The sequence below is a fragment of the Silene latifolia genome, chromosome 7 (assembly GCF_048544455.1).
Source record: "Silene latifolia isolate original U9 population chromosome 7, ASM4854445v1, whole genome shotgun sequence".
Classification (NCBI taxonomy): Eukaryota; Viridiplantae; Streptophyta; class Magnoliopsida; order Caryophyllales; family Caryophyllaceae; genus Silene; species Silene latifolia.
This window is the reverse complement of record NC_133532.1, coordinates 43,973,057-44,045,145: the sequence shown is the minus strand read 5'-3', so window position 1 is coordinate 44,045,145 and position 72,089 is coordinate 43,973,057. Positions and strand designations below refer to the sequence as shown.

At 38.1% G+C, this 72,089-nt stretch overlaps 4 protein-coding genes across 5 annotated transcripts; 3 read left to right on the top strand and 1 right to left on the bottom strand.

The window, feature by feature from the left end:
* Positions 1–18,794: 18,794 nt before the first annotated feature.
* LOC141590015 (uncharacterized) lies at positions 18,795–19,499 on the top strand. The gene has a single exon (XM_074410632.1). It carries the CDS (start codon positions 18,795–18,797, stop codon positions 19,497–19,499), a length of 705 nt encoding a protein of 234 aa, XP_074266733.1.
* A 7,752-nt stretch (positions 19,500–27,251) lies between these two features.
* On the top strand, positions 27,252–30,835 carry LOC141592098 (uncharacterized). Of its 2 annotated transcripts, XM_074412688.1 has the most exons (2): positions 27,252–27,367; positions 27,891–30,835. In XM_074412688.1, exons 1-2 carry the CDS (start codon positions 27,343–27,345, stop codon positions 30,698–30,700), a joined length of 2,835 nt encoding a protein of 944 aa, XP_074268789.1. In that variant the 5' UTR covers positions 27,252–27,342; the 3' UTR covers positions 30,701–30,835. The 2 variants fall into 2 exon arrangements, with proteins under 2 accessions (XP_074268789.1, XP_074268787.1); XM_074412686.1 differs by lacking the exon at positions 27,252–27,367 and having other exon boundaries at positions 27,565–30,835.
* A 359-nt stretch (positions 30,836–31,194) lies between these two features.
* Positions 31,195–38,488, bottom strand: LOC141592099 (putative xyloglucan glycosyltransferase 6). The gene is made up of 5 exons (XM_074412689.1): positions 37,438–38,488; positions 34,759–35,067; positions 34,240–34,530; positions 34,057–34,170; positions 31,195–32,332 (listed from the first exon to the last, which is right to left on the bottom strand). The coding sequence occupies exons 1-5, from the start codon at positions 38,188–38,190 to the stop codon at positions 31,712–31,714; spliced, it is 2,088 nt and encodes a 695-aa protein (XP_074268790.1). The 5' UTR covers positions 38,191–38,488; the 3' UTR covers positions 31,195–31,711.
* A 3,166-nt stretch (positions 38,489–41,654) lies between these two features.
* LOC141590014 (protein FAR1-RELATED SEQUENCE 5-like) lies at positions 41,655–42,713 on the top strand. The gene has a single exon (XM_074410630.1). The coding sequence runs from the start codon at positions 41,655–41,657 to the stop codon at positions 42,711–42,713; it is 1,059 nt and encodes a 352-aa protein (XP_074266731.1).
* The last annotated feature ends 29,376 nt before the right edge of the window (positions 42,714–72,089 follow it).

Here is a 72,089-nt window from a genome sequence, read left to right as displayed (position 1 = left end):
GCTAACATCATATAGATTTATCTCCATAAATCCAGATATTATAGATGTATTATATTTCTCCAAGTCTTAAATCATTTCCAATGATCAATATGTCATCCACATATTAGACTAATTAAAATTACCGTAACTCCCACTAAACTCCATGTATAAACACAACTTCTCGACTTATCGAGAAAAGTTTTATAACATGATCAAAACATTGATTCCAACTCATTGATATCCTACTTCAGACCCTCTCTTAAGTTTCACATAATCTTAGGATTGCAAGAATCTACAAAACACATCACATGTATCGAATACATTCCTTCTTTAATTGAAGAAATGAGTTTTAGATTCACTCGCTATATATATATCATCATAATGAAACACAATCCCTAAGAAGATCCGAATAGTGCAAAACACTTTGCAACTAATCAAGCTTTGATATCTCTCTTTGATATCCAACAATTCCACTCGGAATTTATTTCGGATTTTCATGGCTCTAAGCCTTGTATTGAGTTGTGACTTAAACACTCTCATGTAAGTCATATGTTTATTACTTTCCAGAAGTAACTTGAATCAAACAATTTCTTTGTAAGTTGCAAGCTCTTTACTTTCTAAAAGTAACACGAATTCATCATCTTCAACAAGTGATGAGTTCAACCTCCTAGGTTTCGAAGAAACAACGTCATGTAGCCAAGAAAGACTAGTTTCTTGCGACATACAATTTTTTTTTTTTGACACAATTCTTTTGTGGCTCTTGAGTGTCCCTGACAATAATGCGATCACATTGTCAATGACATAATTAAATCTCATAATAAGAATACGCAAGGGATGATTCAATTATATAGTCAACTGATCAACATTAATCGGTAATGATTGGCTTGCTAGAGTTTGACGTTACTGTCCTGGGACGGTGGTGGTCAGTTGATCCCGTAAGGTCACACCTAAAGGATGATGCCCTTATCTGTAAAGTTGATTAATTGTATGACGATACAAGTTGATCAATTCCTTAAAATTGAACAATTCAATTGTGAGAGAGAATATTATTTCTTATTTTAATGAGATTAAATAAGATTTATTTTAGTAATAAAAATACTTTATTACTAAAATTGTTTATTGTTTGAGAAACAATAGAGATAAGAATGAATGGTTAATTATAATTACAAGATGTTGTGAATTATAATTATATGACCCATTTTATTTATGTGATCAAGTATCACTAGTCAATTTGTTGTATGTAATTTAATTAATTTATAAAATGATATTTATGTGATAAATATGCATTAAATTAATTAATAACATGTAAAAGACTACATGTGACATATTGTGTGACAAATGACAAATTGACAAAATAAAATGGTAGTCCATTTTATGGAAGTGGACCGAAATGTAGTAGGTTTAGTGGATGGTGGTAATTTATTTTAATAAGCTAAAATAACATCATCATGACACTACTTACCTAGCCTTACATGCCTAAGGTTTTGATAAGAACAAAAGCAAAAGTGAAGGACCATATATTAGTCCTCTACCCCTCCTAAAACCCTGTGGCCTCCTCCACTTTAGAGGACTTTTGTTCTCTACTCATTCTCCATATTCTTGTCCATTCAAAATACATGCAAAGGTTATGCATTATTCTCTCTACTCTTTAATCTTCATCTAAAATATGAGAAGATTCAATCAAAATTGTTCAATCAAATTACTAATATTATTGGTGTAATATATGAGTATTAGTAATCAATTTTAAGGTAAACTACTAAACAAATATCTAGCAAATATTATTTAGTGGGGATAAGGGATAATCTTGGGTGCAATCAAGAGGAGTGGCTTCTATACTTGAGGTTTTTGGAGGATCATCCTAATACTTATCATAGCTCAAGAACAAGTGAAGGTAGGAGACCTTACTTGTGCCCAAATATCTGAAATATCAAATGTAAGGAACCGTTTTTCTCCTTACTCTTGTATTTGTTTTGCATGCATAAGATCCTTAAGTTTTATGACTAAAACTTTGAACCAAAATATGTGATATTTAAAATATGATTTCCAATAACCTAATCCGAGTTGACACCGTTTCCGTTACCAACCAACACTCACGCCTGACTCAAGCAACACAACACCACACCACACCTCCATACCAAGACTCAAATCAACCCGACACCAACCCGCCTTCACCACCGCTGTCACTCACCCTCACCACTGGAGTACGAAGCCCAGACCACCACCAACGCCACCATTTGTTCCTCTGTTTTCCCTCTGTTTTGAAAACAGAAACAATGGTTTTTCGCCTCTGTCAGCCATCAGCACGACTACCCACATCGTCGTCTAGCCGTCGTCAGTCACCGAGCACTGCCACGACCACCATTCATCACACCATCAGGTTCGTTAATCGTATCCCACACTTACTCGCGCATCACCTCACCATCCACCATCACCGGAACACCAAACCCGGGTCACCCGAGCTCTGACCATCACCAACTTCGTTGTGTGCCTCCTTGTCCTTCTCGGTTTTATTCACTAGGGCCACTGACCTCCTTCACCTATGTCTCACGCACCGACCGTACCAGCCACCTCTATCGTCGCCAGTATCACCGTCAGAGCACCACCTTTGTAAGTCGGCCTTCCTCGAACTCTTCCTCCTTTTCTTTCTTTTGTTTCCGTTCAGGCTGCTCTTACTCCTTTCTTCTGCTCTTCAACCACCGCTGCAGAGCCACCGTCGAAACCACCGTTGTCGCTTTGCTTGCTGCTCCTTGTCGCCATCGTCACTTGTTATTGCTGTCGTCCTTTGCCGTCGATGCCGCCGCAGGTTTCGAGTTTGGTGACCTAAATCCATAAATCGATTTGGGATTGTTCAACTGAATAACATTATAAGTCACACCGTCCCTTTTCTTCCTTTTAAATGATACGGGTTTGGCCCGATTTACTAACTTGACCTTTCGTAATGCAAGGTTTGCTTGACGGGATTCAAATTTGGACTTCTTGGGCCATGATGACGGTTTTAAGACGGACTTGTGACTTTATTAATAACGATTAATTTTTAATAAATTGGATTAATAAACACATCCATTTATTTCACTAACTTCGGTAACCCGACCTACTTCTATCCCTCCTTAATTGTACAAGACTCGTTATGCTAATGTTAATGAATATGTTTAAATATGAATTCCGTAACTTGTTTGACTACTAAAATCTAATTAGAAATACTAGATCGCTAAATTATTAACAATTGCATGAAATATACATATGCGCTAGTTAATTACTCAATTAGTTGGATTTGTATGTTAAAATTACATGATATCAAGTGATTTATCGTTGTGCTATTTTCTCAACTAGAAATATGATTAGGAAATATAATTGAGTAATATCTTAATTGGCCACATTTATGTACGGTCGTGTGATGTATGTTCCGATATGTTACCTTTTTTATTTATGCACTCACTTTATTAAGTAGTACGTAGTCTATTGAGATGTTAACGTTTAAATAAGTAAAAGCTTATTAGCTATTAACCACTAGCCTAAAAGAATTATACCTTTCCTCTTTAAATATAGCTAAGGCTAGAATTGATAAGTTTAAATTTTATTTGTTTATTAAAATTTAATAACAACTCTTTTAAAGGTTTGAAAATTTCAAGTATTCGTAAATGTTTTCAAAACGAAAATGGTTTATATGATTTAAACGTTCCCCAAATTACAAGGTAAGTTATTCTGAGATAATTTATAACTTTTATTTGATAAAAGCATTACTCCTATAGTTTGTAAAGTTAAGATATTTGAAATGATTCAGTAGTGCTTCCAAATGATTTACATAAAATATTTATTAAATAACCAAATTTCATTAAAAAGAAGATTGAATAAGCACTTTAAAAACGAAGCATAAACTTAAGCTTATTATAGTAAAAATCTAAATGTCGTTCCTCGAATAAAGAATTTAGAAATAATAAATTTCAAATAAGATTTGCCAAATCATAAAGATTTAAGAAAAGATAAATCAAGATGAATTTATGTGTGTTTACACCTCTTGTTCAAAAGCTTCTAGTACTCTGGGACATGTCCCTTAAATGGGACCGTTGAGATCAGTATATCAGTAAACGGTAACCTGGCTATGCCTCTTAGATGAGACCTCTGAGCCATGGTATCTCTTCTGGTTCACTTGGGTATGCCCCTTGAATGGGACCTCTGAGCCAAGTGTCATTGTGTTGTCAATATGTTGGGATGGCCCGCATATCGATGTATCATCGTCTCTAAGAGACATCTGTGAGTCTTTCGTGCTACATGTTGGGCGCTACCTTGGTAAGGTTTAGGGATCGACGTGACGGAAGAATGCTTAGAGAGCTTATGCTATACAAGTATGGACAGCACATCCCGAAGCTGCGTGTGGAGGGATTATCGTTAGGATAGTAGTCGACCAGCTGCCACTGAGGAGCTGCGTGTTCCAAGAAGTTGTGGAGTGGGTATATGCGCATATATTGACAGGAGCTTGATCAGCTTCACTACCTTTCAGATATCTTGGCAAGTATTATTTCACGGTTGCGATCGTGTGCAGACCTTGACGGTTGCGATTGTCTTGGTGCCTCGAAGTGTATGGGACATGTCACTTAAATGGGACCTCTGAGACCATCCATTAGCAGTCTGTTCTTCCCCACGATTCCGGTTGTTAAACCAAGTCAATTTAGTTGTCCGGTCCTACTGAGCACTAGGGATGAGATGTAAACCTCCTAGTATCGGTATGATTGGCGGGATTGATGTTCACATTCGTACTTAAGGTGAGATGCAAGCCGTGAGTATGCGTATGACATTAGTAGTCACGTCCCGTGCTTATTTGTTAAGAAAACAAATGTTTTTTTTAAAAGTAATGACTACAGTTTTTACTCACACGATGCATGTTGGACTTACCGATGAAATTTCTATATGGTGAATAATGTTACTGCATGATAAAGGAAGATCAAGGTAATAATGTCACATGTTTGATGATTGGAACTTGTTGTGCTCACATGTGCTTAACTTTGTATTCACCTTCTATAAGTGTTGTTGTATTACTAAAATGGTTTCCTAATATCTTTGAGTAATACTGTTGTACCATTTGAATATCAAGAATATTGTGATAAGAGAACTTATGTGATGTATGCTTTATGTGATTCTTATTTATGCATTTCATTTCCATTCGCATGCCTGCTTTTGAATGATTAAGGCGATGATAGGAGAATGGTTAGGTTACTGTCGCTCAGCGACTTTTGTTTAAATGTTTTTCAGGTACCAAGAACGAGTTAGATGGAGACACCTTTAAAGGGCATTCTGGGTTATGAGAGGAGCTTTCAATGTTGGTTTAATTTGAAATTAAATCTCTCGACTAAATTATTTAGTCATGTGTAAGTGATCCATGACGATCTGGATTCATTTTTATAGCAATGACTTAGTTTATTCCGCTTTTATCCCTTAATTAAGTCATTAAAAATCCGGTTTGTTACAGTACTAACATCTCACTACTAAATTGGATATAATAATATGTTAGTAATCACTCATTGGAATAGTCAAAGTAACTATATTAGCAAGAAGAGTAGTGAAAGTAATAGAAGCAACAATGAGAGTAGTGACATTATCAATATTCATGCGGCAGTAGTGAAAGTAATAATAATTACGACGGGAGTAGTGAAAGTGACCGTAGTAATAACGAATGTAATAAATGTAACAATACTAACAACAAAAGAAAGCATAATTTATTTCATCGTATTTTTAAGATATGTCATAGAAAAATATATCAAATATAAATCTATGAGTTATGTAACTTTAAAGTAGTTTTATTTAATTGAAAATAAATTTTAACGGTAAATAGATGTAGCCCGGGCGTAGCTGGGCACCAATACTAGTTAGAATTGTAATGCATACCTTTATTACGGAGTATAATTTTATAAATCTTTTATAATTTCAAAAATCATTATTATCATCATAAAAATATTTAGTGGTTTCAATAATATTTTGAACAACTCACATAAAGTTCCTAGTTCCTAATTGTTTGAGTTTGCAACTAATTGCCTAATAGCTTAAATCTCGATTATCTTATTTAATTATCTTATTATCTTCTTTAATTGCTTATTATTGTTTTTTAAGTATTAAAATCTATATACTTTGGAATAAGTATTTTTGTAATCTAATTACTAAATTAGTTATTATATACATATAATCGTATACGTATAAGAAAACTGTATCGTATATTTTTGTTCACCTCTGATTTTGAGGGGAGGGTGGTAATTGGCAGTTATGAAATTAGGGGCAATATTGATAGTTTAATCATTTTGCATACTAAATATAGAAATAGGACAATTAGTTTGAAATACATTTTAGAGGGAAATGAGATAATAAAAGAGAAATAGAGAAAGTATATCGTATATTGTCATATATGAAACCCGATAATATACTCGGTCATAACACTAAAACTATAATAATTTGTAATTAACTTTTGGATCCATAAACAAACAACCCAATGTCTTGTTTGTAACAGTCACAATCTTGTTGGTTGTGACCTTTGTGAACAAGAAAAGCATAGCATGAAGCTCTGAACTCTCAAAACCAAGTTAAAACTATAATTAGAAACGGCAGGGCGATATGAGGAAAAGAAGTGTCATTATCCATCTGATTGCAATAATTGAGATTTGCAAATTTGACATTTGTCGGTTTTTGCAAAGTCTTATTTCTATGTCTCTTACCAGAAGACATCATTAAACTAGTAATTTCACTTGCACATGTTTTCTGAATCATTTGAATAATTTGATGCACATACACACTATTCTAGTTTGGCTGAATTATGCTCTCTATGAATTTTCACACTAATGATGTACAAAATCGAGGTCATGGATTAAGTATATCACAAATTCTCCTTCTAGATGAGAGATATTTATCTATAATTATGCACGGGTTAAATATTCACCCATTTTAAGAGTAAGAAAAGCAACAAGTTGCATGATAAGTCCCAAAAATGTCACAACTCTAAGCATATTTGGCCCGTTTTTTACTTTAGACGAATATATCCGTCTATAGTGAGACTAATCAATACTATATAATGAGACTAATCACCACTTTAGACGAATATATCCGTCTAAACTTAATGTATATCTTTGTTTTTCGTTGGGTGAATTTGTTTTTGGAGTGATGTCCAATTTTTTTTGGTAAGATGACTTTGAAGGCTATTAGCTCAATGGAAGAGCATTGTGCAATTTTGTACAACGATGTGGATTCGAGTCCCTCATAGCCTAATTCTGTGTTGAAAATTGTGTCTTATGAGGTAACTAGTAATATTGCAATGAGTAACAAGTAGTACTTGTACATTAAGGGTCCGTTTGGATTGAAGGAATCGGAGAGAAGGGGAGGGAAGGGAAAGGGAGGGATTTAATTTCCTTTGTTTGGATAAAAATATGGGAGAAAGGAAATGGAAGGGAGAGAAATGAGAGACTTATTTTCCTCCTATAGAACAAACTATAATCTTTCAAGAGTGGCAAGATTTGAAAGAAAACATTATTTGGACTCTAATTATACCACAAGATCCTTCAATCCTCCCATCCATTGTTCATCTCCTCCTTCCTCCCCTTCCATTTCCTTCATAATTTTTTGTTATCAAAACACTAAATCCCATTTGCCCTCCTTCTCTCCCCTCCCCTTCCTCCCCTCACTCCCCCTCCCCTCCCCTTTCCCTCTTAAAATAGTATCCAAACGGAGTCCGTTTGGATACTATTTTAAGAGGGAAAGGGAGGGGAGGGGGAGTGAGGGGAGGTGAAGGGAGGGGAGAGAAGGGGAGGGCAAATGGGATTTGGGTGTTTGGATAACAAAAATTATGAAGGGAAATGGAAGGGGAGGAAGGAGGGAGATGAACAATGGATGGAGGATCAAGGATCTTTGTGATAATTAGAGTCCAAATAATGTTTTCTTTTCAAATCTTGCCACTCTTGGAAAGATTATAGTTTGTTCTATAGGAGGGAAAATAAGTCCTCTCATTTCTCTCCCCTTCCATTTCCTTTCTCCCATATTTTTTATCCAAACAAAGGAAATTAAATCCCTCCCTTTCCCTTCCCTCCCCTTCTCTCCGATTCCTTCAATCCAAACGGACCCTAAGTGACTAGTGTGCCAATATAGAGTATTTAATGTTACAAAATAGAATCTCAGGGAGATGGTAGTGCTATGCGATTATGGAGGCAAATTTGGGCACTTAATATCCCGCCCAAGCTTAGTCACTTTATATGGAGGGCGTGCTCTAATACACTGGCGGTTCGGTCAAATCTGTTTCGGCGACACATTGCGAAGGATGAGAGTTGCCAAGTCTGTGGTGCAATTCATGAGGATATAGTCCATGCACTATTTTACTGCACTGGAGTGCAAAAAATATGGACAAGCAGTGGTTTTTGTTGGAAGTAATGCCTTGAAGAGAAAAAGGCAAGGAATTGGTTTGTTGTCCCACATCGGTGGGAAACAACCTGTTTGTCCTATTTTTATATACTCCCTCTATTGTATGGTTAAGAGAATGGACCAAGGTAGGTTTTGTTGTGTTTGTTGGGCCTGTGGGTTTGGGTGTCCTGTCCAAATGATAGAGGGACAGGACACCCTAAACCCTTGAAGGAGATGCTTACATAAGGAAATCTTTATTAAGGAAAAACAAATTAAAAAGACAAAAATAAAAAGGACACTTCTAACTAAAGTCATGAAATAAAAGGAAAGTGACCATCACAACCAACCCACCCGACACTACAACCCGATCCATATTGAAACCACCAAGTCAGACCAACACTCCAATCATAAAACTGAAAAGGACCAAAACAGGATGAACCCGAGTCAAACAAAGATGAAAGAGTCTCCCTCAAGTCAACAAGATCAGACCATAAACTCCACAACAATCCTAGGCCGAAACATGAACCACAAGACAACAAAACACCCGGAACACCCCAAAGCCCCAAACGAAGCAACAGAACCCGACACAGGGACATGCAAACCGCAAAAGGTGGAAAACACGCAACAAAGCCACTCATAACACCAACCGACTCCTCCCAGGACCACCGTTAAACATGCAAACAGAACAAAGAAAAAGACGACACTCACAGACACTATTGGTAAACGAAAAAGGACCGATAGGTGGGGGAAATGGGGGGATCACCATATCAGACCCAAAATCACATAGGACAACAAAGGAGCAAACAGATGAGTTATACTCATCGACACAGAAAGAAAATCAGCCCAGAGGTGGGGGAAATGGGGGGATCACCTCTGGGATGAAATCCAAAAGGACGGAGACAGGACAAGGAGTCGGGAGAGGGGACATGCAAGACCACCAAGGGACATGCAAGACCACCAAGGGAAGCAAGACCACCGTGAACGAGAAAAGTGACGACACCAGCAACGGAGTAGACCCAAGAACAACAAAAAACCAAACTCCGACAGATCGGACCAGGGAAGACGAAATTATAAACTGATTGGAGACGGTGACCGAGGAAACATCCATCCGAAGAAAAACAATCGGAAATCAAACTGTAATCAGTTTAAGCAAGGAGTGAATGACCGACCTCCGGAGACGGGCCAAAGCGCGGCCACATCTCTGGAGAGGCAGTAAAAATATAGGGGATGTAGAGGGGTGGGTGGCTAGTGATGGAGCAAGACGTAAATTTTAGGGGTTTTTTGGAGAGAGAGAGGAGAGAGCTTTTTTTGGGTATTCTTTTGGACCTTCTCGTCCTTTTCTTTTTTGGTTTTGTGCGTTTCTGATTTGTTTGATTTGTGCGGTTTTACTCAGTCTTTGTGACTGTTAGTGGGTGCGATTTTCTCTCCCCACTTTCAGTCCCTTGACTGCTCGGTTTTAGGGAGCTGTTTAGGCTCCTTAACTGCTCTTATTTTTGCTATAAATAAGAGCTGAATCGTCTCTAGAAAAACACACAAACAATCAGAAACATGACAACTCTCTCTTCCTCTCTTATAATTTCTGGGTAAAGTATTATATCGTTCCATAGCTCTTAATCTCGAGTGGGCGGGTTTAAGCGCTGTAGTGTAAATCCTTGGGGGACTACCGGCAACTGCTGATCGCCACCACGGTCGTGCCGAAATAGTTTTCAAGGCAGTGGCCTCCGTACCACATCACTACGAATCGGTTATATATTCTGATCTCATCTCCTTATTATTGTTACTGTTTCGTTTTTGCAACAACAATTTGAAAACTATTTATTTGTTGTTGTCTGCTGCTGTAACATGTCGTCTGTTTTAGCAAAAACTCTTCCTGATTTGACTAAACTTGAGAAACTAGACGGTCATAACTATACCAACACGCGCGCGCGCCAGCCCAGCTTGGGCTCGGGCTCGGGTAGAGCACCTGTGGTGCGGGTCAAAGGCCCCCTTTTGTCCTTTTCTTTTTTGGTTTTGTGCGTTTCTGATTTGTTTGACTTGTGCGGTTTTACTCAGTCTTTGTGACTGTTAGTGGGTGCGATTTTCTCTCCCCACTTTCAGTCCCTTGACTGCTCGGTTTTAGGGATCTGTTTAGGCTCCTTAACTGCTCTTATTTTTGCTATAAATAAGAGCTGAATCGTCTCTGGAAAAACACACAAACAATCAGAAACATGACAACTCTCTCTTCCTCTCTTATAATTTCTGGGTAAAGTATTATATCGTTCCATAGCTCTTAATCTCGAGTGGGCGGGTTTAAGCGTTGTAGTGTAAATCCTTGGGGGACTACCGGCAACTGCTGATCGCCACCACGGTCGTGCCGAAATAGTTTTCAAGGCAGTGGCCTCCGTACCACGTCACTACGAATCGGTTATATATTCTGATCTCATCTCCTTATTATTGTTACTGTTTCGTTTTTGCAACAACAATTTGAAAACTATTTATTTGTTGTTGTCTGCTGCTGTAACATGTCGTCTGTTTTAGCAAAAACTCTTCCTGATTTGACTAAACTTGAGAAACTAGACGGTCATAACTATAAGCGATGGTCACGAAACTAACCGATGTTTTTCGAACAACTGGAAATTGATTATGTGCTGTTTAGTGACCCGCCTACTCCTGTTAAAGAGGCTGCTGTTACTGAGACCGTAGAGAACACCCCCCCTGCTAAATCTGCTGTTAAGTCAAACGAAGAGGATATTAAGAAATTTGATAAGGACAATAAACTTGTTAGATGCCAGCTTCTAAACAACATGACTGACACCCTGTTTGACCTGTTTATGGTTCATAAGTCGTCTAAACTGATATGGGAAAGCTTAGAGGCTAAGTATGGGGCTGATTATGCGGGGAAAAAGAAATATGTTGTGGGAAAGTGGCTGCAATTTCAGATGGCTGACGGGAAACCCATCATGGAACAAGTTCATATATATGAGAACCTTTGTGCTGATGTTGTTAATGAGGGTATGAAATTAGATGACATTTTCATGGCTAATGTTCTGTTAGAAAAATTCCCTCCCTCCTGGTCTGACTATAGGAACCACCTTAAGCATAAGAAAAAAGACCTGTCTCTCCAAGAACTAGTAGGACACATGAGGACCGAAGAGGCAAATCGCCTTAAAGACAAACCTGTTAGTCAATCCGTTAAAACTTTTGTTGCTGCTGTTGATGCTAATCTGGTTGAGTCTAGTGGTCCGTCTTATACTGAGAAGTTCAAGGGTAAGGGTAAGGGTAAGGGTAAGGCCAAGGTTGGTCAAGGTAAGAACCAGGGTCAGGCTAAGAAGAATGGTCCAGGGAAGCATACCAAACCAGTTGCTAAGATTCAGAAACCAAAGGGTCCCATTATGTCTACGCTGTCTGGGGAAAATCGGTCACAAAGCCTACCAAAGGTAATCGAAAAGAAAATCGCTGAAGCTAATGTTGTTGTGACCGATGATGTCATTGCTGTCTGTGGTTGTGGAAGCTAATCTGTGGGTAATGTTGCTTTGAATGGGTCTTGATATCGGGCGCTTCCAGGACATCTCGTGTCTTTGACAAGGGTTTATTTGCTGAGTTCGAGGAAGTAGCTGATGGGGAATGTGTCTACATGGGTAACTCTTCATCTGCAATGATCACATGCAAAGGCAAGATCTTTCTCAAACTCACCTCGGGGAAAACACTTGCTCTCACTAATGTTTTATTTGTACCCTCATTGCGTCGAAACCTCGTGTCTAGTGCCTTATTGAACAAAGCTGGTTTGAAACTTGTTTTTGAGGCTGACAAGGTTGTAATGTCGCGTAATGGGGAATTTATGGGCAAGGGTTATCTTTCTGGGGGTCTTTTTGTATTGAACACTGATTCAGTTTTTAATAATATTGCATCTACTTCTGCTTATATCGCTGAGTCTATTGATGTTTGGCATGGTAGATTAGGTCATGTGAATGTTGACTATATTAAAAAACTTAGAACTATGAGTTTAATTCCAAGTTTGACGAGTCAAGAATTCTCTAAATGTGCTAGCTGTGTTGAGGCTAAATTCACAAAGAAACCTAGTAAACCTGTCACAACTAGGAATACGAGTCTTCTTGAGTTAATTCACACCGACCTAGCTGACTTCAAAAATGTTGCAAGTAGAGGTGGAAAGAATTATTATGTCACCTTTATAGACGACTGTTCGAGGTACACCCAAGTATATTTGCTTAAGACTAAAGATGAAGCAGAACAATCGTTTATAAACTTTAAAAATGAAGTCGAAAATCAACTCGACAGGAAAATTAAAAGGGTAAGGTCTGATAGAGGTGGTGAGTATAAATCTAGTTATCTAGCCGACTTTTGTGCTGCTAACGGTTTAATACATGAGACTAGTCCACCTTACTTACCTCAGTCTAACGGTGTAGCTGAACGAAAAAATAGAACCTTAAAAGAGATGATGAATGCAATGCTTTTAAGTTCTGGCCTATCTGACGATATGTGGGGGGAAGCAATTCTATCGGCTTGTCACATTCTTAACCGTGTACCTCATAAGAAACTTGACAAGACACCCTACGAGATTTAGAAGGGCTACCCTCCTAACCTGAGTTACCTCAAGGTATGGGGGTGTTTGGCTAAAGTGGGTTTACCAGACTTTAGGAGACCTACCGTTGGACCAAAGACCTATGATTGTGTTTTTATAGGTTATGCTCAAAATAGTTCTGCTTATAGATTCATGTCTTTAAGTGATCGTTCTATATCCTGGCTAGAGATGTGTTTTTTGAGCATGTTTTTCCATTACAGAAGAATGTTGACTCACCTCCTAGTTTACCTTTTACATCTCTTGATATCTCTTCACATGCTAGTAGTAGCTCTTCTATTGATCATGTTGTTGAACCTAGAAGGACTAAGAGACCTAGATGTCCAAAGAACTTTGGAGCTGATTTTGTTTCAACTTTGCTGTCTGAACATGGATACATTGTTTGTGCTAGTGATGAATTTGTTTCAGCTTTTTTAATAGAAGATGACCCAAAAACGTATAGTGAGGCAATGAAATCCATTGATTCTAATTTTTGGAAAGATGCTATTAAAAGTGAACTTGACTCTATTGTGTCAAATCAGACTTGGGAGTTGACTGATTTACCTAAAGGTAGTAAACCCATTACAAGTAAATGGATCTTTAAAAAGAAAATGAGACCTGACGGTATAATAGAGAGGTTCAAAGCTAGACTTGTAGTTAGAGGCTTTACACAAAAGAAGGGTATTGATTATTTTGATACTTACTCTCCTGTGACCAAAATTTCGACTATTAGGACTCTTGTCGCCTTAGCTGCTATTCATAACCTTTTTATACATCAGATGGATGTCAAAACTGCCTTTTTGAATGGTGAACTAAGGGAAGAGATCTATATGTCTCAACCTGAAGGTTTTGTGATTGAGGGTCAAGAGAGTAAAGTGTGTAAACTGAACAAGTCACTCTATGGACTGAAACAAGCACCTAAACAGTGGTATGAGAAATTTAACAACACTTTGATAAGTAATGGCTATGTGGTTAACAATTCTGATTCATGTGTTTATTCAAAAGTAATAGAATCTGATTGTGTGCTTATATGCCTTTCTGTTGATGACATGTTAATACTTGGTAATAATTTAGAGGTGATAATTAGAACCAAAGAATTTTTGTCATCACATTTTGAGATGAAGGACTTAGGAGAAGCTGATGTTATCCTAGGAGTTAAGGTCATCCGAAACCCCAATGGAATCTGTCTAAGTCAATCTCATTATGTTGAAAAAGTGTTGAGAAATTTTAACTGTTTTGATGACGTGCCTGCCAGAACACCCTATGATCCTAGTGTAGCATTGTGTAAAAACTTGGGCAAGAGTGTTTTCCAAGAAGAGTATGCAAAAATCCTAGGTAGTGTGATGTTTTTAATGAACTGTACTCGACCAGATATTGCTTATGCAGTTAGTAGACTGAGTCGTTATACACATAACCCTAGCAATGAACACTGGAATGCTCTTCGTCGTTTACTAAAATACCTAAAAGGAACAGTTGACTTATGTTTGCATTATAGTAAATTTCCTGCTGTGTTAGAGGGATATTGTGATGCGAACTGGGTTGCAGGTAACGATGAGATCTGTTCTACTAGTGGTTATGTCTTTACCATGGGTGGAGGTGCTATATCGTGGAAGTCTTCTAAACAGACTTGTATTGCACGCTCTACCATGGAATCTGAGTTCATAGCTCTTGAGTTGGCAGGACAAGAGGCCAATGGTTGAAAAACCTTTTAGCCGATATACCAGTGGGGGCGGACGGCTAACACCGGTCTCCCCGCACCGTGACTCGCAGTCGCTATTGGTGTTGCAAAGAATAGTGTCTACAATTCAAAAAGAGACATATTCGAATAAGGCACGCTGCAGTTAGACAACTCCAAGACAATGGAGTGATTGCTTTGGACTATGTGAAGTCCGAAAACAATCTTGCTGATCCCTTTACTAAAGGGCTGGCTAGGAGACTAGTCGTTGATACGTCGAGGGGAATGGGGCTTAAGTCCTTAGGTCAAGAGTGAGACTTGACTAGGTCTAAAGCTTCTATTCCTATGGCGTTGTATGATTCATAGCCTTAATGGTGGTGCTTTTGAGACGCACTTGATGGATCATACACCAGGTTGGACTTAGGTCCTTAATGACTCATGTGAGAAGTGCTATTGAGAAGCACTTGAGTCACCTACGTAGGTGTAACGATCATTAGACTATGAGAAGTCTTCTGAACACATCTATTAGTACCGAGGTAAACGCATAGCTCTTAAAAGAGCGCGTTGCACTTTGAAACGCGGAACGATCTTAATTCTGAAGGTATGATATGTGTTGTGGGGGGTATCGACCGAAGCTCAGCTAGGAATTCAAATCGCAAGATATTCTCTCGCTGTAAGTAAGTTATTTCCTCATTTCACTAAAGTGTCAATTCAAATCGAAAGATATTGATACCTAAGTATCCAATCCTTCCTTTACCCAGTGTTCTTTTCTTCTGTTTTTTTCTCTTAGCCATTAGTGGGGGATTGTTGGAAGTAATGCCTTGAAGAGAAAAAGACAAGGAATTGGTTTGTTGTCCCACATCGGTGGGAAACAACCTGTTTCTCCTATTTTTATATACTCCCTCTATTGTATGGTTAAGAGAATGGACCAAGGTGGGTTTTGTTGTGTTTGTTGGGCCTGTGGGTTTGGGTCCAACACACACACGCGCGCGCGCGCCGGCCCGGCTCGGGCTCGGGTTTGGGTAGAGCACCTGCGGTGCGGGCCAAAGGTCCCCTTTTGTTGTTTAGGCTCCTTAACTGCTCTTATTTTTGCTATAAATAAGAGCTGAATCGTCTCTGGAAAAACACACAAACAATCAGAAACATGACAACTCTCTCTTCCTCTCTTATAATTTCTGGGTAAAGTATTATATCGTTCCATAGCTCTTAATCTCGAGTGGGCGGGTTTAAGCGCTATAGTGTAAATCCTTGGGGGACTACCGGCAACTGCTGATCGCCACCACGGTCGTGCCGAAATAGTTTTCAAGGCAGTGGCCTCTGTACCACGTCACTACGAATCGGTTATATATTCTGATCTCATCTCCTTATTATTGTTACTGTTTCGTTTTTGCAACAACAGTTTTGAAGGTCTCATATACATGAACTCAATAGAGTCTTGTGCTGAACTAATTAAGATTGTTCTTCGACAGCTAGATGATAGCTAGTTGACAACTCAATATAATTTGATGCGTTTTTCAATTTTTAATGTATAACATGTGATATTTATGTATCAAACATATAGGGTCAAAGCTAACTTATTTGAATGTTTTGGTTGTTTATGTCTTGCATATGCTATGTGTCAAACATCATATTTATAAGAAATTTGCATCTTTTGTTTTTTGAAATAACTTTATAGTATAAAATAGGGTAAATTGATAAAAAAAATCATTATAATGACCTCTTTTTATAATCGGTATCAATATAATCAATAATTAGAAACCAATATCAAAATATTAACTTTTTTCTACCATAGGTATCAAGTCGCCTTAAAACCCCATCTTAACCTACTCGAAAAAGTACAAAAAACCATCATTCAAGTACAAATCTCCACTAAAGTCTTTTTTTCTTTCTAGGGTTTCCTATGAAAGTTTTCTTCTTGGCCAAGTCTTTGTCAAATCCTTTGATTTTCGGGGCTTCTTTTCTCGTTGGTGTACGTGAAGGCAGGGGCGGACCCAAACTTTAGAATTTGGTGTAGCAAAAAAAAAATATAATTCTCAAAACAGACTTTGAATCGATCGAAATTTACGATATTGCTTATAATAAGCCCATACATTTCAATTCTTTGCTATTTTTTTCATAGAAACTTACTGTAGTTTATTTTCGCATAATACATTTTAGATATTACAGTATATTTTTCCGAAATAAAATCAATACCCAAACTTATTAATGTCCTTCGACCTCTATTCAATTGCTAAAGAATGTAACAATGGTGCAATTTTAAACACAAACACAATAAAATTCATGGGAAAAAAAACTATTAGAGCATCAGAAAGTATGTTACAGAATGAACTACACATTTTCTACATCGAGTATTGATCAATACTCTTATTGAATTTGAAAAGAGCAAAGTGATTAAACAAAAACTAATTAATATGCTATTGAAATTGTGATGTTCAATGATAAAAGATTCCTTAACATAATTAAATATATATTGTACATATATTATGGGGAATAATAAGCAAGCATTACGGGAAGAATAAGGAAAGTTAATGACATATTAATGATAAATTAATGGTGTAGCAAACTTTTACTTTCTCCTAATATTCTTGGATTATGGTGTAGCAATTGCCACACCATGGCTGTATTTGGGTCCGCCCCTGCGTGAAGGGTGCTACTTGCTTATTACTTCTTCAAATATCTGGTACGTTGTTGTGTTTTCTCTTCTTTTTTAGGGTTGTGCGGGCTGTGTGTGTCGAGTTAGGATGGCGAGTTCGAGTAGGGATAAGAGGAAGAGTATTATAGGGCAGGTGGATGATAGGGTTCCTGGAGTCTTTGAGTGGGAGGTGGAGAGCGAGGTAGGTCATGCTGATGCAATATCTTTCTTACTCATAGGGAAGATCTGGTCTTCGAGGGCAGTTAACGCAAAAGCTGCTATTGAGACGATGGTTAAAGTTTAGAACCCTAAGGGGCGGATTACTGGTAGTGTTTTGGATGTTAAAGACAGAATCTTTGTTTTCGTTTTGAGTTAGAGCGGGACAAGTTGAAGGTTATGGATGGCCAGCCATGGCACTTTGATAAGTTTATTTGGTGTCTTAATGAGCCCAATCTTGAGGGTAAGATGATAGATACGCCTTTACATAACTTACCTCTGTGGACATGGGTTTATGATCTTCCTCTCAAGGGAAAAGGGAATGAGACGAACCTTCGTCGTATTGGAGCACAGCTGGGAGATTATATTGGCCATGACGAGGAGTCATTGACGATTTTTGATAGGGTGGTTAGGATTAGGGTTCTTCATGATGTTCGTGTACCGTTGAAGAAGAAGGTGAGTATACGGTTGTCGTCTGATAGGACGGTTGCTTTTACAGTTAAATATGAAAAATTACCAACCTTCTGTTATGGGTGTGGGATATTAGGCCATGGGGAGAAGGATTGTGACCATGGTCCTTATGAGTCTAGCGAGTTGGGGTTAGGGGAGGAGTTGAGAGCTCCAAATAGGAGGATAGTGAAGCCTGTTTTTCAGAATATAGGTCGAGGTGAGGCAACTCAGAGTAGGGCAGAAACGGAGGAAGGAATGGAGCGTGAGAGATTGAGTATTGATCTGATGGTAGACAGATTAAAAGCTATTGCTTTGTCTTATCGTGTTAAGAAGCAGGTGGGTGATGGTGTGAAGTCTTCGATGCAGTTGAAGGAGGTTGGTTCGGGAGCTGTGGTTGGAAAGATGATAGATGTAGGTAGTGGGTTAAGTTTGGAGGGTGTAATGAGCCGAGGAGGGGGTAAGCAAGATGTTGGTCGTGGGTGTATGGAGAAAGCAGTTGGGGATTGTGCTCTAGTGAGGAGGGAGGAGACGGAGGGGCCGGCTTATGGTATGGGCAGGGATGAAGTTGAGCAGGGTCATAAGGCGGGTGGGGAGAGGTTGAATGGGAATAGTGATGAAAAGGGGGATGGTGGGACGTGGAGGAGGCAACTGCGCGAAGTGGGGAGAGATTGTTTGATCGAGCAGGAGATTGATATGGGGCATTTTAACGAAAATAAAAAAAAAAAAAAAAGAGCGAGAGAAGATGATGAGATGAGGGAAGACAGGGATGTGAGTTCAGGCTTAGAATTGGGTCGGAAAAGACGAAAAGATGAGGTTGTAGGAGAGGGTACGGGTGTGTCGAGTATGGAAGCGATTCACAGGGATGTGACTATGATTGTATCTGAGGCGGTGGTTGATTAATTTCAACCCCACCGGGCCCAATGAATTGTTTGAGCCTTAACTGCAGAGGGCTGGGCAACCCCGATGTAGTAGGCGGTCTTCGAAACTTGCTGCGAAGGGAGGCCCCAGCTTTGGTGTTTTTATGCAAAACAAAGCTGAGTAGTAGTGAGATGACACGTGTTACAGCTAGTTTGACGGGGTATTGTAGTATGGAGGTAGATAGTGTGGGTAGATCAGGAGGCCTTGCTTTCTTGTGGCGTGAAGATATCAGTGTGAAGTTTAGATCGGCTTCTGTCCATTATATGGACTTCGATATTGGTGAGGAAGGGTTGGAGTGGCGTTTGACCGGCTTCTATGGCTGGCCATCGGTGCAGGATAGGCATCTATCTTGGCAATTGCTTAAAGAGCTGGCTGAGGAAGATCATTCTTCGTGGTTGTGTTTGGGTGATTTTAACGAGGTTTTATATGCTACTGAGATGCGTGGTGGGTCGAGGGCCCAATGGCAGATGAATAATTTTAGGGAGGTCGTGGATGTATGTGGGTTATGTGATTTATCTTACGAGGGCTACGAGTTTACTTATGATAATGGTCAAGTTGGGGTGGATAATAGACAGTGTCGGTTGGATAGGGCTATGAAGACGGAGGCTTGGAGTGACCAATTTTCCTATGCAAAGCTCTATCACTTGAATAGGGAATGGTCTGATCATGCACCAATTATGGTAAAGTTGGATGGGCGTGGGGTATGAGGGGGAGAGTTGGGGAAGCGGTTCCGTTTCGAGCAGGTATGGATGGGTGAGGAGGGGTGTGAAGATACTATTCGGCGTGTGTGGGAGGCTGATGATTGTGATGTTCTTGAGACTATTTCTCGTTGCGCAATCGAACTAAAAAAATGGAAGGACGTGAGTATTGGGAAGATAGTGAGGGACTTGGCTCGTAAAAGGAAGAGATTGGCATGGCTGAATGAGAATGAGCGATCTGTTGGTAATGTCAAGGAAAGGAAGAGGTTGATGGGGGAAATAACACATCTACTTCGACAGGAGGAGGTTTTTTGGAGACAGAGGTCGAGGGCTCTTTGGCTTAGAGAAGGGGGTCGTAACACGAAGTACTTTCATAGGAAAGCTCGGCAGCGAAAGAAGAAGAATACAATTAGTCGTGTTGTGGGGCGAAATGGTACGGTTTGTGAGGGTAGGGAAGCGGTTACGGTGGAGGCTGAAGGATTCTTCTCGGCCCTTTTTGAGTCGTCTAGGCCGGAGCAGCTTGAGGGGATGTTTGATGGGGTACGGGGTCGAGTGACGGCAGCTATGAATGAGCACTTTAGGGCAGCTTATAGAGGGGAGGAGGTGATCGAGGCTCTAAATCAGATGCATCCTTTGAAGGCCCCGGGGCCGGATGGGATGAATGCACTCTTCTATCAAATATATTGGCATATTGTTGGTCCTTCTGTTACAAGAATGGTGTTGGGTGTCCTAAATGGAGGTGAGTTTCCTTGCATGATAAATCGTACTCATATTGTTTTAATTCCAAAGAAGAAAGCGTCGGATAAGCTTTCGGATTATCGATCAATTAGCTTGTGTAATGTATTATATAAGCTTATTTCTAAAGTTTTAGCTAATAGACTTAAGTTATTTCTTGGTATGCTTGTTTCGGAGAATCAAAGCGCTTTTACCCCAGGGAGGTTGATTTCTGATAATATCTTGGTTGCTTTTGAGCTGTTTCACTGCATGAAAAATTCTAGGACAAGTGGGGGGCATTTAACCCTAAAGCTTGATATGGCCAAGGCGTATGATCGTGTGGAGTGGGTGTTTTTGCATAAGGTCCTTTTGTCTATGGGTTTTGATAATGGTTGGATGGATAATGTGATCCGGTGTGTCAGTACTGTTACATATGGATTTTGATAATGGTTGGGCTCCGTCAAGGTGATCTTATCTCGCCGTATTTATTTATTCTTTGTGCTGAAGTTCTATCAAGTTTGTTACGACGGGAATGTGAAAGAGGGGCTATACATGGGATACGGGTTGCGCCCCAAGCACCGGTGGTTACGCACCTTTTCTTTGCAGACGATAGTATTATTTTTGTCAAAGCTAATGTGAGGGAGGCAAGGCGTGTGATGGAAATTCTTCATAGGTATGAGATGGCATCGGGTCAATTAGTGAGTAAGGAAAAGACAACTGTGTCTTTTAGTAAGGGTACTGAGGTGCGCAGACGGCTAGCTGTTGAAGCTGTCCTTGGAGTGCGTGTTGTTGCTGAACATGACAGGTATTTGGGATTGCCTACGGTGATAGGGCATTCGAAGCAGGTTCTCACTAGGGTGGTGCGTAATAAGCTGAATAATAAATTACAAGGTTGGCGGGGTATGCTATTTAGCCGAGCAGGTAGGGAAACTCTGATAAAGGCAGTGGCCCAATCTATTCCTACTTATGCAATGAGTGTTTTTAGACTACCGGCCAATTTTTGTGATGAGTTACGTTCTATGGTGTCGAGATTCTGGTGGGGATCGAATAATGGAAGGAGGAAAATGTCATGGGTAGCTTGGAGTTTTTTGTGTCGGTCTAAGGCGAGGGGAGGGCTCGGGTTTCGTGATTTTGAAGATTTTAATAGGGCTTTATTAGCTAAACAAGCTTGGAGGTTAATATGTGAGGATGGAAGTTTAATGGGGCGGGTTTTGAAAGGTAAGTATTCTCTTAATTGTTCTTTTATGGAAGCTGATATTGGAGCTAATCCGAGTTATACGTGGAGAAGCATTTTTGGAGCTAAGGAGGTTATGGGGCTTGGGATTCGACGTCGTATTGAGTCGGGTGTTGATGTCAGGGTTTGGACGGACCCATGGGTCCCGGGGACGAAATCACGATGTGTTATTTCTCCCCGAGCACAAGCCAATATCGATATGCGGGTAGCTGAGTTGCTGGTTGATGGTGAGAACCGGTGGGATGATGCGAAGATTAACAATTTGTTTTTGCCATTTGAAGCCGAGAGAATTAAAAGCATTCTGCTAGGTGAGGTAGAAGCTGTGGATAGTTGGGTGTGGGATCATACGCGGGATGGGGAGTACACTGTGAGGACCGGGTACAAGTTACTTGTTGAAGATGGTGAGTCGGAAATTGAGCAGTCTGATTATGCAAATGAAGGTTGGTTATGGAAGGCAATTTGGAAGGTACCCGTTCTCCCACGAATTAAGGTTTTTATGTGGCAACTATGCCATGATGCGATTCCTACGAAGGTTAATATAGCTCGTCGGCTGGGTAGTGATAATGTAGCGTGCCCTCGTTGCCATAGTGAACGGGAGTCTTGTTTTCATGCTATACGGGGTTGTGGTTGGGGTGAAGAGGTTTGGGACGAAGTGGGAGTTGATAGGGGGGGTTGGCGGGGTGATATGTTAGTGAGGGATTGGGTGGAGGCGACATTGAGGGAGTTGGGGGAGAAGGAGAGGGTGTTGTTCCTTGTCACATGTTGGGTTTTATGGGAAAGGAGGAATAAGCTGGTGTTTGAGGGGGAGAGGTGGGATTTGGGAGGGATTATGAGAAGGATTTGGGGTATTGTCTGGGAGATGGAGTCGGTGCAGGAAGAAAAGATGACGAGTAGTATGGAGGGGATTCGACCGGGGAGCTGGGAGCCGCCGGATCTGGGTGTGTTTAAGGTCAACACGGATGTAGGGGTCATGGAGGGGGTAGGAGTGGGGTTGGGTGCGGTTAGTCGGAACTCGAATGGTGAGGTTGAGTGGGCTGTGGTGTTGCAGCGAGGCACGGGGTGCGAAGTAGCAATGGCGGAAGCTGAAGCGATATTGTTGGGTCTGCGAGAAGCAAGAAGGATGCAATCAAGGAAAGTCGTTATTGAGAGCGATTGTCTGATCGTGGTTGAAGACTTGACGAAGAATAGAAATGGTAGAAGTGAATTATTTGCGATTTATGAGAAAATTAAACAGATTAGTTTATTTTTTGAGTCGATTGTTTTTAAGCATATTAAGGAATTTAAATAAGTTAGCACATGCTATGCCATGGTCTCATGGTAGGCGATTTTGGACGACTGATTTGCCGGCAGAGTTTGGTGTTGTAGCCGTCGCTGATATTAGTAATATATTTTAAAGCCTTTATGGTTTTTAACAAAAAAAAAAAAAAAAAAAGTACAAATCTCCACTCGTTATCACATTATTTAAAACCTCTTAAATCTCAAATGTATTTTCATTAAGTTTTTCCTAATTTTTTCAAATATATCACTCGTTATCACATTATCACTTGTCCAATATAATTTTTTCATTAACACATCATAACAACTTATCTCTTAGTGGTTAGTTATCTTTAAGTTTTGTTTTTAACAAATATAATGACTCATCCAAATATATTTTTCTTGATGGATTTAATGGTCAAGTATATATTATAACTTTCTCAAAATATTTTTTCTTAAGTATATATAACGCATTGTGAGACACTCACTTTAATCATCTATACATATCAAAATATTTCAATAAATATAATGGAAAGTATACTCAATTTAAAGCATTTTTCGCAATAAAGGTAATGATTTACATTTTAGAATTTTTATCAATTTTTTTTTATATATAAATTTAAAATAAATCAACCAGAAATGTTATTTGTAATTTTATAATACATTTATTAAACTCTAATTAATACTTTGCTGAGATTTATGTAGTATTTATTATATTTATATTTAATGTTCAGCTATAATTAATACTTGTATAGGTAAGAGATTGGTGGCTACAACAACAACAACAAGCTAGTGGTTATGAATGGTTGAGCCCCCCCAGGGTGAAGGTGAACTGGGCAAAGTTTGTATGGGTAAGAGAAGCTCTTTCTAAGCATAGCTTCATAGAATGACTTGTGATGCATGAAAGATTGCTTACAAGGGATAGGTTGAAGAGGATGAGAATTATCATGGATGACATATGCCTCTTATGTGATTCTGCCTCTGAATCACACTCTCGTCTTTTTTTCACCTGCATCTTTAGTCAGAAATGCCTCCAGTTACTGTCTCGGAGCCTAGGATGTCGTCTACCTAGACTAGACTGGACTGCTTGGTGTCTTAGTAAGAAGTTTAACACTCAGAGTTTGAAGAATTCTGTAGCTGCACATATGTTGGCCTTAATTTACTCTATTTGGTGGTGCAGAAATAGATGCAGACTTGAGGGCTGTCTCATGCGTCCTAAGTCTGTGATTGTTAGTATTCTTCATGACAGGTTGTTACTCAATGCTTAGTTTGTTAACCTGTTGGTTGCTTGTAATTCTACTGATGTAATCTTCTTAGTTTTACAAAGGTAGGATGAAAAGTTGTAATGGTTGTAAGGGCTTTGTTAGCTAGTCGTGCATGAACGTTTGTAACTTGTTTGTAAGGGCTTTGTTAGCTAGTTTACCTTCTTACCAAAAAAAATAATAATAATAATTAATACTTGTATTTAATGCTGGGTTGACACGTGGCGCATCCACAGCACACACACACACATATATATATATATATACATATATATATATATATACATATATATATATATATATATACATATATATATATATATATGTATATGTATATATATATATAATCTGTCAATTTGTTTTGTTTACAATTTTAGAAACGCAGTACTCCGAAAGAAAATTGTTGTTGATACTGATGGTTATCAACAAGTAAAAATTACTCGGTAGCATTTCAAATCCTATTTTTGTGTCTAATATTACGTCATAATACATCTCCTTACTACACATTACCCATAACTATTTTCTAGGTTGATGTTTGGGGTGCCTAGAAAATCGGTTGGCGCTGCAAAGTGTGGGGAGTTCTGAGTTCCCCATGACGATTCTTATTTTGAGGGGATGATTGTTAGGGTACAAGTCCATATCCCATAACGAAATGTCCACCAACTTTAATAGTACTATGTCTTTTGGGAAGGAATTTAAGAGTAAATTCGTGATAGTTTGACCTAAAACATACAATATCGTATATTATATTATTATTTTTTTTTTGGTCTAAATCATCCGGTAATCCGAACCACATTGGGCCGACTATTCCGGATTTCGGGGCGTGTCCAAGGATTACGGTATTTAAACCCCTCCCAATCGCAGTTGTGGGGGATCGACTAATCCGGATTTCGAGGCGTGTCCAATGATTACGGTATTTAAACCCCTCCCAATCGCAGTTGTGGGGGATCGATCCGCAGACCTCCCTACCAAGCGCAACCTCATGCTACCACTGCGCCAACCAACGATTGGTGTATATTATACTATTATGATGATTATAATTTATGAATCGTGGACACCGACACATCAGCGACCCAACAAGAGGACTTTATACAACAACATTATTCCAATGTGACTCAAATTCTCAATGGTTCCAAATGTGAGGGTCCGATATACACAACCTTACCCTTTTATTAGAAACAAAAAGTTGTTTTCAAATGATTCAAAATAAAAAGTGCTTCCAATGAGTGATACTTTATTATAAGACTTATACTTCACAATATTAAGACTTTATATTAAATTTGATGACAGAAATTTCTCTTATTTAATCATGCCAATGTATATTAATTTAACCATAATGTTTAATTTAGGGTTATTGTCCTCACAGGTAGGGTTGTGCACCGATCCGGAATGAGAATGGACCGGACCGAAACGTTATGGACCGGAGACCGGACCGAAACATTATTTACCGGAATTATAAATTCCAGATTGTAAAAACTCAGGTCCAAGACTTGTTCAGAATTTTTCTTTACATATCCATTTTTTTCAAATTCCGGTCCATCGGACCAGTTGAACCGGATTAAGTAGGCCTACACTAATTTTTTTAAATAATATTTTAAGAAAAATGATCAAGTAACAATAATTTTGATCTTTTCGCTCCGGGCCAAAAACCAAAATATTAAAAAATGTTAGACCGTAGTTTTTAGTTCCGATTCCGATCTGATAGATTCCGTTCTAAACTGATCCATTTTCCGGTCCGGACCGGATTTTACACCCCTACTCACAAAGTCACAAGAGATGTAGAGGACAATCGTCCCATAGTGGTAGAAATGGTAGGGTTAGTACTCCATCCACAAGGAGCAGTCTTGATAATTGATATTGTCACATTGAAGTGTGGACACTTGGACTGGTCTTTGGGTCCAATTCCCAGAGCTGCCTTCCACCATTTTTAACTCTCAGACTCTGTCAGTGTCAGATTTTTTATATAAACAAAGCTGAAATTTACATAATTATTCATAATTTGATTTTTAAAGCCTAAAGAAGACAAAATCAAAGGAATCATCATGTCTATACTGACGTGTACTAAGAAATGACATGTATATAGTACAATTTTAATTAGTGCTAATCAACTTGTTTACCTAATCAACAATTTAAACTGGAGCCCCATACAGCTCAACTAATTATAACCTCATTTCTCTATGTCAACAAAAATTAATAATACTACCATCATTTGTCCTTGTACCATGTAATTTTTGTACAACACTTAGTTTAGTCGATAAAGTTATCAAAAACACATGTATTTTGTAAAGATATCGTTCATTTGACATTTTGATTCGTTATGCGAACCATTTATCATCGGTTATTTGTCATTGGAACTCGTGTGAACCACTTGATACATTGAACTATGTCATGATACTATTTTCACCAAAACAATGTAATACTCCCTCCATTCAACTCCACTTTACATGTATTCCTTTTTCGTCCATTCAACTCCACTTTACATGTTTCCTTTTTAGGCCAAGAAAATGACCATGTTATCCTTCTTCACACTTCATATTTACAAAAAATGACATCTATACCCCACACTAATCCACCATAAAACCCCACATTTATATTTTTTTAACATTTTTAACTCCACCATTCTCTTTCCCTATGTACTTTTTATAGTTTTTTTAATCCGTCCCTTAATATCCGTGCAAAAAGCATACTTGCGAAGTGGAGTTAAACGGAGGGAGTACTACAACAACACCACCACCACCATCAGGGCCTTAATTGATTTGGAGTTGGCTGACATGAATCATCATCTGAAATCGTTTAGGGTATCCAATATGAAAAAATGTAATATTCTATAAAAAAATACTAGCCGATATCAAACAAGAGGTAAGAGCGATCGAATGTATACAATTTTTTTTTTTTTTTTTTTGTTTATTTTGAAATGATTCAAGAGTCAAAAATGCATTTACCATAACCATTAAAAGCTCAACTAGAAATAAAAAAAAGGGTGGCATTCAAAATGAAATGCACTGCATTCAATACACTAGATGTTTTGAAACATACTTGTATTTTTTTTGGCTCATTTAAATATACTATGTATATAAATTTGTCATAGATCCAGCCCACACGTTCTCTGTTATTAGATTCTCCCCCTCCACTACTAATTTACAGCTATAATCCTTCATACTTCCTATAAACAAAACCAACAAAGAGAGATACAACTTTTCTTCTGTTGCTCAAAACAGGCAAAAAGCTTTGTACTTTTCAAGCACAACTTTGTGTTTAACAACAGCATTGATATATGAAGTTGCTGACTACTGTCTAATTGGGTCATTTCTTGGGTGGTTTCGCCGCTGTTGTCGTCGCCGCCATCCGCTGTCTAGGGTGACTGGTTCTTTGCTGCAGGAATGTTTATATGATAAGCTGGTTCACATTCACAGGTGCATCATCTTTTTTGCTTCTGATTGACTGTCAGTACACTGTTACATTGCATTCACCACTTTGGGTGTTTTAAACCTTTACTGTTTTCTGATTAAAGTTAGGGGTTATTTCAAAACCCGAAACTTTTGAGGTCGATATCAGTCGGGTCAGTTTTTGACAGGTCTTGTAACAACATTACTACATTTTTAATTGTAGTGTGGTGTTAGTTTAAAACCCAAAACTTTCGAGTTAATATGCGTCGGGTCAGTTCATGACGGGTTTTTTTTGTTGATTTCGGAAAAATAACAATGAGAAAAGGAGGAGATGCATTGGCATTGTCATCATCAACCAAACTTGGTAGCTTTTTACCAGCAATCAACACAACAGACAAAAACAATACCAAAAATGATCCGAAATACCTCAGCAATATTAAAACGGCTGCTAATGCACTTTCTTTTACTGCGAAACGCTCAGCATTAGAAGAATGTTCTACTTATAGTTCACCATCCTTAATCTCCCCTCCATCTTCGGCATTTGTTTCAGCCTTACAATCGCCCTACATTTCTCCAAGAGCATTGACCCCAGACTCCCCTGAGACTGACAGTAAAAATGACAGTGAAAACCAGAATGCAAGTTTATGTCACACAGTTTCAATTCCTCCTACACCTGCACAGCTCCCTTTCCCGCCTCCCTCGCTCTGCGGGTCACACTCCGAGGACATTCCAAGTAGTTCTTACACTCCTGTTGAGAAGTCAGACTTCTCTGATGACGGGAAGCCCAAATATATAACCTGCATTTCAGACCCAATGGCACCACCTAGGGTTTCGTTCTCGTTCCCAGTCCCACGAGTTTCATTTGCAAAATCCTCAGTTTCTCCGGCAGTGAATGCCAAGCTGAGGAGTTGTGATGTGTACATAGGGTACCATGGCGCGAATAGCAATTTGGTTCGATACTGTAAGTGGGTCAAGTCTGAGCTGGAGCTCCAGGGGGTAGCCTGTTTTATAGCTGATAGGGCCAGGTATGCTGATACTCAGAGCCATGAAATTGCTGACCGGGTTATATGCTCGGCCAGCTTTGGCATTGTGGTGATTTCAAGTGCTAGTTTGTTCAACCATTTTAGTATGGAAGAGATAAGATTCTTCTCTCAGAAGAAAAATTTGATCCCTATGTTTTTTGACATGGAATCGAAAGAAATCACAGGTCTTTTGAACAATAGTTCGGTTGATAAAGAATGTCGGGAAGCCTTACAAGGGTTGATCAGAGCCCATGAGTTTAAGCTGGAATGCTTGGACGGTGATTGGAGGAGCTGCATTTCTAAAGCGGCTAGTGTTTTACAAGCAAAGCTAGGAAGAAAGAGTGTTAGTGTCCGGGAGCAAGACCATCTTGCAGTAGTCGAGGAGATACCGTTCCCTAGAAACAAGTATTTTGTTGGGAGACAAAAGGAAATGGTGGAGATTGAAACTGCATTCTTTGGATATAGCAACCAGGAGTCATGTTCTTACCCAAGTACAACTGTAAGTAGAGGGCACACTTCTGGTCAATCTGAAGGATTTGCAGATGAGGAGACGGACATGGATGACTCCAGTGTAGCAGACGGGAGATACATTAGTTTGGAGTTTAAGGGTACCCTAGCCTCAGAAGGGCAGTTTGAACCAACTATAGGGAGGAACTCGTTGAAGAGACCGAAGTACAAGAAATCGAGAAGTGGGAAGGATAAGGGCGTTACCAGTAGTGTAGTTTGCATTAGTGGTCCTCCTGGTGTTGGAAAAACTGAGCTTGCCCTGGAATTTGCTTACAAGTATTCCCACAGGTACAAGATGGTCCTGTGGGTGGGTGGAGAAGCTCGGTGTTTGAGGCAAAACGTCCTTAATATTTCGGTAAATATGGGTTTGGATGTCAGTGCTGATCCTGAAAAGGAAAGAGGAAGAATCAGGAATTTCGAGGAGCAAGAATATGAGGCGTTCAAGAGAATAAAGAGAGAGTTGTTTAGAGACATGCCATACTTGATTATTATAGACCATCTCGAGAGTGAAAATGAATGGTGGGAAGGGAAGGATCTTCACGACCTCATCCCGAGAAATACAGGTGGGTCTCACGTGATCATTACCACACGGCTTCCCAAGATAATGAACTTTGATCCAATGCCTCTTCAGGCAATGCCCTTGCCTGATGCAATGGTGATGTTAAGAGGAAGAAGGAAGAAAGAGTATCCGTCCGAGGAATATGAGTGTCTCAAAAAGTTTGAGGAGAAGTTAGGAGGATCGGTATTTGGGTCGTCAGTGGTCGGTTCCTTACTTTCAGAACTCGCGATTTCACCATCTGCCCTTTTTGAGATTGTGCAACAAACCCCAATTGAAGATCTTTCTGATACCACATTTTTGAATGCAAGCGACGAGGAGATCTATAAGAACAACCCTTTCCTGGTTAAACTTCTTGATTTTTGCTTTGCGATCTTGGAAAAAGCAACCAAGACAAACAACTGTCTTGCTTCAAGGATGCTCCTTGTTGGTGCATGGTTCGCACCCTCGCCTATATCAGCAAATTTATTGGCTACAGCTGCTAGGAACATGCCTTCTACAGGAAGCCGGATAACAAAGTGGACTAAATGCCTAAACCCAGCCTCATATTGCTGCTCTGGTTGCCCTTTAGGATCTCAGGCTTGGAAAAGTGAAGAGGAGTATGCTCTTCTTCTTGTACGACTCGGACTGGCCCGGAAAGCAACAGGTCATTCTGGAATATGGATCCAGTTCCACCCCATAACCCGAACCTTTTCTAGAACAAGAGAACCAACAGCAGCTATTCAGGCTACAGTTATTGGCATAAGAAAAGTTGGAAACTCAGCGATAAACAGTGATCATCTCTGGGCAACTGCTTTCCTAGTTTTCGGGTTCAAATCCGAGCCTCCCCTGGCCCATCTGAAAGTAACAGACATGGTTCTATTCATCAAGAAGACGGCTCTCCCATTGGCTATTGGAGCCTTCACAACATTCTCAAGGTGCAACTCATCATTAGAGCTTCTGAAAGTTTGTACTAGTGTACTTGAGGATGTGGAGAAATCGTTCGTCTCCCAAATACAAGATTGGTGTCATGGATCGCTTTGCTGGAAGAAGAAATTGAGTCACTCGAGCCAGAAGGTCGATGAGTACGTTTGGGAAGAAGTGACACTTCTGAAAGCCACATTGATGGAGACAAGAGCAAAATTGTTGCTGAGAGGTGGTTACTTTGACAGTGCTGAAGAACTTTGTAGGACTTGTATTAGTATCAGGACGGTTATGCTCGGCCACAACCATACGCATACGTTAGCTGCTCAAGAGACATTAGCAAAGTTGGTCAGGTTAAGAAGCAAGATCTGAGCTGGAGAAGTAGAACTTTTTTTCAGAACCTTTCTCCATTGTTTATAATCTATCGTACTCAAACTCGTTTTGAAGTATCCACGTGTCAGACCCGGATACTTTATGAAAAAACGTCATGTTTTGGCTCAAAATAAAGTGTCCAAGTATCAAACCCGAGTATCACATTGTAGGCATTAGATATTGAATCGTTCTTATTCTCCTCTTGATTATTGCCTCTGATGATGAGGCGTAAAACTGGTTAATTTCAACAGTAAATGATCACTGTTTTCATTTACTGAATTTCGGAAAAAGAACTATATAATTTTGATAGAGAGAATCTTTATCCGTGAATAAATATCTTACAAAACAAGCATAAATACGGATGAAAATACCAGAGCTTTATAAATGTTGCGTCACAATTCCTCACAAGTCAAGCATGTTAACAATGATAACTCGTCTTCGTTAAGAATTACACTATGTAACGATATTGAACCAGGAACCAAGATCTCAACATCAAGAAATCTAGTAGTACACAAACGTATAAATAAATATGAATCTTTAGCATTTCATTTCTTAGCTCAAAATGAGCAAGGATACAACAAAAACTATGACAACAAAAAACAATTGTCATTTGCTAACAGACCCAACAGAAGGGTGAAGAAGGGGTATAATGACCCTAAAGATAAAATAAAATGACCATGTAAAGAATGATAAATGAACAAATCGAACGCACTTCCAGCTCCGACATCTACAAGGGTTTATCACAACCACCCTGCTAAGTTACACAAAAATGCTGTCACTTTGGCAAAAAATAAATATTTTTCTCATGGTACATTTATAGACTGAACCGAGAGTGACACCTGTGAAATCATCAGCTTTACTGCCCACGAGTCACATGCCGCCATCAAATGGTTTTCGTTATTTGTACGTCAATTAGAGAGAACATCTAATTGCGCCTTTGCTAAGATCCACAGTCCTCGGCTTGAATCCATAAACCCGGTTTTTACTGTGCAAGCTATCTATGACAGGGTTTCAACTAACCTGCTCACCAATCAAGTCAAGACCAACAACAAGGAAAGTGATTCCTTGGAATAACAGAAAATAGAAGTGTACACCTTGGGCTGATAGCAAGCTTCTAACTGAGGCCGTTAATAAAATAAAAGCTAATGCAAGCTCCTTTCTGTACAAGCGATTTCTTTTTACTTTCCCGCTTTTCTTGACCATGCTTGATTTGTTCAATTCCTCGAGACCCGGGTCCGACGAGGACCTTTGTATAACTTCAGATTCCTTTTCGGATAAACCAAGTAAGTCAGCCTCGGATGACCTACCTGATTTCTTAGTCACTACCCACTCATAGGATCCCTTAAACCGGAAAAGTCCGGTTATCATAGCATTGAACTTGGTAACCGACATTGTGTTTTCGAATAATAAATAAGGTACTATAAATGGGAATGACTCTGGAGCTGGAAGGATATTCAACACAGACATGAAACCAGGGACATAGCAGACAACCCAAATTGGTAAATGAGCTTCTGGGAGAAACATGGTAAGCGGAAGAATGATGCAGAATAGTGTGAACGAATAAAAGGGAAGAACAAGCTTCCTAAGCAGGAAGAAAAGAAATATCATATTGAACTTCTTCGTCCAACTCACCTGAAAGGTAAAGATAACAGCAAATAGATAAAATCAATGTCCTAGCTAGAAGAGAGATTTAATGTAGAAATTCTAAAGATTCATTTGATCTGCAATTCTGCAAACATAATATAGAACATTAAAAACACTGTTAAACGCAAGGTAGTTCTTCTGCAATGTATAGTAACTTTCATCAGAATTGTTAAATCAAATTTGGTGAAACCAATAAAGCAAAAATCTGTTATTACTTATTAGAGGTTCGTATACCCACAATCCATGTTGCTTAGACTCAGTTTGAAATAAAAACCAAGCATCGGGCTCGTTACGTTGGCAAAAACTTCCATGTTTTTAGCTTAAAATCAAATGTTCAGGTGTTAATTCTCATGTCTAACAAGTGCCTAACACAGATACCCGACAGAATATGAATATGATGCGAATTCAAATTCACTTAAGAACAGTCAGAGTAACATAGCCTACGATATAAATAGTCATATAGGAACCACATGCGCCAAAAAAAAGTGAAGTCCATAAGCAACAAAGAGCTAATGTTATATTTTCCTCACAAAGGAACTATCAGAATACCCTGGGGTGCGTTGGGTACGTGAGGATTTTCCGGGACAGAGAAATAATCCCAAAGAGAATTCACTCACCTGAGTCTATCTAAGAAGCCAGCCTTAACTGAAGAACCCCAAAAACCAAGAACGACTATTCTGCTTTGTTTGATTACAAATGCAATGGTTTCTAGCATCTCATCCTATGCTTGCCAACAGACCGCCACAAAGATCTCAGAGAGCAACACTTAAGATATAGGCCAAACTTTTCTTTCACACTGAACCCTTTACAAATATAGCTTAGCTTTCAATTCTCACAGTATTATTTTCAGACTTCGGAAAATGAAACCAATCATTATACCAGCTATTTGACCTTTTTAGACACCTATCACGATTGTCGACTAAACGTCTACAAGTTAAAAGTTAATTATTTATTAAATATTTTGTGGACAGGGTGCGCCTTCAGATTATATACTGCAAATAAGTTGCAAGTACAGGAGTCAGAGACTCAGATCCCAATATCATTTAGGCTTGCGTCCCCCTTGCGACTGCATAAACAATCATCATTTATCTGCTACTTTCAGTTTTAGACTTCAGTCACCGACTTATACTATGGAAAAGTTATTTTACAGTATTAAATATTTCAGACAAGGTGCATATCGGTTTTCCAGCTTATGCTGCAGAAACTGGAAATTCATGAGGTAGATCTAGCATCACTGTAAGAGTGAGGTAACCAGTCAACTTCTCAATATAGTAACAAGTTCGGGACGTGGCCTTTCATAAGTAGAGTGAATTAGTGGAATAAAGTAATTCACCATCTTGAAAGTTGCAAGTTGTAGCCTTATGATATTTTTGATATAATGTGGATTGACGAGGCTCGTGGTAAAACAAAAGAGAGTATCCAGGATGTTTTGCAAATATAAGAATGAAATGGCTCAGCTTCTTTCCCCAAAAGAAAACCTCTTGGCCGTCATAAAGTAAACAATCCATTAGATTTGGACAGAGCAGCTAGGTTTAACATGTGCAGTTTCTAAATCCTTATTTCCTTAAAAGGTCCTCGTGTCCCAGCAAATCCAACACAGAAGCCTACCGAAAAGTGCCATAACTACAAGCTAAAATTCAGAGAACAAAAAGGAAAGCGGGAAATATTAAAATAGCAAGTAAGCGAGAAGGCATAAAGTTGAAGTTCTGTACCTTAGAACGGATAACTTCCATAAAACACATCCTAAATAACTGCATAGGACCAGAATGCCAGCGATGCTGTTGTTTCTTGTATGCTTCATAGGACTCTGGCAGCTCACAAAGGCACTGCAAAAACATTCTCTTACTACCGGAAACCAAACTAAGAAAGCAGAAAAGTTCAGTGTATGTACCAACCTTTACGTCATTAAGAAATATGAATTTCCACCCACAAAGGTGAGCACGGACAGCTACATCCATGTCCTCAACAGTTGTTCTTTCCGACCAGCCACCACATTCTTCTAGCGCCTTAATTCTCCAGACACCAGCAGTTCCATTGAACCCAAAAAAGTTGATGAAAACCCCGTTTACCTGCTGTTCCACCTCAAAGTGGAAGGAGAGATTAATGTTCTGCAATCTCGTCAGCAAATTCTCATCCTTGTTTACAAAAGCCCACCTTGTTTGGACCAATCCAAGATCGTCATTTCCCTTTTAAGATATAAGAAAAGAGTTGGAAATTTAGTACACAGAGTTCACTGTCATTTTTTTTGCTAATGACCATAGAAAAGAATAAGAAAGTATAAGAGGACAGACAGTTCAAATATCAATTACAAGAAGGGATCTATCTAGCTATTAAGTTAAGCACAATTTCGGCGGCAGAAGCTTAGCTATGCGTGCTCAAAAGAGAGAGTGACACACTTCTAAAATGAGGATTACCTTGAAATACGGGATTGTTTTCTTCAAGAAATCTTGTGCTGGTTGAAAATCCGCATCAAATATTGCAACAAACTCATAATCTTTGACATAGTCACAATTCATTGCAGATTTCAGATTCCCAGCCTTGTAACCTGTACGAATAAGACGGTGCCTGTACAAGATGCGCACACCCCTTTGCTGCCACTTTTGACATTCCGCTTTTATCAGTTGTTGAACATCAGGATCATCAGAGTCATCCAAAACTTGCACAAGCATTCGCTCCCTTGGCCAGTCTAGGACACATACTGCTCCAATAGAATTCTGGTAGACCTGTTGAAAGTTGAGGGTCATTACAGAATTATTGACTAAAACAAAATAGAACAAAAACAAACAAAGATGCAACATTCAGAGATATGAACTTGCTGGAAGTGCTTACAATTTAGATCACCTTTGTCAATTTCAATGCAAACAATCACATTGACAATATATTGCAGGCAACATTACTGAAGAAGCAGAACCAGCATATGTACTATAACTTTCTCATATTGAATTATTGATGCCCGTATTTCAGTAAGGAATATTATTCACAATAATCATTGTTCTTGTTTTCCATAATTCAAATATTTACCAACATACACACAATCATTCCTCAAAGACGGATCTAGGATTTACAATGAAGATTCAAGTGAGTGAACAAAACAGAGTAATGTACATGGGTAACGACAAAAGAGACATGAAATTTATAAAAACTAAAACCTTAATATATGACGACGACTCAAAAGTTGATTCAGAACCTTACTAAAGGAGTGTAGGACTCTCACAACCAGCCTTACCCTTTTGTTCGCAACACAAAGAGGTTTTACAATGACCCAAGATGAAAATTCCGTCACAAAAACTGCATCGAAGGACTGATACTTCACAATAGAGAGTAGCACAACCACTTTAGTGAGCCATTTTTATTTCTTCCACCATAACCCAGAACCAAAGATAGTGAGTCTTTGGCACAATGGCACCACTAGCAACGGAAACAAAATGTATACAAGACTTCTAAAGCTTAAATTAAGAATTTAAGATAAGAAAGAAGTTTATTACGAAATGGGCAAAAATTAATTGCCCCAACAATGGACAAGTTCTCTTAAAGAACAAGGAGGTTAATAGTGTCTGAATCCTGTTTTATATCATTAAGACGCAAGTCACGACAAAAAGGGAGACCACTTTATTTCACTCTCTCTCTAAACTAAAGCATGATAAATCCTCTCCAGCACAAAGGATATCCGGACAAATCTTCAACATTTTCTTATTAGCAAACACTGGAACATAGAATGCAGGATAACCTTTATACATCTATTATAATAAAGACCATATGGATCTTGTTTTTGGTTAATGATTGAAACAGCCTAGGTGCCATTAACGGGGAAGCCACACACGTTCAACCCACAACTTACCCTGCTTGGAGTGAGAGCTTCTTCGGAAATATTGAGGCGGTGGTGGTGAAGATGAAGATCAACATGGTGACAAACCAAAATACCAGCAAAGGATTGAGAAGAGAACTAGTAGTGTAGTGTTACTGAAAATATAGAAACGTGAATCTAGCTTGAAGGGAAGTATTTTATTGAGGCTTTTGTATTCCCTCATTAGAAAACTATAAGTCCTTGGCAGCGTACGAATCAAGATAAGCTTGTCGTTCATTTGTTCCTGTCATGTATGTCAAAGGAACATGCCCCACCCTACCAACAAGATAGCTTCTGTTTGGTATTATTTCATACTCTCTGAGATGTTTGTATCTTTACTAGATACCAACAATATATCTACTACCCATCACGCATGCTACTAAGTACTAAGCTGTGCAAGAAGCATAAAGCGAGCAGGATCCTTAAGGGATTTCATGAATCGTAACTATCAGTAATAGATGGGAGAAGATAAAATTGTGTCAACACCCTGAGGGTCTCTCCATCGCCACAGCAACGAGCAGAAACAAAAAGCGAGCAGCTGACAACTACCTTCGGAGGAATCCTATCGACAATGTGCGGATACAACAGAACTAGTAAGTGATGAACATCACAAAATGCAAACAATACTAACTAGGAACTACTATAGTACTATGTAAGTTCACACATTTCAAGCCTTTCGCAGCACTCCACGATTCATCAAAAAGCTGCATCCCAACTCCACATATTTACTTGCAAAAGTCACAACCTTTGCTATATTATACACTAATTCATTCTTTCAAAACCACAAGGCATCAAGTTAATTCGAATCATCATACTTGCAAAAGGCACAACCTTTGCTAAGCTATACCGTGTATACACTAACTCGCTGCTTCAAAACCTCAAAGCATCAAGTCAATTTGAATCATCCTACAAGCTAATATGCTAAAACCTTGCCATAATGCCTTTCAATCCTCAGCATCTCAAATCAATTCAAATTCTCATATGCACAAAAGCTACAACTTCTCGTAACATTCTAAAACTTATCCTCTGCTTGGTCTAAACATACGAAACTATACCGAACACAAATCCTAAAACGTTTCACTCACAAGTCACACCTTGCTTTAAACATCGAATCAACCTAAAACCCATACTTTCAACTAATTAAATTTCAGATCCAATTCCTAAGAAGACGAAACAATCAATCAAAGTAAATCAACATAATAAACAAGAAAAAAGAGTAAGGAGAAAGGCGAAACCTACATGATCTTACCTCCCGCTCATTGCACATAGGAATCTGAACCAAAACCATGGGATAATCCTCCAAACCACGCACATTACCATCATACTCCATAACCGCGACCGGCTTAATCTTCCTCAACTTAATCCAAAGACAGCCTAACATCAACACAACACGATCAACCGACTGAACTAAAAACAACACAATACACACATTCGTCAAGCTCTGCAACGGCGGCGCAAGATACTCTGCTCGAACACGCAACCACGTCGCATAAACCAACTCCACAAACCCTAACACCTCCGCCTTATGCAATTGCGGCGGCTCAAAATGCCACCCCTTAAAGAACGCAACGAGCTCGACTAACAACAATGTGAAGAGTAACACGAGAAGGAGCTTAATGAGCGAGTAGAACCGCGATCCGGCAGCTAGGGTTTGACCACGGCGGCGATGGGAGATACGGCGGGCGGCGGTACGTAAGAGAGAGAAGGAAGAGGAGAAGAGAGAGGAGATAGAAAGGAGGAATTGGTGGAGTTTGAGGATTAGGTAGAATGTGAGTTGACGAGGGGTACGTGTGCGGTGGTGGTGGCGCCGATGGTCGTCTTGGTTGGGGATTTCAACAGCGACGTAGCTAGGGCTAGAGTTTGCGGTGGTGGTGGTGGTTATGGTGGGGGCTGTAGTGGTGGTTGATGCGGCGGCGGTGGCGGAGGAGGGGGAAGAGGAGTCTATGTCGCGTTGTTGTTTGTTCCACCATTCTTGGAACTCGTAATTAGGAGGACGAGACATGGAAGGTGAAGGTGAGCTTTAATGGCGGATGAAGGAGGTGGTTGATGTTAATGGTGAATTGAATTGATTAGATTAGGGATTAGGGATCTGTGTTGTTCATGTTTGTTTCTCTTTGTGTGTCTATTGATCCGGAGTTTGTGGGATGGAGGGGCTATTTTTAGCAATTATTGATTGCTGCGCCTTTTCATTTCCATCGTCTTATTTTGTTTTAAAATTCTCACCATCTTAGCATTTACCTACCCACTTGTTCTCCACTTCCACTACATTATCTACTTCCACAAATTCTTACCAAGTGTTTAAGACTAATATGAGTATATTTATCTTAAACTTAAAACGAATTAAGTTGTTAGAAAAAAAAAAAAAAAAAATGCAAGGGGATAAGCAATATTTATCTTACGTAAAATTCATGTGGTACTTCTAAACTATGTCATTTTGCACGTGGTAGCCAACTTTTTAAGTTTGTGCACATGATAACCTTAAGGTTTGATTTTCAGGTACGACATACGCTTTTTATCGTTGTGTATAAGTTTCTTAAAGCGACAAAAAGGACATGTGCATAAAAATCAAAAGTGAAAGGTAACATATACACAAACTTAAAATATTGGGTATTATGTACAAAGTGGCAAAGTTTAGGGGTACCACGTGAATTTTCCATTTATCTTATATATATGCACTATGCACATATGAATCATATTATTATATACGTTTTAAAAGAGGCCTATTAATTTTAATATTTATACTCAAAAAAATATTGTCTACCTAAAAATTGAAAATAAATAATTGAGAATTTTTTTTGGTAAGTGATGTGTTCATTTTATATATACTTTTATCCCTCATTTTAGCTCGGGTTTGATTGCATATCATACTTTAATTAGTACATTTGTGAGTTAATCTTGTATTCTAGGTGTATTGTTTGTATTTGTTACATTTTGTAAGAATCTAAGCATTCAGATGCTTTTTCCTATCACATCAGCAAACACCAAGTTCACCGAACTAAGTGGAAACAAGATGGACCAAGCATGACCATGTAAGAGGTGTTTCCAAGCCAAGGAAGAAAGTATGGAGCAATGGATTGATAAAGGGAGCTGCTAAAGATCGTCGACAATTTTACTAATTATCGTCGACATTTAATGTAAATTTCCATGTTTGCCCTCCATAACACAACTCAATTTCCGTCTCACTAAAACACAACTCAATTTCCGTCTCACTAAAATCTCTCCAAAAAAAAAAAGACGGTTTCTTAAAAAAAAAAAGCGGGTTTTGTAATTAACAACATGAACGAGAACGATTTTAACAACAATTTCAACAATGAAGCTAGTAACGAGGTGAGTTTACGATTTAGTTTTGTCTCAAATTTATGTTTTATTAGCGATTGATTCCCGAATTAGGATAGATGCCTTGATTTTAGACGGAATTAGGATAGATTTGTTGACGGAATTAGTTGAAAATGGATTCGAAAAAAAAAATATATGGGGAATGGGCTGGACGAAGGAATTTTTCGTCCAAACCCAGGCCTGGACGAAAAATTCCTTCGTCCAGTCCATTTCATATATATATTTTTTTTTTTTTTGTTTTTTTTGTTTCCGTCTTATTTTTTCCGTATTTTTTAGTTTTCGTAGGTTATATTATATACTCCCTCCTATTCTACATAACTCTCCCCTTTTATGGAGGGCACGAGAATTAAGGGAGTGGAGTATTATATGATAAAGTATTGGAGTGGGGTAGGAGATTGGAGAGAGGGAAGGTATTGTGTGATTAAAATAAGTATTGTTGTGGGGTAAGGTGATTAAAATAAGGATTGTTGTGGGGTAAAATGATTAAAATAAGATAAAGTATGAGTATTGTGGGGTATTATTGTGGGGTGAGGTGATTAAAATAAGTATAAATGTTTGCCAAATAAGGAAATAGGGAGAGTATTGTGAATAGACGAAAAAGGAAATAGGGAGAGTTATTTAGAATAGGAGGGAGTATATTTTTTAAATTCTTTCCGACTCGTTGTGTATAAAATAATTAAAATAATTAATTACCGTCTTATTTTTTCCGTTTTTTTTAGTTTTTGTAGGTTGTATTATATTTTTTAAATTTTTAATTCTTTCCGGCTCGTTTTGTACAAAATAATTAAAATAAGGGTTATTTAATGTCAATACTACAAACTATTAGAATCCTTCTTAAATTACCCCAAACTTCAATTTAACTAGCATTATAACCAAGTATTACCCCATGTATCTTGTAATAGAATCGTGTTTTTAATAACCTGACATAACAGGTTACTCTCGTGGGTCCCCACATTTCTCTTTTTATTGTTTTTATTTTTCCTTCCTCTTGCTTCCATTTACCACGTGAGCTCCAACATGCTCATCCATTTTATTTATTTTTCTCCTCTCTCCTTACAATTTCCTCCATTTTTATTATTTTCATTTAGTTCAACCTTCAATTCCTCCATTATTCCATAAATAAAGGAAATCTTGCAGTAGAGTGATCTTCATCTACTCCAATCTTTTAATTTTCCTCGCCTTCGTCCCTTTTTTTACCCCTATTTTTCAATCTTCAATTAATTTTCCAACAAATATGCCTATAAACCCATTACTGCCTTTAAATCTCACTTTCCCACCCCCATTCTTCAATCCTCTTAACAAACAACAATGGACTTCTTCAAATCTGTCTTTTCTAATCCTTACTTCTCTCAAACCCTCATTCCCTCCACCCCCAATCCTTATCCTCCCCTTTCTTGGACTTTCGGCAGCTTACGGAGCGGTGGATAAAGTAAGAGAATGCGGATATTATTATGGTGGTGCGTGACTTTAAGGAATAGTGTTTGATGGTGGTGTCACGTCTCGTGAGGTGTCGTATGTGTGACACTGTCGCAGAAGGAGGTGAAGGATGGTCATGTCACATTAGAAAGCGATGGCGGCTGAATGGTGGTGGACTAGTATAAGAGATTGAAATGAGGGCGGAAGTAGGTGGTTAGCGAGGTGTTGTGAGAGGCCTGAGAATTAGGGTGTGAGTTTTGACTGTTTAAGGGGGAAGTGGGGTTAAATAATTCTTTTTATTATTAATATATTTTGTTTATTATTTATATTGTTATTTAAAAAATCTAGGATGAGAATGACCTGCTAAGAAGGTAGTCGGTCACTTAATTCTAGTTTGAGAGAGGATGCCTAAAAGTTGAGTTTATTTTGAGTTAAAATATAGGTTAGAGTATTATGAGAAGACCCCTTATAGTCTGGAGTATTTATGTTAGATAACCCTTAAAATAATTAATTACAGTCTTATTTTTTCCGTATTTTTTAGTTTTCGTACGTTGTATTATATTTTTTAAATTTTTAATTCTTTCCGACTCGTTTTGTATAAAATAATTAATTATCATTAACTAGTTTATCGAAATGCGTGCGTAGGTGAATAACGATGGCGACGGTATTGATTACTCAGATCATTTTACGACCACCAGAATTTTTTCGTCAAGTATGAAAGCGTTTACTTGGGCATTTGAGATCGGACTTAGACTCAGGTTTGGTATAAAAAGAGCAAGTAACAAGAGAGTTGGTCGTCACACGAATTTGAAACGAGATTATTTTGTTTGTCGGATGGGTGGAAGAGGTCCCGTAAATAATGATGCTGATGCTTTAATGAGGGCTAACACGGTTACCGCGTGGTGCAAATGCAAATTTCAAATGAAAGCTGTTGAAATACAAGAGAATAAGTGGAAGCTTGTCATGATATCCGGGTTTCATAATCATGCTTTAACGTTGTATTGTGACGGCGATAGATACTTTGCAAAGTTTGATGAAGAGGAGTTGGCTTATATCGACACCCAAGTTAGAGCTCACATAAGACCAGCTATTATTAGTGTGGGTTTGCATCAGCGGAATCCGGAAAAGTCAAGACCTAATCGGCGACAAATCTACAATCGTTTTCAGAAAGTAAGGGCCGAGGAAAGACATGGGAGAAACCCGGCACAACAGATGTTAGCACTTGCGGTTCAGCATAAGTACGTTCATTATTGGGTCACTGATCAGGAGACCGAGGAGCTAACCCACATGTTCATGGGTCATCCAGAAGCCGTTAAGATGTTTCGATCATACTATTATGTGGTCCTAATCGATTCCACGTACAAGACAAACTTATACCGTCTTCCGCTTGTTGAGATGGTTGGAGTCACACCCGTTGGGAAGAGCTTTGTGATCGCGTATGCTCTTGTGACGCATGAGTCCGAGGATGGATATCGTTGGGTCTTACAGAAACTGAAGGTCATTCTCAATGATGCCGTTCAACCTAATGTTATTTTTACTGATTGCGAGCTAGGGTTGTTGAACGCGATTCCCACTGTTTTTCCGGATTCATCTTCATCTTCTTCTATTTTTCACTCATCTTCATTTTCTTCTTCATCTCTCTACTTATGTCGACATCATCCTCAATGTAGAGAAATCACCCAATTGAAGGGCTTAATTTTAAGAATCAATGTTGCAATCGTTGTGGCAAAAACGCTATCATCAAGATTTTCGGGTCAATTAATAATCCAATGAAAGCGTATTTTAAGTGTTTAGATTGCAATAATTTTGTGTCGTGGTTGACTGAAGATCATTTGACAATAACAAAAAGGTTGAAGATAGCATGTGAAGCTGAAGGTGATGATGCATTAAGTGGAAATGTCATGAAAGAGCAAGTGATAGGTATAAAAGAAGAGATTTCTGAAATGTCAAGGATGATGAAGTTTTACTTCAATTGTATCTTGTATTTATTTGTTTTCCTTATGTTAGCCATTGTCATGAAGTAGTAAGTATTTCCAGAAATTTCCGAATTTGCATCAATTGCTATGTATTCCAAAAATTTCAGAATTTAAAACCGTCATATTTTTTGAATTTAAAACGGTTTGAATAGTCAACTAACATAGTCGTCCAACATAGAGAAAGTGTTTAAAAACGTACAAAATAAATGTAAACAAACACAATTTAGTCTCTCGACTACTCATCACCCTCACCCTCGCTATCAGTAAACACACCATCTGATCTACGCTGAATACGATCACCGGGTGTTTGACGGGGTCCTCTAGTACTTTGTATGTGCCTAACCCTGTCAATCAGTGGTTGGATGTTCTTCATCATCTTGCGGAAGAAGGAAAGTTATTTCTTGTCATCGTCAATCCGTTGGGCTTGGGCAAACTGATCAATTAAAGTACGTGCAGTCTGCAAATTGACAAAAATAACTAAGACATTTTAAACATTATCGACAAACAGTAACAAATTTAAACAATTATTACAACAACGGTAAGTAAAATTATTACCTCAGCAAGGACATCAAAATCGTCATGTGCAGCGGGGGCATCATGGTGGTCGGGATTAATGATCAACGCGTGAGAATTCCCATTATATCAATCCTCGTAATCTGGAGCCATCTCCCACGGGAAACTAACTGGTCTCGATCTACGAGAAAGGTGAACCAAGTGATCCTGCCAACAGTCCCAAAGATGATCGGCCACCGCCCCAACACTAACCTCGTACCCCATCTCCGAAGCAGGACGATGCGCTACCGTTCTCATAATGGGATTGGGTATTACCTGCACATACCCAAACTGACGTAAACACCGATCGGGCTGGTACGGCTCGACTATGTCCATGAAACGAACACAACCGACAAAAAGAGTACAAGGATGATACTCCTCCTGACGCGGCCCATACGGATCCCACCTAATGGAAGCATAAGTAAGCCCATCTAACACCCTCCGATACTCCAACAATTTCTCCGTATTTTGAGCGAAGGGACCAACGGATCTCCAAGAACACGACCGAGGCTGATGATGTAGAGTGATGTCGTCGGGTCAAATCCAATCAAACACATTTATAAAACTCAACAAACTACTAGTTAGTGGTAAGTCAAGGTCGATCCATGGGACGGTGTGCTTTGGGTTCTAAGTCTATCTATCTCAATTTGTGCTAGTGTCACAATTGATGGGGTTTGTAGTTGTATTCTAAGCTAGTGAAAGTAACAAAGTAAAGCAAACAATGAACTAGGAAATGTAAACAAATGACTAAAAGCACTAGGATATCATGGGTTCATAAGGGATTCATGGGAGTTGATCATACAAACATGTTTCCTACTAGTTGCAAACAATTATTATTGTGATGGATCGAGTTGGTTTATGTCTTACGGTTCATAGGAAGAGTTGGGTCCCGGAGCCGAATCGATTAGATTGTACAACACCTACAAGTCGACTTACTTTCCTCCTATTCAACTTCTATGCATGGTCTAACAAGACTCGAGTTGGTTTATATCTTACAAGTCAAGTTGAGTAGATAAGAGATGGTTGTAAATGCAAGGATTCATAGGCTTAGCATTTCATCAAACATAACATGTGCATAAAGTTGACATCACAACAAGCAAGCAAATTAATTATGGAAGCATATTAGATTAAGCATGAATCAATCCCATGTTTGGTTTCCCTTAGTTACCCACTAATCCTAGCTGAGAGACTACTCACCCATTATCAAGTTTAACATGCTAACAAGGTTGTCAATCATATTAACAAGGTAAAACATGATGAACAAGTAAGAAAGATAACAATGATTAAAACAAGGATTAAGAGAATTATACCTATGAAGATTCAAAAATGATAATGCAAGGAATAAAAGAAGAAACTTGATTGATTGATGAAGGGTTGTCAATCCTCCAATAATAACCCAATAGTCTTCAATTACCCAAAAGTAACAAACTTGAACAATAATTAAGGAGAGATTAATGTGGGATTTGTGGAAAGATTAAAGAGTAATCTATTCTAATCTACTCCTAATTGAATCTAAGAGGAATTTCTAATGTGGAGACTTAACCTAATCTAATACTCCATACTTTGATTATTTACAAATGGGGTATATATAGTAGAGCTTCATTAGGTTAACTAAGGCTAAATTAGTAATTACATTTTTGAGTTTTAAGCAAGGAAATGCTAGTCTTTTTGGAGAGATGAGCATCTCGGCTGAAGACGTTGCGGTCCGTCCGTCCAGGAGGGAAAGACGCTCGGATTCTCGCAGGGGTGGACGGGCGTCTTTCTGCAAATCCGCTCGGATTGTGGCGGAGGAATCCGAGCGTTTTCGTGGCTTGGACGCTCGGATTCTTATCTGGGACCGGCGTCTTGCCTGTTCGGCCGCTCGCATTCTGCTTCAGAATCCTTTTTCTTCACTTTCTTCTTATTCTTGTATGATTGGTCTTTAATTCTCGCTTCCTCTTCATACTAGTCTATCAAATATCGTCAATGAGCTTCCAAATATGCACGAAAGACGGGAATTTCCGCCTAATTATCTTCTTTCCTACAAAACATACGAAATGCAGTAGGAAGGCAAATAGGAAGGTTTTGACGGATAAAATGGCCATGGAATGATATAATAGTATGCAAAATAGGCTCAATTAGGGGACTAAATGTGCGCAAATAATGTTCACATCAAATATCCCCAAACCGAACCTTTACTCGTCTCGAGTAAAGAGGTGACAAAAACTAGACCTTTATTTAAACTATCCTAATAATATAGCCGATATGAGACAATTAATAGGTCTCACTCCGCCCCTTCAACTCACAACACGACAACCATGAGGTAGGATGCCTTCTTGCAAGGCAAGGTGGGTCTTGCCAAAATGGTGACACATCCAAACATTAAGCACACAAAATCAAGTAATGGATGCATCTACAAAAGAGTAGCCACTTTACTCATCTAAGTGGCGGAAATTATCTACAAGGGAAGCAATTCAAGGGTACACACTCCTTCATAGATGCAATTTCTTCAAACTACTAAGCCTAGAAGGATACCAATAAATCACCTCCAAGTTGTGTCAAGCTAGGGTACCTTTGTCCTCAATCGTTAAATGCTTTTGTCAAGAGTAGACTCCCTATGGTGTTAGAAACACTGGAGGATCGCGGAATTCCCCCTCTTGCCTAGATAAGAAGAAGGGTCGTCCCCTCTCTACCATGCACAAAAATGGATATGATGGATAAAGGGATCGATAGTAATTGAGTTTCATTTGGGAGTTTGCTTTGTTGTTGTTTTTTCCCCCAATTTCTTATGGCATATAACATTTGAGAACACTTTCTTTTGTCATTTATTTGATGTTTGGCATTTCAATACTTGACAACTTTTCAACTTTTGCATTTTCTTTTGAACATTTTCAAAGTCACCCCATATGTAGTGAGGGTGCTTATATTTGAAGCATAGGAGTTTTCATTTTTGTTGATCCTCTTTTCTTTTGATGCAATTGCAAACTTTTTCTTTTCTTTTCTTTTCATTTCTTGAACTCAATTTTTTTGAACAATTTCTTTTTGTGCTCATTCCCTTTGATGACAAAATGTATGGTAGAACATGGATGAATGATGGTTGCATGGTTTCAAGGGTCACCTTGGAATAAACGGTAGCCAATGAGTTATCACACCACAATGTACTCTTGACTAGGCCTTAATCCATGGGTCAAAGGATACTAGCATGACACATCCTAGGGTGTTTTAAAAGTATTCTAACAAGCAAAGTCTTAAGAAGAAAAAGCATCTACTAGAGCCTTATATACACCTGTCAAGCTTCCCAAGTAGACGGTTTCACAAAATTTTTCTAACATGCAAACTACATGCCATGATGCAACTAACATATGTACATCCGGCCTAATGCAAATGATTCTACCAACTAATATGCCATATAAACTAAATACAAGTCCTAACAACACATAGATACACAAACCGCAATAACAAAATACACCACATTCTCCTTGACATGTAAGCCCATCCTCCTCATATGAACAATGAAAAAGAAATGGAAGGGAAATAGAGATTAGAACGATCATACCAAGCGGTCTTCATTTTCCCTTGCTAACGCCTCAAATGTAGTGTTGTATCTATGTGAGAAGAGAACAAAAGCACAAATATATACAATTCTACACTACTAAATTAAAGAACATGTTTTTGATTTTTGAAATTTTCAAATTTTTATGGATTTTTGTTTTATGAAATTAAAAGACATATTTTTGTGATTTTTTGAAATTTTTCAATTTTTATGCATTTTTGGAATATAAATTCACATCCCCCACTTTATTTTGGACATTGTCCTCAATGTACATGTAGGAGTAGGAATGAAAAAGAAATACAAGTTTTTGGATTTTTGATTTTTTTTTTGAAATAAAGTACAAATGCAATGATATGGTATGAATGAATGCATGCTCTAACTAAATGCAATTTTATATGATATATATAACAAATGAATGCAATCTAAACTACCCTAGATGATGCAAGATTAGGTCACCTATGATCAAACCTCCCCAAACCGATTTAAACACTATTTCTAGTGTAGAAATGAATAGGATTGGTCATTAGTGACTATGCATGAATTCTAGTCTATATGCAACTATCTACATGAATCATGTGAGATATATTACAATGCAACTATACTATATGAACTAGCTAATGTAAATGCAATATAATACAAATGCATGTGAAAGCTACACTAAATGCAATGTATATACAAAAGAGAGCGGGAGAGAGGAGTATCATACAAATGGAGGTGATGAGGTAGGCCTCTTTCACTCGTCATCATCCTCATCTTGGGGGTAGCCATATCGGTGAGAACTCCCTCCTTGGTCATACTCTCCTCCTTGACCCGAGTACCCTCCACCACCGAGATTCCAAGCTTGGTCCCCTTGATTAGGGAACAAATGTTGTGGTTGGGCCCAAGAGGGCATAGGGCCATTAGGGTCAACATACCCTTGCTGAGCCATTTGATAGTATTGGGGATAAAGGGTCAAGTAGTTGTCGACCCTCCCTTCATATAACCCGAGGTCCACTCTATTCATGAGTTTCATCAAATCATTAATACCCGGGGTATTGGGGATTTCCGGTCGGAATTGGGTATAAGGAGTAGGGTATGGTGGGATAGGCACATATGAAGGTGGGTGAGTAGGCATTGCCGGTATCCCACGAGGTACTTGTTGTTGGCGGGGTGCCTCTTCCCTTTGAGGGGGATTGCCGATGATTTGGATATCAAGGAGGTAGCTTGACGTAGGCAAATATGGGCTCAATCTTGGGTCGGTGCCCGGTATATTCCAACCTGAAAGGATGATGGAGGTGCACCCTTTTGTGAGCCATTCTACACTCCCTTCTTGAGTGTAGTTACACCACCGGTGGTGGGTGAAGACGGCGTGTTCATCAATCAAAGTACTCCCCTCAAGAGGAGCATAAGTCCCACGGGAGTTGAACCCGGGGCAAAGAAAATTGGCCAAAGTAGTAACTAGACCTCCCATTACGAAGGTCTTGAGTTGGGTGGTCCCTTGAGCAAAATCATGAAACCTTGTAAGTATCTCAAGAGGGGTGTTGAAGTTATAGCGCCTCGTCCCGCGAACATTTAAATAGGACTCAAGAAATGTTGAATCAATGAGAGTACACCTATCTTGTTCGTACCTCCCATTGATGGTACCGGCCACAAAGCGTTCGGTGATCCGAATCACCGGATGTTGGATGGCGAAGGAATAGCATTGCTTTAAATGGGTAAAATCCCTCCCGGAAATAGCCTTCCAAAGTAGGTCCACATCGAAATCAGCAGGTTTTTCGGTATAGTTGGTTGGCATAACAAGACCGAAAATGTGGGCAAATTGATCAAGTGTAACGCTATGGTCTAGGTTGCACAACCTAAACTCCATGCTCACATTTGTTCGAGTATTCGTGAGGCTACTCAAAAATTCCAGGGTGAGACTAAGGTACGTCTCCTCATGGGCATGGAAAAGTTTTCCAATCCCTAAGCCATCAAAGAACATCTCGGTGTGGTACCTTATCCCAAGGACTTCCAACACCTTAGTATCTATGAATTGAGTGGGTTCATAGTTCTTACCTAGCAATTCGACAAACTTCTTGCGGTGGGCATCGGATTCGAAAAGTACCTCTTGGAAGTACTCAAGTTTCTCTATTCTTCCTCTTATGATGGGACGGAAGTTCCTCGGTGGCACTACCTCTCGCGGGGTTGAAGAGGATGATCCCTTGCGTTTCCTTCCTGCGAATTCAACAAATTTCTTAGCCTTGCCCTTGAGGTTCATCATCTTGAAGTTGAGGAAATGAGGCTTTTGTTGGCTTTTGATGTGAGGGGAGTGTTTGTGGGGATGAAGATGAGTGTTTTAGGGTTAGATAAGGTGAAGAAATGAGGGAGAAAGGGGGTGATTTTATAGAAGAAAAGGGGAAGCCGAGCGGATAAGAGTGGGGCCTGGGCGGATGGTTCGAGAAAAAGACCCCAATCTGAGCGTCTTTCATGCGGGACAGGCGTCTTTGGTCTGTAGAATCCGAGCGTCTTTCTTAAAATCCGCTCAGATTTTGTGACAGGATCTCAGCCATTTCTGGAGTAGGCAAAACACGAGCGTCTTCTGTTTTGGACGAGCGTCTTACTTTGGACGGGCGTTTTCTCAAAAATCCGTTCGGATTTGCTGGCAGTTTCAAAACTTTGCTTCAGGTGTCATTTAGGACGAGCGTCCCATGGAGAATACGAGCGTCTTCTTTGAAGACGAGCGTCTTGTGCCGAATCCGCTCGGATTCTGAGACAGTGCTAAACAGTAATGCGAGGAGGGCCCTGGACGAGCGTCCAGCCCTCGGGACGACCGTCTTTGGCTGTTTTTTTTCTTTTTTCTTTCTTTTCCTTGCACAATCATACCCTTTCACCGATTTATTATTCCTCCTTATCTTTTTCTGAAATTTTGCTCAATAATAATGTAAGAAAACTCTCTCTCACTACTCTCATGCAAGAAATCAAATACAAATGCAAAAATGTACAATATTATACAAAGTAAGGAATCCAAGAAATATCTTACAAATGGTGGTTTAAGATAGGACTCCACCAAACTAGTTCAAATTGTAGAAATTCTTGTCCATAGAGCTCAAGGCTCTTAATAGGAGATCAAAAGCTTGTGAACAAGCTCCAAATAGACACAAGTATGGGTTGCTCCATTTGAACATGAAATTTGGCCAAGGAAGCTTGTCATATGTTCTTTCTTTCGCCTTGTCCTCGGCACTAGAGCTTGCCCAATGCTTTAAACCAATAAGCCCATGATTCTTGTCAACACTAGATATGAAGTATGGTTCATATTCGTCCGGAGACTTCCACTCACCAACTTCTTCTTCAATTTTGGTAATAATGATAGCATTTGAATTTGTCAATCCTTCAAAGGTAGAAGGAGAATTCTCATGGCATTGATGACCGAGTTCCTTAGAAGTTGTCATTGTGGGTGCTAAATTTCCACAAGTAGCTTCACGAGCAAGTTTCTCTTTGAACTTTTCCACCAAGTAGCTTTTGTACGATGCTTTGACCTTTTGGAGAAGGTCCACCATATCTTCTTCAACAATCATTGGCTCCATGGTAGGTGTCAAGTAATCTTCATGGGAAATAAGGAAAGGACATTCATCTTCATGATAGGATATCTCAAATGTCTCAAGGATAGGCTCCTCAAGCAAGGTGATATTACAAGTCCGTCCCTTAGGCTCGTCATCATCGTTGCTATCTTCATATGAATCATGAATGGGGGCTTCATTCAAATCTTTATCCAACGTCTCAACATTCACTTCAAAGGACACACCCTCATACTCACATAGGCTAAGAGTATTTGGCTTACTCAACCTCATATCTTCCTCATCAAACATCACACTTTCATACTCACAAGAGCTCAAGGATATTGGCTCTTCCCATTCTTCATTTTCCATGTCAAAAGTTACTACTTCAAATTCACATTCATGATCAATTTCCAAGGAATGGTGGGGAGTGATTGCTTGGGATTCTTTCATTTGGGCAATTTGAATCTCCAATTCCTCCCCTTGGGTAACAATGCCTTGAAGAACATTGTCCCTATTTTGGCTCTCCTCTAGCATTTGTTTGAAGAAGTTTTGTTGATCTCCCATCATTTGGAGAATCATATTTTGAATGGGTTCATCTTCTTGTTGTGGGTAAGTGTGAAAGTGGTTGTATTGTGGCAATTGAAAGTCATTATGAAGTGGGTATTGAGTGAGTGGTTGTTGTGGATATTGGATATGAGTATTTTGGTTGGAAAATTTGGGGTAGTAGTTAGGATGTTCATTGTATGAGTAGTAAGGTAGGTTTGTGTTGACTTGCTCCTCAAACTCCCCATACCCATAGTCATACTCAAAAGATCCATCACATACTCCGTGTATCAAGTCTTGAGCCATCATAGCTAAGACAAGGAAACAACTACAAGCATGGAAACTACACAAAAATGGTAAGAACAATCCTTGAGGAACAAGTTACTCAAGGTGAAAGCAAAATCAAAATAGACAAACAATTAAGAACTTAATCACATAGCACCATCCCCGGCAACGGCGCCATTTTGATGTAGAGTGATGTCATCGGGTCACATCCAATCAAACACATTTATAAAACTCAACAAACTACTAGTTAGTGGTAAGTCGAGGTCGATCCATGGGACGGTGTGCTTTGGGTTCTAAGTCTATCTATCTCAATTTGTGCTAGTGTCACAATTGATGGGGTTTGTAGTTGTATTCTAAGCTAGTGAAAGTAACAAAGTAAAGCAAACAATGAACTAGGAAATGTAAACAAATGACTAAAAGCACTAGGATATCATGGGTTCATAAGGGATTCATGGGAGTTGATCATACAAACATGTTTCCTACTAGTTGCAAGCAATTATTATTGTGATGGATCGAGTTGGTTTATGTCTTACGGTTCATAGGAAGAGTTGGGTCCCGAAGCCGAATCGATTAGATTGTACAACACCTACAAGTCGACTTACTTTCCTCCTATTCAACTTCTATGCATGGTCTAACAAGACTCGAGTTGGTTTATATCTTACAAGTCAAGTTGAGTAGATAAGAGATGGTTGTAAATGCAAGGATTCATAGGCTTAGCATTTCATCAAACATAACATGTGCATAAAGTTGACATCACAACAAGCAAGCAAATTAATTATGGAAGCATATTAGATTAAGCATGAATCAATCCCATGTTTGGTTTCCCTTAGTTACCCACTAATCCTAGCTAAGAGATTACTCACTCATTATCAATTTTAACATGCTAACAAGGTTGTCAATCATATTAACAAGGTAAAACATGATGAACAAGTAAGAAAGATAACAATGATTAAAACAAGGATTAAGAGAATTATACCTATGAAGATTCAAAAATGATAATGCAAGGAATAAAAGAAGAAACTTGATTGATTGATGAAGGGTTGTCAATCCTCCAATAATAACCCAATAGTCTTCAATTACCCAAAAGTAACAAACTTGAACAACAATTAAAGAGAGATTAATGTGAGATTTGTGGAAAGATTAAAGAGTAATCTATTCTAATCTACTCCTAATTGAATCTAAGAGGAATTTCTAATGTGGAGACTTAACCTAATCTAAAACTCCATACTTTGATTATTTACAAATGGGGTATATATAGTAGAGCTTCATTAGGTTAACTAAGGCTAAATTAGTAATTACATTTTTGAGTTTTAAGCAGGGAAATGCTAGTCTTTTTGGAGAGATGAGCATCTCGGCTGAAGACGTTGTGGTCCGTCCGTCCAGGAGGGAAAGACGCTCGGATTCTCGCAGGGGTGGACGGGCGTCTTTCTGCAAATCCGCTCGGATTGTGGCGGAGGAATCCGAGCGTCTTCGTGGCTTGGACGCTCGGATTCTTATCTGGGACGGGCGTCTTGCCTGTTCGGCCGCTCGCATTCTGCTTCAGAATCCTTTTTCTTTACTTTCTTCTTATTCTTGTAGGATTGGTCTTTAATTCTCGCTTCCTCTTCATACTAGTCCCTCAAATATCGTCAATGAGCTTCCAAATATGCACGAAAGACGGGAATTTCCGCCTAATTATCTTCTTTCCTACAAAACATACGAAATGCACTAGGAAGGCAAATAAGAAGGTTTTGACGGATAAAATGGCCATGGAATGATATAATAGTATGCAAAATAGGCTCAATTAGGGGACTAAATGTGCGCAAATAATGGTCACATCAGTTGAGTAGGGTCAATTACCGAAGGTGGACCGGGTCTGAACATAGGAAAATACTCATAGATCCACGACTGCAACAAAGTCAAGCAACCACCAATAGTCTTCACACCAGCACGTGAAGCCACACCCAACTGTCGGTACATGAAGGCTAGTGCACCGGCTCCCCAAGCGTAGTGGTGTACAGAATCAGTATCAGTCACTAAGGAAAACAACTGAGGACGTAACCTATCACTTTATTTGTCGACAAAAAGTGTCGACCTCAACACCGCAGCCAAGAACCCATGAGCATGAACAACATCATAACTAGCTACCGCCATGTCACAAACTGCATCTACCAATATACTCCCACTCTTGTAAATAGGGGCATTCTTATTAGGGTTTAACGAAAACCTCAACTCATTTTGTGACTTCGCAAAGAAGCCACAAACATACATAAGGGGATCCGCCAGCGTCCCGTCCGCACTCTCCACTTTACAACAGTCACCATCTGCCCGAACACCTAAGATCTGCGCAACATCGTGAAGGAGTATGGACATCTCCCCAAAAGGCATGTGAAAACTGTTGGTGTCGGGTTGCCATCTCTCAACGAAAGCAGAAATAAGGGGCATGTCACTACTACAAATCCAGGCAACTACAACGCCCCTTTAACAACGATTATTCACGAAAATCACAATAGACATTGTAGAATGTATGGCGCGAATTTTACTAAAATCAATTACAACGGGTATGGTTATAAAAACCGTTGTTATTAGTTTTAACAACGGGTCACACATGCAGAACCGTTGTTAATAATTTGGCGCAAAATTGGCGCAAAGTTAGTGAAAAGTAATCACAACGGTTATTTTTGAAATCCGTTGTTAAAACTTATTTAACAACGGGTGTTTTTTACAACCGTTGTTAAAACATATTTCACAACGGTTGTTGTTTAATAACCGTTGTCAATACCTTCCATACTATAAACCACACAAATAGAAGTCTGCTGCAGCCACAAAACACAACCCTTAATACACAAACACAAACACAGCAGACAAACAAACACAAAACACACACTCTCTTTCTCTCTTTCTCTCTTTCTCATCGTCGCTTTATCTTCTCGCCGTCCTTTGTTGATTTCATCGTCTATTACGTTCTGTATTTATCGGGTAAATCTCGCCACCTTTGTTAGTTTCATCGTTATTATTTTCTTTTTCTATTTATTTCTTTTGCATGTATGTGTTTTTATCGACCATTATGTTATTTGTTTAAGTATTGTTCGCATAATTAGTTAGTAAAACAATGAAGAAGCAAGATGAAGAAGCAAGATAAACATAATTAATATATATATATATATAGTCGGGATCCGGTGAGAACTACTAAATATTTGAGGATTGAGTAACGAATGAAATATCACACGTTATTCTAAAGAGTATCACTCGCGAATACAGTAAAAAAAACACTCAAACTTCTTCAAAAAAACACAACGTATGACATTTTAGTTTACTCCACACTTTCTCTCTCTAGAAATGAATCAAAATCAAGGAATCACGATCAATCATCAATACAATCACGATCAATCATCTAACAATGAATCAAAAACAATGACATTAGTGAATCAATCAAAACTACGAAGGAATCGCGATCAATCATCAATACAATTGCGTTTTGAGCATAATTCAGGTAACATTTTTGTCATAGTTCTCTCGAAATTTAGGAATATTTTAGTGAAATAATTGTTTAAATCGAGTAATTATGCAACTACAGTCATCAATTACTATCATCACTTGCAATTTCTTATTTAGATATGAAGATTATTGCTAAACTTTATTAATCTTCATTTATTTTCATATAATTGAAAATTAGGGTTTTGTATTGTTTCAATCTCGTATATTAGGTTTATAATTGTTCGATTGTGAAATTTAGGGGTCGACATTGTTCAGTTTTTAAAATTAGTGTTTCGTATTGTTTCAATCTCGTAAATTAGGTTTTTAATTGTTCGATAGTGAAATTTAGGGTTCAAAGTTGTTCGATTTTGAAAAATAGGGGTTCGTATTGTTTCAATCTCGTAAATTAGGTTTTTAATTGTTCGATAGTGAAATTTAGGGTTCAAAATTGTTCGAATGAGTAATTGTTCGATAGTGAAATTTAATTGTTCGATAGTGAAAATACAGTTGAGGAATGATTAATGAAAATTATAGTTTTGAATGAGGAGAATGAGTAATTGTCGATAAGTTGATTGTTTACGAAAACCGTGTGATACTTTTATTTGTACGATGTGATATTTTATGTGAAGATTAGTGATACTCAATCTTCATCGTCTTCATTAATGCTGATTTCACTGCTCATCGTTTGTTGTCCATTGTTGTATATTAGCTAATTGTGCTTCAATAAGTATCACAAGTTCTTCTAAGAATGATGTATTGATATGATGCAGGAAAATAAATTTTTGAAATTTCTTAGTTTTATGTGGAATCCTTTGTCTTGGGCTATGGAAGCAGCGACTTTGATAATGTTGTTAGCAGCATTAGAACCCGATAGAGTCTTATCACTGGCCTTAATTAACACAGGTGGAAGCGGATATGATATCTTCCTATGATTATCCTTTACAACGGAATGAAGGGCAGGTAACGTTGTTACTTTCGATTTCAGGTATGTCCCTTAACTGTCTCCGACTTGGTGCGCATCTTCTTGGCCAAGTCCCGCGAACAAAGGATTGGTGTGGACTTGCATACACATTTCAGTCAGGTTACCAACTGTCTTTTCTCTGGTAATGCTGCAATGCGTTTTGATTGGACGACATTTAATTAAAATGTTGTGGCAACAGGGCTATCTTGATGAGCGCGTTGAGCGAGAGAACCGATTTATCAATTTTGTATCAGGTAAGAACTCCAAAAGGCACATACCTCTGTTATTTATTATATTCAGTGTTTGAAGTCGGTTTTATTTTTGTATCATGGTAATATTAGAACTCAGAAATGGCTGGTTACTCGATTGATCTAACCGCTTAGGGCCTTACGTGTTCCCTTCTCTGCTTATTGTTTGCTTCTAACTGCAATGTAGAACTGAAGTGTTACTATTGTAGGAATATGTGACGAGTATTGCAGAAAATGGAGTGCAACCTGATCATGCTTTTCTAGGCCAATTTGGAGCATGTTGGAGATACAGGATAACCTAAACAGAATATGAACATATTCGATCCGACAGGTTCCTCGTATTTGTCATTCACAGAAGGTATGTTTTATACACTAAATAGGGGTGAAAAGGGCCGGGCTATGCCGCCAGTCAGTGTGCCATTTAATGTGCCATACTCAGATTTTGTCAAAAATCACGATAAGACTTAGCTTGCACCATGATGTGTTGTGGCTTGTGTTGGCCGAGAAATTGGTTGTCTGTGCTGTGACACAGCACTGGTCCAAGGCCTTAGTTTCACCTTTAATAGTGAATTCTACAACACTCATTCAAGATATTAATGGCAGTTAAATACTAATACCCTGTCGATGTACGTTGCTATATATGCAGCCAAGACATTATAGGTCTGTTAATCCTTGCCAAGAGAAGAGTAGAGAAGCGTTGTACCCTTACCTAGTTCTCAGAAATTGGATTGGATAACACTTGGTATTTTGACTCTAGACTACTCAGTTTTCAAATTTTTAATGTTTTGGTTTTAAGGTTTATAAAGTTTTATGCCACCTCTTCAAAAAATATTTATATGCGATGATCTTATATACCGTATGTCATAGCATGAAATTTTTTGTATGGACTTGTAGTATTTTTTTCGCTTATCAATATCAGAAAATCTCAGGCAGATTTGTTACTTGTATTTTACTTTTGTGATGCTGAGAAACAATATCATACGTTATTAGAAACATTATCACACCTTATACAAAATAATATCACTATTTCACAAGTGCTTTAAATGACTCTCCAATTTTGTGATACTGTGAAACAATATCAGAACCATTAAAATAAAATACCACAAGTCCTTAGAAACAATATCACAGTTTTGTTATTAACGTGTTAAACTTACTACTGACATTATGTTTTTGTTCTTTGTTTTCTTTTCTTGCAGATTTATTCACTTGCGGATGTTGATTAAGAGCTTGTGTGCATGCCGAGGAAGTCCATATTACATCATCAACTTAGCAAAATCGTCTTTTTTTACTCATTATACGCACATATACAAATTCTTTTATGCTTAGATGTAATTCCAAATGGCAACAATTTTGTATTCTTTCTCCATTTTTGGTTAACAATATCATAAAATTTCAGAATAAATAATATAGTGTTACCAAGATTTGCCTTTTGTATTTTACAATATCACACTTCATTTGAAACAATATCACTATTCTTCTGAAACAATATCATCACATTACGCTTAATTATAGACAATATCACATGTTCTTATAAACAATATCACTCCGCATACAAAACAATATCACGGTTAAAAGTATTTTACAAAGAGTCTCCAATTATGTGCTACTGTGAAACAATATCACAACCAGGTAAATAAAATACCACGAGTCATTAGGAACAATATCACACTGTATGTAAAAAAATATCACACTATATACAAAACAATATTGAAGTAAAAAGTTATTTTAAATCCCTATCCACTTTTGTTATATGAGAAACAATATCACAACTATTAAAGTAAAATATCACTTGATATTTGAAACAATATCACACTTTACCAAACTTTACCAAGAAATTTGATCTTTGTGGGGTTCGAACCCACGTCTTGTGCAATAGCACATGCTCTCCCATTTGAGCTAAAAGATGACATATTAACATCGACACTAATGATGGGTTAAGAAAAATTAACATAGTAATCTGATTATCATATCAAGTTCAAAAGATTTGCTATAGTACCGCGGTATAGCACTTAAGATTTAACTATAAACTATGGATGAATTATGTCGTCTTTCTTACCTTTTACTCTTAAGCTAAACTCATAATTTAAGCTTTTACAGCCACTTACGTTGTACTGCCAAGTGCCTATGAACATTAATCTTATGTACTTCACTATTCAAGGGGAAAAAAAGTTGAATAATACAATTACTTCTTCACTAATCACTCAAAAACACCAATACAATGACGATATGCTTACCTATGTTGCTCAAATCCGTATGGAGGTATCTGATACAGGCTGGGTGTGTGTCCAAGTGTTGGACTCCCCCATTTTTATAAAAAAAATATGCATATCTTGGCTTAAAGAAAGATGTTAAATGTCATGCCCTTAGCAGTGTCGAGTGTTGGGAATCAGAAGTGTCGGAGTAACATAGATTCTTACCATGTTCAATATTTATCAGGTTAACTAGAACAGTCAAAACGACATACTACATACATCAAATTGAACATACTACATACAAGCAAAAGCTAAGTTATACTCTATTAACAGTCGAAATGGATCACTCATTTTACAACGAAGGGAAAACTGAAGTTGGATCGGTATTTATACTGCATTTAAGTTCAGAGTTATACATCAAATTCCTAAACTAGACTCCGTAAGAGTTACAATAGTCACTCTTGAAAACATGAACCAGGTGTGAACTAAACTACTAGACTTGTGTCTACTAGACTACTGCCTTAAGTATTCTGATTTGACTTAGAATGACTATGTCTAGTTAGCAAATAACATAAATAGTGAAACAAAGAGTAAGATACTTCACTCAGTGCCTTGCAAATAACTTACTCCCTGTCTTTGCCAGTGCTGCACTTTGTATTTCATATTGATTGCCGACATTGATCAATCATTGAAGAACCGACAACCTTCACAACAACAGTAAAAAGAGCCTCAATTGAAAACAAAGAAATACTCAAACTGATAACTGCCTCCAATTTGAAGAGCTAGCTTGCACTAAAAAAATTCCCTATTTTTTTTCATTTTTTTTATCATTCAGCAAAACAAATGGCTTTGGAAAGAGTACATCATGGACCTCAACAAGATCCGGAAATAAAAATGCCTTCTTTTCCTTGATTAAGCAATGAATCCCCCATTGGAATCTGATTTATCATAGTAAACAACAATTTCAAATCCCTCAGTAACACTCAACAACCAACTAGCGACAGATTCAAAATAAATTAACCAAAGTATATACAAATATACAGATAATCTATGTTTTTCCACGCAAATTAAAATCAAAGATTCATCAGGTCGTGAAACGCGCACACACTGCTTAGCATAAATTGAACATATATTCAACAAATCTGGAAAATAAAAATGGCGAAAATTAGAAGAAAACGAAGAACAAAACCTAGAATCGACAACAATACCTTAAAATTTATGTTGTGCTTACTGCTCAATAAGGTGAAATGGTGATGGTCAAACAAAATATCGCACTCAATAAACTAGCGTAATGTAAATCGAAACATATGATGAGAACTCAACATCAAATCTATGCTAAAAACAAACATACACCAAACCTGGAGACTCATTTGGCAGGTAAATTAGGCCCAAATATTCTTAGGCCAATTTGGACTAAGTCATATCTCTGTCCAATAGGCCGCTCAAAGCTAAACAACTTCCAGGATCTGGCAAGAAATAGCATAAAAAAATACAATGTAAACAAACAAGTAATAATTGATGTCTGAGAATCAAAGTAACAGGGATGGAGTAAAACAATATCACACAATCTGCTAAACAATATCACATAGTCTGCTAAACAATATCACACTGGATACATATCACAACCATCATCTTTTGCTATATTCGAGAATTCATATCACAACAATAATCTTTTGTATGAATATCAATATCACAACTTAATGAATATCACAACGATCATCTTTTGTTATTTGCATCAAATAAAACTGAAAATAACAATAAAGGTAGATGAACATAAGAATTAAAATAGAAATACATTAAAAATAGGTACGAAAATTATAAGAAGCGCAGTAAGATGCCTACGAATTGGAAATATATGTACGAAAACGAAAATAACATGTGATTTTAAGTTGAAATTAGGAATTAAACAAAACAAAAAGCTGAAATCAACAACAATAACGTACCTAACATCGAGATTATGATTGAAATAGGATGATAATCGATCAGAACTCGAAGAATGAGCTGAGATTGAGATGAAAACCTTGAAATCAGGACGGAAACATAGCAAATTTAGGGAAACAACAAATAAAGTTGAAAATAACAATAAAGCTAGATAAAATTGAAAATCTAAACACAAAATTAGAAGAACAGTAAGATGTGTGCGAATTAGAAAGATATGTACGAAAAATGAAAAAAAAAAGTGATTTAAAGCTAAAAATTACAAATTATTAAGAACATAAAGCTGAAATTAACAAGAATAACGTACCTGACAACGCGATTGTGATTGAAATTGTATGATAGTTGATCATAAATCGAAGACTGGGCTGAGATCAAACAGAAAAATTAGAAATGAGGAATAAAAAGTTAGGAAAATTAGGGTTTTCATGGAAGAGAGAGTAAGAGAAGAGAGAAGGTAGAGAGAGACGTTGTTTTGTGGGAGAATGATGATTTTGGCTGGAAAAGGGGTTTATATATGGGTGCGCGAAAATGACAATTTTGCCCTTAATGATCCGCGCTCAATATGGGACATTGGATCTCTTAGATCTAACAGCTAGTATTAATCCTCAATCCTCAAATATATGAGTCATACTCACATGATCCTATTCCTATATATATATATATATATATATATATATATATATATATATATATATATATATATATATATATATATATATATATATAGAATTAGGATCAAATGAGTCCACCTCCCTTAGGTGAGTCCATGAGTCCTAATTCTGTCCATTAGATTTAACTAAAATCAAGGGTTTAGATTAAATCTCAAAATAAATGGGCTATATAAAAGCACAACAAAACCCTAATTTTCCAATTTCAATCCTCACAAACACATTTCTCACTTCTCCCTCTTACTCCCCACCTTTTCTCTCTAACTCCACAGCCGCCACCTCCCTCGGCCACCACCTCGTGCCTCCCTCTGTCTTCAGATCCACCAGCCATCATCATCTCCATAACCACCGTCATTCACCACGACATTCTTCTGCCGCCGCCACCACCTCTCGCCTGACCTGCTGCCGCCGACCTTTCTTCTTCTTTTTTTTTTTTATTGTCTTGGTGGTTGTTGCTGCCTTTTCTTCTCATTTTGTTGTTGTTGGATGTTGTCGTGGTGGTTATGTGGTAGTGGTTGAGTTGTAGTGGCAGCCGTTCTGCCGCCTTTCTCCCGTCTTTTTTTTTTTTTTTTTTCCAGATATGTCCATGGGGGTGGTGGTGATGATGGTTGGTCAGGCGGGGTGTCGTGGTGGGTGATGGTGGCAGTTAGTGAAGGCTGTCGTCCTCTCCCTTATCCTTTTTTTTTTTTTTTTACAAATCTATGTTGCAGGGTACGGTGGTGGTGCCGTGGTGTTGATGGTGGTTTGTGGGGAGGGTGTTGGTGGTGATGTCGTGGTGGTTCATGTCCCCCTTTCCCCTTTTTTCAGATGGTGGTTCATGTCCCCCCTTCCCCTTTTTTCAGATGGTGGTGAGTCGGGTTGGTGACAAAGGACGTGGTTGTTGTTATTAGTTGGTGGCGATGGTGGTGGTTCAGACTAAAGTTTCACCGATATGGACTAAAGTTTCACCAGTAAAGTACTAAAGTTACAATGACATGGACTAAAGTTTCAGTTATTATCATTAAAATTTCAGTCATTTAACATTAAAGTTTCATTTTTAAATCAATGAAATTAAAATAATCACAATTAAAATTTCACTCGTCAAATGGCCTAAAAAAATTAAAGTTTCATTCGTCACCATTAAAGTTCCACTCGTTAAACATTAAAGTTTCATTCATAAATCAATGAAATTAAATAAATTTTAGTCACAATTATATCATTACATAAATTCAAGTTTTTTTATTAAAATAGTCTAAAAAATTAAAGTTTCACTTTTAAGCATTAAAGTTAAACTCGTATAATATTAAAGTTACATTTAAAAATCAGTTAAATTAAATTAACATTAATCACAATCACATCATTTCATAAATTCAATTTTTTATATTAAAAATGGCCTAAAAAAAATTAAAGTTTCACTTTTAAGCATTAAAGTTTCACTCGTAAAACATTAAAGTTATATTTAAAAATACATAAATTTAATTTTTTATTTACAAAATGACTTTGAAAAACTAAAGTTTCAATCGTAAAGAATTAAATTTGCTCTCACAGATTAAAGTTTCACTTTTAAAACATTAAAGTTTCATTCCAAAATTTGTTTAGAAGTTTCAAATCTCAATCATCAATCTTAGAAGATCAATGGCTTAGATAAGGACTTAGGGACTCAATTATTTAGGTGGACTCATTTGAACTTCACTCTATATATATATATATATATATATATATATTTATCAATAGATAAATTAAAAAAAAAAATTACATATATAAAAATGCAATTCTTATATTTTCATAGAGGATCTTATTCTGCTCTATCGTATCCGTCCTTTCCTCCTTGGCTATTTGGAGGTTCCGTTCAGCAGTTGCTATATCGTCATATAGCCGCAATCTCTTCTCCCGTCAAGCCATCTTCTTTGGCGTGCTTCAGTGCGGATCGAGCATCCGCAAGGTAGCTCCTGAAACTTTCCTCAATATGGAGGAACCGGCGGATGAAGCTGTTGTTGTTCTCGATCATGGTAAGAGTCTTAAGGATGAAATCATTCATTTTGTTGGAGTTTTTGGAGTTTGTTTTGAAAGATTAAGTAGAGTTTGTTTTAGCAGTTAGGGTTTGGAGATGAATATATTGAGATAATGGAAATGTTAGTTGAGATAATGCAATGTATTTATACTAAGCAATGTGTGGGTTGAGTTGTTTTTTAATTAATATATATGTTAGGAAGTTGTGCCATAATCATCATCATATCTCTCAATAATGTTGCTTCAAATCTTATTACTAACCCGTTCATATGTACAGTGATGTCAGTAATAATGCATGCATCGGAATTCTAACGGGCCGTAATTATGCATGCATCTAGTAATATTTAATTTTTTTTTTTTTAAGAACAAACAACCCGTTGTCTTTAGTTATAACAACAGTTTTGTATATTAAAGCCCATTGTTATAACTTTCCCCCCAAAATTGAGTCACACTTTCCACAACGGGTTTTTATACTTAAAACCGTTGTTAATATTTTTAACAACGGTTTCCTTAAGAAAACCAACCGTTGTTAAAACCTTTTACAACGGCCGCTTTTTTATACAACAACGGTTTTTGACCGTTGTTATAGCGTGTATTTGTAGTAGTGTGTTAAAATGCTCGGCCATGGAATCTGTAAGATGAGAAATACCACCACCGTCATAAATAGTCCGAACGGCCGAAGGTAGTCGTCAGCAACTCAACAACCTCGTCCTACCAAACCGGTGGTAACCCGTCAAAACTGGTCGACCGACCTCATTAGGAGTCGGCCATAAGGTGTGGGCAATGTGGCCCCCAAAGCTGGGAATCACGTGGGCAAACATCGGACCACCCGGAACAAGATCGGAAACCAACCAAGAGACATCCTTACCCGACTTCTTCTTCTTTGGAGCCACAACACTACTAGAACTACCATCCGACATACGCTGAAAACGCCCCTCCTCATCCCGTCTACGGGGCCCCCTACGCACTCGCTCCGCACCCGCCTCCTCCTCACATATCTCATCAGCAGCCCGAACCACCTCCTCCAACTCCTCCGCAGTCCACGACTGGGTACTACCCTCTCCAGTCTCAGACTCAAACTGGAGCCCCTTTCGAGCTCGAACATGACGGTCTTTTCCTCCACCGGCCATCTATTCACAAAATAACAAAAAGGCGTTGATTAGTTAAATTAATAAAACCAAAACATTTATTAATTATAGTGTTATACTTCACTATTTCTTTTTATTTGTCGTGAAACGGAAAAATAAGTTTAAGTAAAAAAAAATTAAAATACAACGAACTAGCCCCGAACGGGGTTTATTAGTAATAATTAATTATTTTTTTACGAAAACAAAACAAGACGGAAATTTTTTTTTTTAAAAATTAAAAAAATAAAATAAATAAAAATACAACGAATTCGGCACGGACGGCGTTTATTATTAATAATTAATTATTTTTTAACGAAAACAAAACAAGACGGAAAAATAAGTTTTATATATAAAAAAAACGATAAATTAAAAAAAAAAACGGAAAAAAAAACACGTATCTGGGCAGGGACGAAGAACATTTTCGTCCAGATCCAGGCCCAAACGAAAATGTTTTTCGTCCAAGACCCAAACTGGACGAAGAACATTTTCGTTTAGGCCTGGATCTGGACGAAAATGTTCTTCGTCTCAGCCCAGGTACGTGTTTTTTTTTTGTTTTTTTTTTTTGAATTTGTTCGATTCAAAGGTTGCAAAACACGATTAAATCCGTCTCAAATCAAGGCATCTATCCTAATTCCATCTACAATAAAGGCTTATATCCTAATTCCGTGACAAACATACAAACTAAGAAAATATTCAAAAAAAAAATTAATAAAGAACACATACAAAAATAAAGTTAACGGAAAAGGCCCTTTTTGATCCCTGGAATGAGGACTGATCCGTCACTCCGGTCTGAACCAAAGATTGCGGATTCGGGGGTAAAGGTATGGTCAGGGAAGGTGTTAGGCACCCGGACCGCCCGTCAAACTAACGGCCTCTACTATTTATTTGTAATATTATATATTTGACGATTTAAACAAAAGAAAAGGTTAATTATACAATTTCATACATAAGACGATATAAATCTGAGACAAGGACAAATTAACTTGGTTAATAAATACAATAAAATAGAGAAAATAAATAAAAGACAAAATAAAATAATTAAATAAAAAGAAAGAATAGAGAAAAGCTTATTTGAATCTGGTACCCTCAGGCCTATGTGGATGTTGACTATTAATGAATTTCAACTTTGTCGTAAATTAACGACTCTTATACGCTTATATGGAGTTGGAACAATTTATTTATGTGGGGTTTGATTTGAAACTGGGATAGTATATTTGAGACGGATGATTTGTACGAGAGTGTATTAAATTATTGGAACTGGAATTGGATCTCTCGGGTTTTATTTGTAGGTGTGTTTTGTCCTTTCTCACCTCTGATCATATTTGGTATGGGGTACAACCGTGTATTTATAATAACATCAGATTGTAGCTGGCTTAAGTTTTTGAGTAACTAGTCGTTGCGCCGCGCCCTCCCGGGCGCGGAGCACCAATTTGACAAACCGATGACATGATGCTTACGTTAATTGCTTTTAGTTAATGTGTGCTTGACCTTAGAATGGCAGGCGAATTACTTTAGAAAGTTGTGCTACACCATTTAGTAGATAGACTGACAGCTTACACTACTACCTTGGGTAGGCTACATGCTATAGTTTAGCGTTGGTGCGAGGACGTACAAGATTTTGAGAAAGATGAACATCTTGTAGCTACCGGGTGCGGAACCACGTTTTAGAAAACAGTTTAGGAGTACACATGCCAAGTTAGTAGCATGGATCCAAAACTTCTAATCGTTTATCCTCAATCTGGATAATCGTTTATCCGACGGTGAGAGGATGCATTTGAATAGAAAGGGATGTTCCCCATCATCTGCCCGTAAGCGGTGAAAAAGCAATCATGGACATGAATGACTAATACGCCCTTATCATTTTTAAACCATTTTGTTCCAATAAATGAAATCTCTCTCTAAAAACCACCAACCAACCACCATATAAAACCACCACCACCCACCCATCAAGGTCCACCACAGCCGTACATGCTTCCCTCAGAACCGCTGCACAACCCCCGAATGGCCAACTCCACGAACCCAAGCCTCATGCACTCGACAACCGTCAATTTCTTGCCGTCCCTTTTGTCGCCTCCCTGAGTCTAGCCGGAATCAAGCCCTGGCACCACACCTCCAGCACTATAGCCTCCTAAACGCCGCAATCACAAATCCTCCTTCTCGCCTCCTAAATCCGGCAACCACATACAGACCCTACCCCTCGCCTTCTAAACCACGGCATTGTTGTCACGCATCTCTGCCGCCCCTCTCCCTCGGCTTCTGACGCCGGCCAACACACGCCGCCCTCCGACGTCCGAACTCCGTTCTTCCCGTGTTCCTAATTTTCATTAACACACAAGTTTATTAACCCTAATTAAGTATATATCCTAATTTAATATAATTCATTCATAGTTAATTAAATAAACTTCATTATTTGATTAGTTGATTAACATGAGAGTTAGTATTCTAATTGAATTAATTTGATGAGTTTTGGGAGCAAGAGAGATAGAGAGAATCTGGGTTTTTTTAGAAGGGTAGCTAAGGAAACATAATGACAAAAAGTCCATGAATGAGTAAAAATTGTACATGAATGAGCAATGACGATTAGGATTAGTTGTATAGAAACGGTGAAAGTCAACGCTGGAGCAGTAAGCGGTGAAAAAAAAACCATTACATAGGTGTACAGCGCCATGTCCAACTCTAACCTCGCTGCCAGGGTAGAACACGTATCCCCTCGGTGCGCCAAAACTGCATTGGCAATTAGCTGTCAACATACATCTATAAAACCTAGTACAAAGTAGTATACAAGCAAACTCAAGGTAAACATAGAATAAAAACCCAACTCAGGCAGCCGGGGTTTAGAGTATACCACATGTAAGTTTACGCCTAGAGTGAACACCACAAGTACTACAACGATGTAAGTTTGGTGAAATGCTAAGCGGAAATAACCTGAAATACGGAAACAGTAAAAAAGATGGTCTACCATGTACTTAGAATTGGTGAACCGTGCATAGTAGCCATCACATAGTTGGCAAAGATGTAAGTTTGGTGCAAAAATAATAAGAGTACAGTCACAAAATGGATGGCAAAATTGCAAAGAACACTTGGACGTAGTAATTTTTTTTTCAAGCAGAACCATAGAACTGAGATAAACAACATGAGAGTAATATTAAATACACTTCATCAAATGTCTACGCGGTCGCCAGAGCCCAAACAATATACTCCGTACTAAATAGCATGTAGTCGAAATTTCTTACAAAATAGGACCTCTTGAAATATCTTACAAAATAGAGCTTCTTGTGTAAATAATTACATCATCATAGTATTCATTAACCTTCCAGCTCCAAACGATTTCATCACATATTCTAGTCGTATTTCAACTACTATCGTCAGCTAAAACATGTTGTCACAAGTCTAGCCATAGGTTAGATATTAAGCATTTGACACAACAAACTAAGTCGCCTTTTTGGATAAGGTTTTCCGACACATCACCAACTGGTACAATATCTTGAATATTGGACGGTTCAATGTCAACTGCCACTTTTCCTCCAAGCGTAGTGTAATATGATATTCCTTGATAGGAGTTGTCTTCAGACCTACTTCAATCAAGACAAGCAGCAGCAAACCTCATTAGTAGGCATCAAAGTAGAAACGTAAACGGCCTTTCAACTGGTCATAAACGTCGGTATAACAAAGTAGCGCAAGAAATATATCTATGTAAAATACACTTAAAGCACAACTTGAGTATAATAAAACTTTTGTTACAAAAGTTATTTAAAATGACGAGCAAGACGAATATGAATGCCGAGAACAATAGTGAGCTTTTCTAGAATGACTGTTAGAATTACTAAAAAACCTGGCTATAAAACCAAACCCATGTCTGGATACATCGGTAATAGGGGCTAACAAAGTAATAAATGGGGACCTCGTGAGTATGCTGCCAGAGGTACAATTCTATCGAAAACAGCCTAACCGGCACCAACACTATCACCATTCACCACCATGAAAATAGCTTACTACCATTCCAAAATGCCAACTTCTGCCACTAACTTAAACATGAAAACAATGCACAACACTCCCATCATCACCCAAATCAAGACGAATCAATTCAACCACCCATCTTGCAAGCACCTATAGCAGATCAAAAATCATAGAATACAACCGTTTTACAACATGAGACGATCCTTTTAGTAACAATTGAGTATTTTCATACATAAAAGAACCATCTTACAGGTATTACACGATCATTACGGTCATTAGTGGATCATACAACAAAGTTGTTTTTTTTTTTTTTAGAAATCCGCAATCCTTCACCAAAAGTTATAATCTTTCGTTAATAATCAATTAGCCTATCAACTACTTAACTAAATTTGACTCAACTAAAACCATACTTCCCGTGTCTCAATCATTTGTTTACCTTTTATATTTTTTTTAGGCTTGTTTGAATCAATTGTACGCAAATGATTGGGTAGAAGGAAGTAATAAACTAATCACAGATCTAATTAATCACACCAAAGATCTAAACCACACTAAACCCCAAAAACTAAACAAAGAACAACTAAACGTAAACTATACATAAATATCAATAAAAAAAAAAAGATGAAAAGATGAAAACCTTTAAAGAACTAATGATGAAAGGGATTTATAAAGATACTTACAGAAAAGGGATTAACTTCTTCTTCTTCGCCAAAAGGGTTTGGATCATAACATCCTGCCATTTTAAAGATCTAATTATTTTACAATGATAATTATGATTATCCTCTACTAAATAAAGCCTTAAAATTTAAAAAGTATTAAAAAAAATGAAAGTAGAGAAGAAGAAAAGAAAGAAGGAAAAGGGATAATAAGTAAATTAATTTGAAAAAGGTAGTTGATGATAAATCAAAGAAACTCACATTAAAACCTTCTAAATCAACCAGCATTGGAAACAAGTCTAATCAAAAGTTACATAAACATCTAAACTCATTGACGATAAATCAAAGATATTCACACTAAATCTTAGATCAGTAAAAAGGAATGCGTTTTAATAAAAACAATGAACATGAGAAAAAAAGACGAACAATAACAAATTAGTGGAACTCACAATTATATAACAAATCCTACAATGAAAATACTCGGTTGTGATGCTTGAAATCTAAAGACTAATCAGCGTAGGCAAAAGTAGAAAACAAAATCAAGACGTACAAAGGCTTTAAGCCGTTAAATGTGAAGACCTGATAATACTTTGCGTCTAGGGATGTGCATTTCCATTATCAAATATTTTAAATTCACTACTATCTCGCCCTTTCTTTTCCCTCCAAATCCATCAATCCAAACACGCCCTAAATAAATCTGTTGTAGCATCATCCCACATAAGTAACCAATCTTCTCTAATAATAATAATAATAAAAGTGAATTTTGCGAAAAAGAATGGGGAAAGAAACATGGACATGCATACATAATTCCCTAGATTTCAATACCTGAGTACTGAAGACAATAGTTGCAAGATCAATTGTATTCCCTATCGTCATTATCACTGAAAAATTCCATGAGACTTGGATACCAAGAAAACCAGTTTGAGTGTGGTTTCATTGCCGGGGCTTTAGGTAAACAACTCAGACGACCAGGGATTCTCGATACGCCAATATGAACAAAATAATAATCTTAAATTTCAAAGTAATGTCAAGAACTTCCCCGACTATTCTCAATCCAACAATTAGTGCCCAAATATAAACAAAAGACTAATAAAAACTCAGCTAAGATAGACAGGCTTTTAATACGGATAAAGAGAATACCCATATAACTACTCAAATTAAACACAACACCAGTCCTATACAAGATAAGAACACACTTCGGATGACAAAAGGCTAGGGACGAAGAAGACGGGTTCGATGCCAGTGTTAGGGTAGTACGAAATAATGAAGCCGTCACCACATGAACTTAAAGATCTATCAAAGAATAGATGAGCATTAAGAGTAGTACCTCTGTCTTTTGGTAGCTCTCTAACCATCCACCAGATCCTTGAAGTGTGTCTTTAATCCTCCATACACCGCGACTATTTTGAACCCAACATCAAAATTGAAGGTACCATTCACTTACCACGCCACTTCAAAGTCACCAATGCAACCAAGTCACCTTATATATATGCACTATTAAATTATTCATAAGTAACAATGAGTGTGGAGTATACTTAGTCGTAGCTCATACGTACTCACTTGAGAAAATGGAAAATTTCGCTTATCTTTCAAGTATGAATCTACACATGCACTTGATTATAAATCGAACCACTTCTGGCTTATATGTCCCAAGTAGCACAAACAGTGTATAAGAAACTAATAGATATATGTACTAATCAATGAAAAATACTGTAGGTCAAAAGCCAATTCACTTTAAAATACATCACTTAGGTACGGTTTTTTTAGCTTCTAGGCTAATTTCAATTACTTTGATAGTGGCAGAATGACTACCATTCACCAACTAACCAAACTCAGATGGGTTTTCACTAATTTGAGTAATTTCACGATGAAACGCCTTAAACACGGCTATTATCTGCTAAGCGTATTGTGCTCAAACTGAGACTACTCAATAAATGAAATGTACTATTCAAGTAACTTTCAATACAGATTCGTATACCTATTTCAGACTACTCAACTAATCAAAATCACTACTCAAATAAAGGTAGTGGTACCAGAAGAATAGTGTCGTGAGAACGCTAAGTGGTGGTGGTGCAAGGATGGAACCTTGAGGCCTTGAGGGTGTCGTGGTGGCGTTAGGGCATGCCTGACTTACATATCAGCGTACCAGCTTTGCTATTTTATTTGCGGTATCCGAAGATATTAACTACGGAGTAAAAGATAAAAACCAATAATAATGATTTTCAGATCTATATCAAGCTTTGCAACAGTGTAGACCTATATTATGACAACTGTGATCCATGAAATTTTCCTTTAGGCTGCCATAGATTGTGTGATAAAACTACCCAAGCATTCTCAAGTATCTGACAGTTAGACGTAATACCTACAAGAATGCCCACTATATCATTAGACGCTACACTACAATTCACTACAATATTTCCCTTCATATTAGGTACAAGCCGAGAGCAGGTCTTAACCCCGTACTAAAAATTAATATAAACCCCTATCATATTTAGGTCAACACGTCATTCAACACGAGCAATGAATTGAAATGAACAAACGAAGACGTAATTCAGAAGGCCAAGCAGTTCACAACATATTAGAAGAGACATCTTCAAAGACAAAGCTGCTCGTAAGCCTTCAGCGAAAACAAGTAAACAAAAGGTACCTCCAAGGAGAAGGAGCATGAGAACCGCCAAACCCAGGGCGTGAGCAGGAAAACATCCTGCAATTACAATAGAGACACAACTCAGATTTCACAGTAAGCATGGTTTAAATATCAACGAAGCCATTGTTGTCACTGCTAAGAACCTTTCGGACAAAGAAAAAAAAAGCTGGAGTCCTAGGCCATGATCCTAATTTCAATCCCAAATAGCAGTACCGGCAGTACTCTAAGCACATTTTATTTTAAAATAAAGTTACAAAATGAGACCCGGACACGTAATCAAGTAACCAAATGAACAATCCAACACGAGCAGTGGGTTGAAATGGACAAGTAAACACGCACCTCATAGTTCAAAGGAAACCATCAACAAAGTCATCGTTGTCACCGATAAGAACCCTTCGGAGAAAGGAAAAACAACTGGAGGCGTAGGCCATGTTCCAAAATTCAATCCCAAGTAGCAGCCGGCCCCAGATTTCCCCAAAGAAGATTTCTACGGACATTAAAAAAAAATTAACAAAATGAGACCCGACCACGTAATCAAGTAACCCAATGAACAATTCAACACGAGCAGTGGGTTGAAATGGACGAATAAGCACGCACCTGATAGTTCAAAGTAAACCAGAAGGTAATCAGTAGAGAATCCTTCAAAGTCGAGGCTTTTTTTTAAATCCTAAACGAAAACAGTTAAAACGCCGAGTTAGATCACCCCAAAAACTAAAAGACCAAACCGCTCACTGTGTCAAAATGGACCATTTTTCCACTAATAGCACCTTTAACCTGTCAGGAGCATAAAAAGCAATTCCAGCTCAGGTCTATGGACACAACTCGAACCCCATGAAGTACGAAATCACAATGCTAATAACCTTCGTCAGTCTGGTAATGGAAATCGTATCTTTCTCTAGCTGCGGGACCA

What these genes read in the sequence shown, in the direction of transcription:
- LOC141590015 (XM_074410632.1), top strand. Translation starts at nt 18,795, where the DNA reads ATGAATTGTTTGAGCCTTAACTGCAGAGGGCTGGGCAACCCCGATGTA.
- LOC141592098 (XM_074412686.1), top strand. Translation starts at nt 27,656, where the DNA reads ATGAGAAAAGGAGGAGATGCATTGGCATTGTCATCATCAACCAAACTT.
- LOC141592099 (XM_074412689.1), bottom strand. Translation starts at nt 38,190, where the DNA reads ATGTCTCGTCCTCCTAATTACGAGTTCCAAGAATGGTGGAACAAACAA. An exon ending in AAACAATCCCGTATTTCAAG is followed by an intron (nt 34,531 to 34,758) that starts GTAATCCTCATT and finishes ATATCTTAAAAG; the next exon opens with GGAAATGACGATCTTGGATT. An exon ending in TGGAAGTTATCCGTTCTAAG is followed by an intron (nt 32,333 to 34,056) that starts GTACAGAACTTC and finishes TTTACCTTTCAG; the next exon opens with GTGAGTTGGACGAAGAAGTT.
- LOC141590014 (XM_074410630.1), top strand. Translation starts at nt 41,655, where the DNA reads ATGAAAGCGTTTACTTGGGCATTTGAGATCGGACTTAGACTCAGGTTT.